Raw genomic sequence first — 71,604 nt, 5'->3', positions numbered from 1 at the left:
CAAAGAAACCGACCCTTCATTGCTATCATAGCAACTTGAAAATAAAACGTCCAATTCATTCTTACAAGCTATTTCCACTTCAAAATATTACTTCTGTTACGCTGTGATCTTACTTTCCATTGGACTTGTATTATATTTCATATTCGTTGCTAAACGAGTTGATTGCTTCATGTAGATTACGCTTATTTTTCTTTGAAGACGTAAAATTGACGTCCTGTAATGGTAAATAAGGGACCGCTTCCAAAGAGGTAGGCAGCCAAGAGTTGACCTTACTGGTAAAAGTCACAGAATCCTTAATTTTCCCCCAAGTTTCAACGGCAAAAAGATATGAACCCACCTCAGAGCACGCCTCTCTACATCCGGCCATACAGGTACAATGTTCCGTTAAAACTTCGCCATCGATCTTAGCGAGAACCCAGGCTCTAAGTGGTGCTTCTCTAAGTGATTGTGAATGATTAACCTGGGTTGTTAAAAGAGTATATTTAGTCAAAAATTAACCAATAACCTTACGCTTAATAAAATTGATTTCATACCTTTCCAAGAAGGAGGATTTCCATTGTTTAACTTCTTCGCGAAAATGTAATTTTGCACCACCTGCTAGTAAAACAATTGTAAGCCTCCAAAATTTTGTTGTCTTTCATTTGAGATGGACACAAAAAACTTGTTGCTAAGACTCGATAGTTGACTACAGGGTGTTAACTCAAAAACGATAGAGAGCCAATTAATAAGAATTTGTTTTAGGTAAGAATTTGATATTTTTAGGTTACATAGAAAGTGCAGGGGGACAAACGTCAATGACCTTGAACCAAGTCTTCAAGTTCATTCAAAATGTATCTCGAGAACCATTAGGATTAGAAAAACGGTTCCAATTAGAAATGTGTTTTACGTCTTATTTTAAGTCTAAACAACTTTGATCCGATCTGAATTGACCAATGAGAAGCCCATAAAACTTAGACCAAAAACCATAAGGTCGTGTGTGGTATTCTAATCAAGATACGACATTTAAGGGCTTATTAATTGAAAACTACCAGACCTAAGAGATCAAAATTATCGTGACATACAAAACTAGGTGGGTGAGTTTGAAATTACGATTATAAAAATGGTTCCAATTAGTAAAATGCGCGCCAAGTTTTTTGAAGTCAAATAACCTTTTAAGCGAGGTAAATAAACCATTTAGCTGGCCACCTCGTTTTCCAGACTTAATACCACTGGATTTTTTGTGGGGCTTTATTAAAAATAAACTTTATTTCACCTCACTAATAAACGTTGAAACTCTTCGTGAAAGAATTATTCAAGCATTGTTTGTTGATATCACAGTTCGATAGTTTTTCAGCATAACCATGGCCAAATTTTGGCCATGGTTATGCTGAAAAACTATCGTGTTTTAAAATAACTTTTTGGAGGCATACCCAATGTTTAGGAACTATTTAGGAACTATGAAGTATGGACCAAGAGGTCGTCTGCTTAAAGACGATCACGCGGGCTAAAATCACGCGATCAGGAATGTGGTCTAAATGAAATGGTGAATCCTTCACTCGTTACCACAGCAACAAAACTAGGACACACCCACGAGCAAGCTACCTATTGTTGAAGATAAGAGCGCGTGTTATTTTTTATTGTAGAGACGGCGTCCAAAATTCCGCGAGTCCATTTATGTAAAAGAATTGAACAATGCGTGCCACAAACTACCACTTTTATACATATTTTGACTATGTGATGTTAAAGAAAGAGCTATTCAGTATCAAGAATTGCGCCGTCCGAATAATTTTCGTTCTTGATATGTTTACGATGCCAGGAATTTATCGGCTCAAACAAATTATAATTTTTGTATAATTTTTCAAATTTTATCGGCAAATGCCCGTTTTGAACGAAAATATGTCATTTCCGTTGTTGTCGCGTGTCTCGTTGCATCGGAAAAATACATTATTTCAATTGAGTTTCCAATAAGTACGATGGGAAATCTTCAGTAACCTTGGGGACTATAGCGTCGTAGAAACGTGGTCACCGGAAACCTTGCTACTAAGATCCAATAGGTAATAGTCGTCTCAGAGACGTTAATTCTAAGCAGGATGCATGGCACAATATGAACGTATCATTTCCTGACGACTTTGGTGCTGGATTTTGATTTGGCTGTTGATCGCATGCAACATGCCATTATCGACTCCTACCACCATACAGGTCCCAAAGGCGGGGAATTCATTTCCTCGCCTTAAAATTTTCGTCGATTTTAAAAGTAGATTAAAAGCGAAATAATTGAGGGACAATAATGAAAGTAGTCTTAAATAAAACCTGGAAACTTACTAAAAATCATATGAAAAATTCAAAGTTGAGTACAAACACTAAAATTATTAAAAAGTCTCCGAATTGCAACACAGTTAGCAAAACAAATTCCCGTAGGAAAAGCATTAGGGAGAAAAAACTATTTTCCCGAAAATTCGTCCGCTTAGACTCAGTTCGTGTCTCCGCCGTTCGGCAGAGCCACTTGATTTTTGAACCCCTCCTCTTCTATGGAGATGTCCGCTCCTATTGACTTAACGCAGTATCAGTCACGTGCTTCCTCCATGCTATTAAGTTGAAAGATGGCAGTCATTCTTCGTCAGGTAAGTAGACTCTAACTCATATGTTAGATGTACACTTTCCTGACTCCAGAATTACGAACAGTACTGATTCTGACTCCCTTCCCATTAGGTTTGCACGTACCAAATGGGAAGATTGGGCGGTGGCGAATAAAATTGTCACGCACTCCAGACTTATTTGGGCAATAAAGTCTTTTAAGCCCTATAAGTCTCCGAGGCCGGATGGGATAATTCCCATTCTGTTTCAGGAGGGCATTGATATTATCTGCCCAATGTTGAGTATAATGTATAGCGCTTATATATTCCTAGCACCTGGAAACTTTCTATGGTGATCTTTTTTCTGAAGCCAGGGAAATGTAACTATCTCGAGGCTAAGGCCTTTAGGCCAATCAGTTTGACTTAATTTTTATTAGCGATTTAGTAAGAAGGGCTCATGCATCAGTGGAAAACTGGTGCAGGGAAGTTGATCTTACGGTTAATCCTCATAAAACGGTTCTTGTTCCTTTTACTCGTAAAAGGTTGCAAAACTCTTTTGATGATTTCTCCTTATTTGGGACTATTTTGAGCAAAAGCACGGAGGTGAAGTACTTTGGTGTTATTCTTGACAGCAAACTAACGTGGAAGCCTCACCTTGACTCTATAGTTAAGAAGGCTAACATGTTACTTTGGAGAACCAGAAGTGCAGTTAGCAGGTCATGGGGACTTAGCCCTAAAGTGATCTTCTGGCTGTACCCCATGATCATCAGACCATTGCTCTCTTATGCTGCAGCGGTCTGGTGGCCTAGAGTCCGAATTAAGACTGTGCAGAGCGATCTGCGCACCCTACAAAGGCTGGCTTGTGTCAGCATCACAGGAGCTATGAGAACAGCCCCAAATGCTTCTCTAGAAATTCTCCTGAACATTCTTCCTCTTCATCTTTTCATAAAGGAAGCTGCTGCTATGGGAGCCCATAGGCTCAACCAGAATGGTTGGTGGAAGGCGAATATTTGGGATAATAGCCACACCAATATCTACCGGGAAATTTCATGTCAGCTACCTTTCTGATATGATAGCTAAGAAGTAACATTTTAGTAAGCCTTTCAATACTTATTTTCCAAGCCGTACAGAGTGGGCCAATCATAGTACCCTCGGGGTCAGAGGAGATATCGTCTGGTTTACCGATTGGTCTAAGCCCCACTCTGGCTCTGATTCGGGGATGTATTGTCTTACTAGCAATCTCGTCTTCTTTGAAAGCCTTGGTGTAAATGCTAGTGTTTTTCAGGTGGAAATTGCCGCTATCTGCTTCTGTGTTGACTTTTGTCTTAAAAAGAAGCTTCATAGCAAGGTTATCCAAATTTATTCGGAGAGTCAAGCAGCCCTCAAGGCTCTCAACCAGTTTCAGGTCTCTTCAATACTGGTTTATAGCTGTTTGAATCTCCTCTCGGAGCTAGGCACCAACACTAAAATCAGCTCTATTGGGTTCATGGCCATCGGGGGTACTATGGTAATGAGAAAGCTGATGTCTTAGCCAAGAAGGGGACAGAGGCTTGGTTCTTTGGTCCTGTACCTGCCGTTCCTATCACCTCTAGCAGAGTTCGTGACCTTATCTCTAAATCCATGACTGGGCGTCAACTCAAGCTTGGGCTTGAGATGGATGGCTAAAGGCAGGCTAAAGAGTTTATCTCGGGCCCCTCTAGGCAGAGAGCTAAGGAGCTGCTCTCGCTTTCCAAATCTAATATCAGGTTGGTCGTTGGCCTACTAACAGGTCACTGTCTCCTTAACAGACATCTTTACCTGATTGGAATCAGTGATGATCCAATCTGTAGGGCATGTCAGGCTGAGGAGGAAACCCCCTCTCAAGTGCTTTGTAGGTGCGATTACTACCCGGCCCAAAGATTCGAGCATTTTTTTATGCATCAGCTGGAAACTTTTGATTTATATAATATGCCGGCCAAGAGGATTCTCCGTTTTGTGTCGGATATCGGGCTTTTTAGATCTTAAGGTTCGGGGTTGCACAAAGGACCTCTGGTCGAAGTGCGCGAACGGGCATGTCCTTAGCCCTTGACCCGTTTCACTAATAATAATAATAACTCCTGACGACTGCCAGGGGAAAACTGGGCAATGCCGTCAATGAAACGACCATAGAAATCCTCTAAGCAATTGCTCCTTGGCCCAGCCGACAAACAAATTTGCGTAACTAGGACCCAATTAAGTTCTCAAAGCAACATCGCTAACCATTCAATAGAACTTGCCATCAAAAGATAAAGCGTTGAGCGGCAACACTTGTTCAACAAGACGAACGAGGGTTTCGGTTGAAGGATACTTGTCGGTGCTTTTGTCGAAAAAATATTGAAGGCCGCCAAGGCCATCGCCGAGAGGAATCACCCTGTACAGAAAAAATGCCCATAGAAATTAAACACCTGCTAGCCCCTGTAAAAGAGAAAGAAGAGTGACCAGCACCGTAACCAGGATTTGATTTCAGGGGGGCACGCAATGGAAACAAATAAAAAACATACAACCATACGTTTCAGGTGGGGCACGGCCCGAGCGGCACCCCTCCTGGTTACGGCCCTGAGAGTGACGGTGGACAGCATCGCTTTTGTCTTATATACAACTAGGGTGAAAGGTAAAAAACGGTTGCATTTATCTATCCAAGATGCCCGAAATGTTCTCCGTAGGGCAGGAACAAGCGTATACAATAGGACGACCTGGGCTATTAGCTTTGTGAATTTCCGGTAAAAGATAGAAGCCAGATGTCCGGTGGTTTTCCACGATAAGACAAATAGCCATAGGAGGAAGATCAGCTGCCTCGATCATTTCCTTGTATACAGAAATAATCCGCTTCTGATACTCTGGAGTTGGATCAACTTAAACCTCTTCGTAGAAATCCTGGTCCGATAATTGGCGCTGGGCCTCTGTGACATAAAGATCCTTTTTTCAAACTACAATAGCACCACCCTTGTTAACAGGTATAATCACGATATCATCCCTACCTCGAAATCTTGGTTTTATAGACTACGGTTACATGGGGTACGGAACATCGACGTAAAGGAAGGTCGTTTTTCGAGAACGTCGACGTTCAAAAAAGGGGAGCGGTTACACGGTCGTCGTTCGAGAAAATGCTTTAGAAGTTTCTTCCCCAAACGGCTTTTTTTGGTAGGATAAGAAAGGGGTGTAGGGTTGTGGCCAAGGTTGTGGCTTGTGTTTGCTGGTGATTACATTGGCACACAGTTCATCTTCGAATAAGATTTGTTAGTCGATAAGAAATGGAGGATTTTGAAATTATTTTAATTTCAGTGTTATTAAATTTAGTCGGTAAAATAATTCAACAAGTTAAGGAAGAAGAAATTCTTCAAAGGCAGTATTTTAGATGGATATTGTGTCAAAGAAAACGGACAATAGATCATATTTTAAAACTTAGTGCTCCAACTTATCGTTATCAAGTCGATTGTTTTCCCGAATCCCTTCTTTCTGTTTTATTTCCGGAAAGGAAGAACATAAAAATATGGATGAAAGTTAGGAGTAACGATTGGCGGGAAAGAATCGTGAACCAAAATTTTACTGACGACGACTGGCTAGAAAATTTCAGAATGAGAAAATCTAGTTTCGGCAAATTATTTTATTTAGTTGAGAACGGGATGACCCCCAGTGCTGCTTGTGTAAGAGAGCCCGTACCGCTCAGGAAAAGAGTTGCAATTGCTGTGTATAAATTAGCTAGTTGTTGCGAAAACCGGGTCGTTGCCAACGCCTTTGGCGTCCATAAAAGTACAGTCTCCATATTATTTCGACGGTTTTGCAATTACGTTGCGCGAGATATGTTGGGACAATTTATAAAATTTCCAAATGAAGAAGAGGCGATAAAAATTGCAGAAAACTTTGAGAAAAAATTTCAGTTCTTCAGTTCCCTCAAGCTTACGGCGCAATTGACGGGACTCATGTTCCTATCTTGCCACCCACCGATGGTTACAGGTGCTCTCCTCTCCTAGGAGGGGTAATACAATCGCCGTGTGTGTCTGTCTGTCTGTCTATGTGTGTGTTTGTGAGGGTGGGTGTGTGTGGGTGTGTGTGTGTGTGTCTGTCCTGCGAACGCGTTCGCATTATCCGTGCAAAGGTTAATCATTGCGTACGCAGTTTCTCAAAATTTCTTCGTTCGCAGTTTCTTGAAAGGGTTGGGAAAACCACCGTGTGACGGTGACCGTTAACGGATTAATTCGCGGTTGGGTTTGGTCTGGATGGGGTTTTTTCGTTAACGTTCACCGTCGTGACGGTATTCATTCAGTTTGTTTGGATATTTCATTATTGTAGAGTTTATGTGTAGGGTGTGAATGTTGAATTCGTGTTATGACGGTTGTGGGTGTTGAGTTGAGGTGTTTGTGTTATGATGGTTGTGGATGTTGAGTCTGTTTTGTTTGTACGGGTGTTTTCTCTCCAACTTCTTCTTAACGACTTTGGGACGGACCGAGTGCTAAGTGTTATGAAACCTCTCAACGTCCAATGGCAGGGCTTCCACCAATTGTTCACGGTATTCGTCTTAGTATCAATTTGCGATTTATTGGCGCCGGCCGGGAATCGAACCCGGGTCTACCTCGTGCAAGAGATTTACTATAACCACTTAACCACCAACGCTTGATAAATTACGGTGTTTTTCTAAAAAACAGCTTTGGCGAATGTCCTTTACAAAGTTATAACGTTAGGTACTATAATTTATTCTACATCATTTTAAATATTTATAAATTATATTAATCTTATATTTAATGAAATATTTATAAATTATATTAATCTTATATTTAATGAAATATTTATAAATTATATTAATCTTATATTTAATGAAATATTTATAAATTATATTAATCTTATATTTAATGAAATATTTATAAATTATATTAATCTTATATTTAATTAAATATTTATAAATTATATTTATAAATTATATTAATCTTATATTTAATTAAATATTTATAAATTATATTTATAAATTATATTAATCTTATATTTAATTAAATATTTATAAATTATATTTATAAATTATATTAATCTTATATTTAATTAAATATTTATAAATTATATTTATAAATTATATTAATCTTATATTTAATTAAATATTTATAAATTATATTTATAAATTATATTTATAAATTATATTTATAAATTATATTTATAAATTATATTAATCTTATATTTAATTAAATATTTATAAATTATATTAATCTTATATATAATTAAATATTTATAAATTATATTTATAAATTATATTAATCTTATATTTAATTAAATTGTGGGCACCTTTAAAAAACTCCTAATCTCTAGTTTTTTACCAAAATTTTAATTTGCATTTTTTTCTCGCAAGCTGTCGGAACTGCAATTGAAGTACAGTGCCTACGACCGTGAACTTTTAGCAGCATATTCAGCAATCAAGCATTTCAAACACATGCTCGAAGGTCGACAATTCATACTTTATACCGACCACAAGCCATTAACCTTCGCTTTTAACCAGAAGCTCGACAGGGCGAGCCCAAGACAAGCCAGACACCTCGACTACATTGGACAATTTACAACGGATATCCGCCATATCAAAGGAGTCGAGAATACAGTCGCTGATGCCTTATCTCGTATCGAGATTAATTTCATGGAAATGGGATCTCTCGATTTCCAGGAATTGGCTAAAGCGCAAGAAATGGATGAAGAGCTACAGGCTTTTCAAAAATCAAAGACGGAGTTGAAATTGATGAAGGTGGAAATACCCGGCGCTAAAACCAGTTTGTTTTGCGATGTGTCAACGGGTAATAATCGGCCCTATATCCCACAACAATTCCGGAAACAAGCTTTCCGCAACATCCACAATTTGTCTCACCCTGGGGTCAGCGCAACTCGGAAGTTAATAACTCAACGTTTCGTTTGGCCGTCGATGAATTCCGATATAGCCAGATGGGTGAGGGAGTGCATTCCTTGCCAAAGAAATAAAGTTAACAGACACACTGTCAGTCATCATGGTAATTTTCCGCTCCCAGCACGAAGGTTCACCGACGTCCACATAGATCTGGTTGGGCCGTTACCACCGTCAGAAGGATTTTCGTATCTGCTCACTTGCGTTGACCGTTTCACTCGTTGGCCGGAAGCATTTCCAGTCAATGGTTGCACCGCCGAGATCGTCTGCCGAGATTTCTATGCTGGTTGGGTTTCACGTTTCGGTTGTCCCGACACCGTCTATTCCGACCGGGGTCGACAGTTTACTAGCTGTATTTTCAAGGATCTCGCTAGTTATTTGGGGGCGAGACATCAACTAGTAACAGCGTTCCACCCGCAAGCAAACGGCATGGTCGAGAGACTACACAGGCCACTCAAGGCTGCTCTCGCGGCACATGGGGACAACCAATGGACGAAAACGTTGCCTTCCGTCCTACTGGGTCTTCGAACGGCGATAAAAGAAGACATTAATTCTTCAGCTGCTGAAATGGTTTATGGCGAAACAATCAGGCTTCCTGGGGATTTCTTCCGTCCAAGTCCTTCGCGTCAACTTCCCGAAGAGTTCCTGGGCATCCTGCGAAAGGTCATGGATTCACTGCGCCCAAGTCCGGCATCGAACCACGCCAAGCAAAAAGTTTTTGTTCACGACGATCTGCTGAAATGTTCACACGTCTGGATTAGGAATGATACCGTGCGGAAGCCATTACAGCCGAAGTACGACGGCCCATACCGGGTCATCGATAGACACGTGAAATTCTTCAAGTTGCAAATCAAAAATCGAGAAGATCATGTCACCATTGATCGATTGAAACCCGCATTCCTTGAGCCTGAGCTTCTGTTGGAGGAACCTGGGGCGACTACGGCCTTTGTCGAACCAAAGATGTTTTCGAAGAAGGTATCGTTTGCCGACGTGGAACCAGGACCTACAAATTATCAGACACGGTCCGGTCGTGTTTCAATGCCAGTCATCCGGTATCATTGTCATTAGAGCGAGAGTAATGTGGGCACCTTTAAAAAACTCCTAATCTCTAGTTTTTTACCAAAATTTTAATTTGTATATTTTTTTAAAAACTGTATTTAAATGGTTGCAATAAATGTTTTTGGGTTGTTCTACTGCGACTTGAAAATCTGATAGTCATTCTTTTGCTTATGCACGCGGCTCTACAAAATATTTATAAATTATATTAATCTTATATTTAATTAAATATTTATAAGTTATATTAATCTTATATTTTATTAAATATTAATAAATTATATTAATCTTATATTTAATTAAATATTAATAAATTATATTAATCTTATATTTAATTAAATATTTATAAATTATATTAATCTTATATTTTATTAAATATTAATAAATTATATTAATCTTATATTTAATTAAATATTAATAAATTATATTAATCTTATATTTAATTAAATATTTATAAATTATATTAATCTTATATTTTATTAAATAATTAAGTATTTTAATGTAAAAGTTGATCGTGATCAAGAATTGTACTCGGGTCGCATTGTTACCACGCGGATAGTTCACCGCCGAGTAATTGACTTCCTTAGGGAAAATATTAAAGTAAAGGAACCATTATGATAAGGCGGGTTTTTTTACTAAACGGATTAATACAATATCTGTGGATATTTTTTATTGAACTTTATTTTTTATTTTTGTGAACTTGTTTTATTTCGTCGGGAATTGAACCGGGAGCGCGGTTTTAAGACTTTGATTCGTTGCCGCTGTGTTTTTGATTCTTTGCCGCTGTGTTATTGTTTCCTTTTACGTTGTGTTATAAATCTGTAATATGTTATTCAATGACGTTGTTAAACTCTTTAATTGTCAGTAGGTTTATTTTTTCGGATACGCTTTTTTGTTGTGTTTTTTAACTGATCCAGATTACTTTCTTTTTTATCTAATCTTTGGTATTGTTGGTTTTTTCTGTCTTATATTTGTATCTACTATTTTTTAAGTTTATTTCCTTTTTCCCGCAAAAACGTCCAGTCTTAGAGGAACCTTTAAGAGCGTAAGTCATGCCCAAAAGCTTATCCGGTTTCATTATAATAACGTGAAAAATCGTATTTGTGAATGGTAAGGTGTTGCGCTTCTTGATATCATATTTTCTATTGCTTGATTTCTAAGTATTTGAACTAATTTATTGCTTGACTGCGTTATAATATTTTATATGAATTATTTTGATTCTGAAGTCTGATTGCTTGACTACATGCGTTATAATTTTTTCTATGAGTTTTGTTTCTGAAGTCTGATTGATTGGGTTGTTATTGTGTATTTTTCTATTCGTTATTTTTATGTTTTGATACTCTAATATTTTAAACTGGATATAGTATAACGTTACTTCTGCGTATTTCGAATGTGCGTGACGTGGAGGGTATTTTCACGTTTTATTAGGATCAGTTTTTTTAATTTAAAATATCTTTCGTTTTATTTGTATTTTATTTCGTTTTTTCAGTCGTATATTTTTATCGAGTTGTATACATCGTGCGCTTACACTTATGTTGGTCTGGTTTTTAACTGGGTCGTCATTACTTCGTAATTTATTTTAAACGTTTTCTCGACTGATTAAGATGTTTCATTTGAAATAAAATGAGCGTTAAAGATGCGGCAAGTATTTCGTAAGCGAGAAAAATACAAATACCCTCTGTAGATATTTCTTTCATTAAAATTGGCTTCGTATTATATTTAACTGATAAACTTGTACCGTAAATAGGGTTAAATTCAATTGTGCATTGTTTTAGTACGTCCAACTCGCTGTTGTAACTACTTAATTTATAATATTCTGAATAAATTATACTCGGTTGTTTCATCTCAATTATTTTAATTATAATTAAAATTTTATACCGGGCGGGATTGAACCGGGATTACGTTTTTAGTGAATAACTCGGCATTGCGGAGATATATCTTTAAGAGTCATCTCGAAAAATTAATACCGCTAGGGACAATTCTTCCGAGGAGAGGTATATTTTGGCTTGCCAACTTGTTTTCATTTTTAATATTATTATGATCATTCAATTAAGCGGTTCACACTCACGACGTCAGTAATTAATGATTATTTTTATTAATGTTAATTTAGAGATTACATAAATCGCAAAGGTTACGCGTCATACGTTTTACAAGCTGTGGTGGACGATAAATTCTGGTACGTTTATTCTGGAAATAGTACGCAAATTATAATGAACTCTAATATATAAAATATATTTTAAAGTTTCCGAAATATCAGCTGCAAAGTGCCTTGGAGTGCGCACGACGCGCAATTTTGAAGGAGTCGTTAATATTCAATTCGTAGCATTTATTACCTAAGGTATAACTTAACGTTTTTAGCGTTCTTAAATTTTATCTTAAACCAAATGTCCAGCCTGAAAACAAATTTCACCTTTAAAGGTACCCGCCGGCTTTTCAATTATGTCAGTTTCCCGCGCGAATTTTTAAAGCAGGAAAAGGTATTAAAAGTCGTCTGCTACTTGTGTCACGCTGGATTTTTCAAAAGCCGGAGGGCACCTTTATATATTGATAGAAACAAATTGAAATATTTTTTCGAGGATAGGCCTTTCCTTTAATTAAATGATGCTGTACTTATCTTCCGAATTTTCTTAACATTTATAAAGGACGTTAGGAATTTCAATGGCGTTGATTTCTCGTTATTGATATTAGGTGATCCGGCATATTCGTTACTTCCATGGTTGATGAAGGGGTTTACTGGAGCGGCAATTACTGCATCACCAGAAAATGATTCGTACAATGTTTACCTAAGCAGCGTTAGGATGTCTGTAGAAATAGCCTTTGGGAGGCTAAAGGCAAGATAGAGAATGTTGGCTAAAAGAATGGACGTGAAACACCATCTTGCACCAAATGTGATCGCTACCTGTTGTTGTTTACACAACTTCGTAGAATTACAAAAATAAGCGATAAATCCTGCGTGGCAGAGAGTTCCAGTCGTCGCGGGCAACCCCGATGTTTCACTCGTGCGAAGAGACTATTTGGCGGAAAAATTTCCCCTTAAAAAAAGTGTAAAATTTTGAAGCTTAGAAATTTTATTGACAAAATAAAAGTTTACAAAAATGTATTTATCGAGGTATTTATCCATTGTACTTAACATACAGCATTTTGACCATCAAATGTTTATAATCAATCAATTATAGAAAACAATTTTTTTGTCTTATTTTTGACTAGGTGGTTTATTGAAAGGATACTGAAAAACTGAGTTAAGAGTAAAATGGTCTAATTTGGGGGTCGATTGTACCAACGGGTAAGGTATTATTGGGAATCTGCATTCTAGGACCGAAATTACGAGTTTGGGGGCTAAATACTTGATTAGGACGGCTTAAAATTAAATCCACTGGTAAGCGACCATTGGGAATTGGCATCCCATGACTGAAATTTCGAGTTAGGGGGCCAAATACTTGGTTAGAACTGTTTAAAGTTGAATCTAATGGTAAGGGATTATTGACAATTTCCATCCTGGGATTGGGGAATGCATTAGTATTTATAGGTGACGAACTTCCATAAGAAGACGAATTTCTTACGCCGTAATTAAATTGAGGAGTGAGTGGAGGTTGTTGAACTCGTTGGGAATCTATTCTTTTTTTGGGTTTGTTAATCCCGACATAATGTCGATAATAGAGCCATAGATTCCACGAGATAATTATTTAAGGCTTTCCTCGATTCTTGTGTATCTTTTTGATACTGGTTTAGTGGATCTTGCTCCCAACATCGCTGTTTTTCCAACTCTTTCGAGGCCCATTCCTGTTGTTCTCTCTGGAGTCTCTCCTGGTGCTGAGCATTTGCAGCGGCATATTTCGATAAAGCTATCTCCTGTTTAGTTATTTTCTCTTTGGAGCCACTACCTAAAATAATTGAAATATTAGTACATCATATGGTATAAGTTGGTTGAGTTATTATTCTGAAGTCATCTTTACGTCACGTGGATAATTATTTTACCAGTCACGTGATTTATCAATAATGTGTAGAGCGTCATACGTACAAACATACTTAGCTACCGTAATTAATTTGCATAATACGAATAATTAGTCGTCTAATATCTTACTCGATGATGGTGCCGTTTCTCGTTTTGGTGTTTCTGATGTACTGCAATGAGCGACGTTTTCAGTATCCTCCTCTATTTCGCAAACATCAATTTCTAATAATAAATTTATATAAAAATAAATAAAAGAAATAGTAAAAATTAATTAAATCTTAGAGTACCGTCGTTTCAATTACGGCAGTTTCGCGCAAATTGTTGGACTGGATTTTTTCCATGTTGGTGGGGGCCGTTTAATTTTCTTTAATATAACAAAAATCAATATTATACTAACCTTTACCGTAATTTTGAATCCCGTCATCGACGTCAGATTGTTCCGAATTGCTTTGACCCTCTTCTTATTTAGGTTATTTTATCCATGGTTCGAGGTAGTTTTCGTCAAGTCGACGTATCTGTCCGAACGTCGACGTTCGTGCGGTTACATGGGAAAAATGAACGTTGACGGTTCCTTACGACGACGCCCCGAGCTCCATGTAACCGTGGTCATTGACACGTCAAGAGTGTGCGCTTCCCCTGAGGGTTAAAAACTCTTAACAGTAAAAACGCCAACAAGTAATGAGACAAAGAAGAAAACTAAGCTTTAATGGGGGGAAATGTGCGGTACTTCGACCGATAGGAGTTAGGACTGTAAATCTGCTGAAAAATATTGAGTGGAACTTCAAAAAAATGAGACCATAGGCGCTTTTATTTATACATTTTAACTTTTGAAATTATTTTTGTCGTTAGTCTTAAGTTTTCTTATTATTTATATATTTTTATTTTTACACCTCGCGTTTTTGGTTATACTTTCAAAGATGTCCAGAGCAGGCGGATAAATAAGGATTTTTTTAAAACTGGACCTGTGGGCAGTAGAGCCAAGTTTAATTAAAAAACTGGCCACCGGCCACTTACCATTTTTAACCTTCAAAATCAGGCTTTCATAATTTATGGTCAAATTATGTATTATTAACAATATGTGCTACGGCATAAGCTTAGTAGGTTAGTTATTATGGGTACTTCAAAATTTTTGAGTGTTAAATAAAGAACTATAAATCTGCTTAAGCAATACTTACAAGTCACAAGTTGGCAAATTACAATGCAGCAGGCGCCCGAAGCCCCGAACCTCGACTGAGTCGGCGACTCGACTCCCGAGGCCGAGTTAAGTTAGAAGAAACCACCTATGGACTGTGAGAAGGATGATAAAATACGCGAAAAAGTAGATTAGTCCATAATTAAAAGGGATACTATTCTCCACCACACTCCCCCCCCCCTTTCGGCTTTCCGTTGCTATATGCAACGCGTTTTGAAATTTTTAATGTTTAGGCTTAGTTTCTCTTTTAGATTTAACAGTCGCCAGCCAGATTTCCCGCACGGTACTGATGAGTTCCAAATAGAACGAAACCGGTCTACCGTTGAAATTTCTGGCTATTTTATTTATTTTTAATTTTGTTTATTACTCGAAGATCTATTTGATCCGAGTTTCGCGTTTTTTGTTTGCTCGAAGACCTATTGGTACGAGTTATTAGTAAGTTTTTTTAATTTCTTCAAATTTGTTTAGGATTTAGCTATATTATCCCTTTTAAATATGGACTAATCTACTTTTTCCTGAGGCCGAGGCCGATTCGGGCTGCACGACCCATAGGGAGTTGGCACTCCATGTTATCTTCCCATAGACGCTAATACAGTCAAAGGCAGCAAGCTAGCCTTTCCCTATAGACCCGACCCGAACAAGCCTACTGAGAGAAAGACTGTTTATATTTCTTTTTGCTAACTGCTAAATTCGCTTCTTTTATACTGTGTGTAGAGTGTAGAGTAGACAAACTCACGACCCGCAGTCACCCACCCAATTGACACAAGGCCAACCACACAGCATAGAAGAAAAGACCAAACAATTTTAGGGATTAATATAAAATTTTTTTAATGAACTAAAATCGTGAAGGGAAAAACTTTGAATTAAATAAGTGGTCACCAGGGCCACTAACACCCCAAGCATTTCATTTTTAAACTGGCCCTGCTAATTTTAAAACTGGCGATTGGCCTGTGATAGTGCCTTTTTTCTTACACTAATTGTAAAATTTCTAATATCGGTAAAAGTTCTAGCTTTCACCGCCATTATGATCCAGCGGACGTAACATCGTAATAAATTGCCAGTTAGCACTTCAAAAGCAACTTTCCTATACCCCCAACCTACTTTCATAATCTAATTGAAAATTATTAAGAAAGTATAGTTGAAAACTGGAAACCGGGGTTAAAATCAAGTTAAAAGAATTGCATGTTTTATCTTCTATATCGTTTTACTTACTATTGATTTTGCAATTTAGATCATATTCAGGCCCTTCACCGGCACTTTACGTTAGTGACCCCGCATTGCTGAAGCTCATTCTTGTGAACGATTTCAATTACTTTCCGACGAGAAGGGTAATATGATCTTATTTTTATCCTGAAATATGTAGAATACGAACAAAAATTATGTTATCCCAACTTGTAATTTCAATTAAAGGAGCGTTCTACGACCTTCGTATGTTTGGCTCGGGACTTATTTAGTTCACCAACCAAGCGGCAGCGATCGGAAAAAAATCGATTGGGGGGCCGGGCATTTATTATCCAAAAATTAATTTACTTAAAACTTAAGCAATAAAATGTAAAGCTTTCAAACTTATATTTTTAAAAAAAAGTTTTCTTTCTAATATCTCTTCCGTCAATGAATTCATTGTATTTGTTAGCGACGTTAACGTAAATGTCAGGCCAATTATTTATTAGATTAAGACTGAATAAACATATCGAGATGAAAGTTAAAATAAAGCAAAAGTTTATTTCGAAAATTTATATGACCACTCTCAATGAGGAGCGGGAAGAGAACAAAAATCAAAACGAGAAGTCGCCCTCTCGGACACCCGTACAATCGTAAAAAAAGGGGGTAGGGGGATACACGGGGTCAGCCCAAACCAATTCGTGTGGACCGTATCGCCATCTATCAATCGGCGCTTACATATTTTAATGGGAGGTGCACAATGTTTGAGCTTGAAGTTAGTTGCGAGGGGCAACTCACTCCAATGATTATTAGGCCACCCACGTATAATTAAATCATTATTAGATTAGATTAAAATTAAATCTGTAGCTTTTATTGTACAAAGATTAAAAATGATTATACATTTTAATCATGATCATTAGAACACCCTGTAACAAAGAGATCTGCCCCTCGGTTAATAGAGAGCACACTGCAAATCGTTCCACATGTTCATTATTCTCAAATAGAAATAAACTAATTCTTAAACGTAGTCACAAAACAGCGCATACTTATTATTAAGCGATTTTTAGTGATGTAGTTTATACTTCAAACATAATGTAAAACAAATTTGGAAATTGAACGAAGTGTCACAAATTGGGAGCTAATACCGCAGGCTTCTTACTAATCTCGCACTTATTTTTAACCAGGAATTTCAAATTGGGAATAATTTGTTTGGGAACATGATTTCATCTGTAAAAGGAGACGACAAATGGAGGAACCTTCGCAGCACGATGACACCAGCCTTCTCAACGGGAAGGCTCAAAAAGGTAAAATGTTTGACGGACCATTCTAAATCTCTGAGTAAATATTTCCTTCCTGTCAAAGGTTTTTAATTAGCTCCATTCAGTACCAATGAAATTTGATCGTCTAAGTGTTTCGGTCTAAATGTTTGATTCCATGTTAGAAATTTGTAAGCCGGTTACTTAGGTACTTTTTTTGGAATGTGATTTGACATGACCTCTTATCAGCTTAATCATAAAAGAACAAGTCTTAAAATTGTAAAATTGCGTTATTTAAATGTTAATAGTTTATGAAAACTCTACATGTATAAAAATTAGTATTTTAATTATTAATAAAAAGATCTGCTACTTCATGGTTTAAAGTGTTTTTATTTTTAATGTTTTTCCGGAGCTTTCGAACCGTGGTCCTTTGTTAGCCGCGTTTTACTATTGTTAAACCATGAAGTAGCAAATCTTTATATTAATAATTACAATATTAAAGGGAATATAACCTCAAGTCTTTTTTAAGGTATTTTATGTTTTTAATGTTAACAATTTAGGCGAGAAATCACTAACCAGCGCCAAAAATATCTGAAGCCATAGGAGGGAGCGGGAAATGGTCGAATTGTTGGTGTTCCACACCTAAAAACCTAAGGTTTATTACGACCTTCGCCCCGCGCCTATATAGATTATTATTTACGATACGTAGCAGTGCGTTGATGGCAATAAGTAAAAGAAAGAAGATGATAGCGGACAGTGATTAGGATACTCAATGAAATTCTCGATTGAAATGCTTTTATTGACAAATAAAAAATAATAATAATACACAATATAAGCGAAAAAGTTAAATTAAAAAGGGGATTTCTGACACAAATCTGGTGTATCCTCGGGATACTTGGTTGCCATGATAATGGTTATATATTTAAGTTGGTTGCGATTAATAAAAAAGAAGGGAAAAACTTGCGTGAAGCGCTTAAATTTAAGATTAATACTTTTTATCTGGGAGAGCTCAAAATTATAATAACGTGGCGAGGTAAAAAATCTGTTAAGATACTTTTGGGGTTGGGGGTTTGGCTTTTATACGGGTTGGAATAAAGGGGTATTGTTCGGGGCTCTCGACACGGGGCTTTTCACGTTCTTGGGACAGGATATTGACAAAACACTCTAACTTGGTATTGAAGGAATTATTGGGGAGTATTGATTTAACAGGGTTTTAGGGGCTCTAGACTCAATCTTTTAACCTGTCGTGGATTAGCGTATATTCTTAAACGTAGTTTTTTCGTTTCAGGGGATAGTAAGGGGGGGTTTTCAAGGAAATTTTCAACGTTACGGTTTCGGTGTCATGGGATTTGGTCTTCTTTTCGCTGGCTCTTTTTCTTGGTGTCTCGAATATCTGGTTCTTCGTGGCTGCTCTTCGATTTACGGGATTCCGGGTGACGGGAGCTTCCGGGTTACGGGGTTCCGGATTACGCAAGACACACGCCCACGCTTATGATACTTCGACGACAGTGGATTTGGAGGGGTGCCTTTAGTTGACTCGATCTGCTGATAGTTTTTCCATCACGGGAAAAAACGTTCTTGGATTTTGGGATTCATTTGAAATTAAACGCGATGGGCATTTCGCCTCTTTTGGGTTGTGCATTATGCATCTTTTATTGGGACATCGGGGACTACGTTCTTGGTATATCGCGGCCTAAGCCCGGACTGGTTTGGGGATCTCTTCTACCCTTGTAGCACAAGCCATTTGGTTTTGTGTTGGCTAGTAGTCGCGCGGTCGGTATGGTGTCGTAGTTGGTTAAAAGTCGTAAGCCAACTCAGGCCCGACTAAAAGAAACCTAAAGCCAACTTCAAAACCAAATAACGCCCAACTTGATACACACGCATTTATTGGGGACAAATTTCAATCTTAGCGACCTAAAAACTATGAACCCTCATATTTATTCTGCATAAACTAAACATTAATGAACAATAATTTCCAATTTAAATAATCCTAACAATTTTAAGGAGTATTGGAAACCAACTCCTACCCGACTCCAAAACAGCACTTTACTTAAATATATCAATTTATTTTCGTAATTCCTGTTTATTACTTTAAAAAAACTCTGCACTTAAAGATATTTTGTCCGCCTTAAAAAAATATAAATGTTTTAAATAAATAAAACATTTTAAGAGTTATAAAAAGTTGATGTATACAGATGGGGTTTATTCCTAGCCAACAGGCGTACATTGTACCTAGAGTGGGAGGGGGCGGGTGCCAGTAACAAAGGTCGAGAAAATTCTTGGAATTTGGAAAAATTCCAAAGCCTCGTGGTAACGCGAGATTCGTGGCTGGGACCGTTCAAGCGGTCAGTTTCTTTTACCTCGTCTCCGAACAAAGGTGGACCTCGGGTTCATCGCCATTTTCCGTTCTATGATTAAGGTAAGCCTAAATATATTTTTCAATGTTAAATATTATAGTATTTAATTGAAAACTACTACTTTTTAACTTTAAATTTGTAGTAAGTTAAATATTTTGGGAGTTTGAGATATTGTGGAAAATTATGTAATTTTAAATACTCAAATATTTTAATAAAACGATAGATTTTAAAATAAACGTGTTTGAATATACCCAAAAATATCAAGAACTTCAAGTGTTTTCTATTTCAATGAAAATAAATTTAATTTTTAATTATGCTGTCGACGAGTTATCCACCATTTCCTATAGTTACGAGATACGATATCCACCCCCATTCAAAAACTAAAAAAAGAATACGGAGTTAAGTCCAGTTCTTTTTTTACGTTTTAGTCAATATTAAATTCCCTAACTTTAAATATTTTTTGTATATTCAAACACTTTTAATTTAGTTTATATTCTATTGAAGTGGACATTTCCCTTAAAGATATTTAAGTCTTATATATAATTAGTTTTCATTTTATATACTATCTTACTTTTAGGCTGAATTTTAAATGGAATTCTTATTGTTTCTCTATTTAGGTTACTTGATTGATTGGTGCTATAATTTAACACGGTAATGTAATTAACCTTTTTTACTGTTTGCTACTCTAATTTAATCATAATATTAGTTAATTATGGCTAATAGTAAAGTTAAGAGAGTTGGTATGAACTATGATAGAGACGTTTCTGATTTAAGTAATAGACAAAAGCGAAGAAAAAGAACCAATTATTTAAATACCGTTATGGAACGAGTGTCAGAAGAATGTGATTTATTAGACGCTAGAGGTGTAGTGGATTTTGACTTAAATAAAGATGGTGTATTAGGCCCTTGTAGTGATGAGGCAATTTGCGATTCAGGTCAGGTTGAAATTAATCAAAATGGGATGCATTTCTTAGATGCACAATGTCTAAATAACAGTGATTCTGATGAGAACATAACTGATAGTTCAAGTGATAATATCGAGAGGATTAATAGCAATTTATCGAGTTATAGCGATACTAGTTCGTCGGAACATGATGTACGTGATATTTCCGAAGATATTAGGAGCTGGGCATTGACCCATAACATAGACACTGTTAAGCTTAATAGTTTGTTATGTATTCTACGGGTTCATGGACATGACACCTTACCGAAAGATTCGCGAACACTTTTGCATACCCAAAGAGATGCTATAGGAATAACACTAATTGCAGGTGGGGAATATTGGCATATTGGTTTTACCCAAGGTATTAAAAACTTTTTAAATTCGCGACCTAATTACGATGACGATATTTCTTTTGCCATAAATATTGATGGGGTGCCTCTATTTAAAAGTTCAAACAAATGCCTTTGGCCTATTTTGGCCTCAGTTTATAGTTTTTCGGAAGGGATAATTGGGGAGGTTTTTCCGGTGGGAATATTTTGTGGAAACAGCAAGCCTGCATCCTTAACTGAATTCTTGGAGCCTTTTTTAAATGAACTAACAGCTTTGTGCAGTAATGGTTTTCAATACGGTGGGAAAATATTTAACTGCCGATCAGATGGTCCTTTTATATTAGACACACCAGCTAGGACCTTCGTAAAAAATGCTAAAGGGCACACTGGTTACCATTCTTGCGATAAATGTACCATTAAGGGTTTTCATTACAACCGTCGCACAGTTTTTTTAGAGCTAGATTCCGATGAGCCAGTAACTTTACGGACAAATGAATCTTTTCGAAATCAAATTAATGAAGAGCATCACCTTATTGGACCCCCTTCCCCTCTAGAAAATTTGGATATGGATATGGTTAAACAATTTCCCCTGGACTACATGCATCTGGTGTGCTTAGGGGTTATGAGAAGAATTTTAACAGCCTGGGTTAAAAAAGGGAAATTTGTAGTAAGGTTAAGCAGCCAGATGATAACCGAATTCTCCAACAAGCTGGAAAATATTAGAAAATACATTCCAAGTGAATTTGCTAGGAAACCTAGAGCGTTAAAATATATAGATAGGTGGAAGGCCACAGAGCTACGGCAGTTTTTGTTGTACACCGGTCCAATCCTAGGCGAGGATATTCTATCTAAAGATGTTCTTAACCATTTTAGATTGCTTTTTTGCGCAATCTACATTTTGGCATCACCAGTTTTTAGCAAAACTCTGTGTAACTTCGCTGGCCAACTTTTAGAAAAATTTGTTTTATCAAGTCCAGACTTTTATGGGAAAGAGTTTGTAGTCCTCAATGTTCATTCCTTAACGCATCTAGCACATGATGTGAAAACATTTGGTCCGTTAGACAATTTTAGTGCATTTCCTTTTGAAAATCATTTGCAAAAGCTTAAAAAGAAAATGCGATCTCCCAATAAGCCCCTTCAGCAACTGTTTAAAAGAGTATATGAAAACCAACTGCTTCCAAGTAAAGAAAAAATCAACCAATTAGTCCTAAAGAAACCGTTTAAAAATAACAGCCCTCTAGTACCAAAAAATGCTAAATCTTTTAAGAAAATTCAAACCACTTCATTTTGTATATCTCTTAAATCGGGTGATAATTGCTTTAAAATGACTTCTGGTGACGTAATAAAGGTTAGACATATTTATCAGTTTGGCATTAATGACATAATGGTTGTTGGAAATTTGTGTAAACCTTATGCTGATATTTTTGATTACCCTCTTCGGTCTTCTATTTTAGGCCTTTTTGTTGGTAAAATTTCAAAATTAGCTAAAACTTATCCTCTCTCTTCAATAGAAAGCAAGTGTTTCATTTTCGAAAACAATGAAAATTCTTTAGTTAAAATTGTTCCAATGCTTCATAGATTTTAAATAAATAAAATAAAAATAGTTTTTATTTAGTCAACTAATTATATTGACTATTTTACTTTGACTTAAAATTGATTAATAATAAAGTATGGAATGGGAATATTTGGAAAATTTTAATTTATTCGGTTAGAATTTGAAAAGTTGGTTATTTTTCTTCAGATTTTGGTGGGAGCCCTAGTGAACAAAACTATAATTTTCCTTTTAACCTTAGTTTTCAAGTTTAGATATTTTGTATTGTTTTTTTTTTCAGATGTTTGTAGTGTTTAGTTTCGAAAACGAAGGAACTGTTGAAGTAGTTCCATTAAAATGGTGTCCCGATGAAACTTCATGCTACTGGCCACCATCGTCTTTACATAATGAAGTAACAAGTTTAATTACAAAGTGTGCTTCATACGACGAACATTGGACCATTTACAGTGGGAAGATTTTATATAAATCAAGTAGGACTACATTTTTAGATTCTGTAACTACAACAATAATGCTGAACCATTTTTCTGTGATTGCAGTGATTTACACAAGAGCCAGGGAGCAATTAAAAAATGCGGAACTGACCTCCGACTTGGCCAGCGAAAAGGAATATGGAAGAGGACGAAGAAATAAACGGCAAAAACAAATGGATATCTCTTCAGGCCCTGATTCTACTTCTGGTAATTATCGTAATTTTATTAACCTGTAAAGTATTTTTCGTAAACTAATGGCTTACAAATTTTGGAGTAGAAGATGAAAATGGTAAAACAAAACGTGGAAAAAATCGTAAAATGGTTAAATTACCCTCACCACCGCCTTTACCGTTGATGCTCAATGAATCACAACCAGCAATAGATGCGAGTCAATTACATTCCAATGAACAGCGTAGTACAATTACATCAAAAAAATCGATGGACAAGACACCTGTTTTATCAGCGGTATATCAAAGTAACCAACATTTGGAAAACCAACTTAACACCAAGGAAGGATCTAGCGCTTTACTCTCAAAGAAAACGTTTGACAAAACCAGTAAAAGCCCTCAATTGGAAAAATCAGGAATCGCTAGTCAACAATCTCGATCAATTGTTAAACCAAACAAGAAAACAAAGTCACGATCTACGTCAAGTAGCATTTCACATGGTAGGAAGGAAACTTCAAGAAGTCAAAGCTCTCATTGCTCTCAATTTTCACCAAGTCCTATTCCACAACATAGAAAGGAGAATTCTGATTCAAGTTATCGCCGTTCATTTTCTACAAATCAACCCGTAGAGGAAGTTAACTCCAGTCCAAACTCCATCAACTCTGAATTTTCTACAATACGGCCACAAATAAGAGACGAAACATTTATGCAACATTCTTTTGGATCTGAATATTCTTCAATCGGAAACCACCAAAATCGCTATATGGAAGGTAACATTAGTTTTTACTGATTGTTTTTATTTTATAGGCCAACTACGTAGTTGTTCGGTTTACTGTCTTATATAGTTTATTTTCAAGAAACGGGAAGTGTGGATAAATATCAACAATCTCTATCTAGGCAGCACCATTCAAGCCTTTCCAATGGTATATTTAAAGGTATAGTGAAATGGTAAAATAACCTACTGAAAAATAAGTGCAGAAACGATGTTAAAAAATTTTAAGATTAAATTTTTTTAATTAACTACTTTTCGCATAAGTAGTCTAACAGTTTAAAGGAAAACTAAATTTTCATATACAATACTTAACTTTCTTAATTTTTAGATAAATACGAAAAATCTGTAATGTTAATGCTATCTGACATACACGTGAAATTGGATAAAATCATAAACTCGCAAGAGCAATTGGCTAATTATACCCTGGACGATACGGAAATTGATGGTTCACCAAGCCTACCTCTTGAAAGCATTCAAGATTTGAAAAAGTTGGAGATGTTTCTGGATGATGAGGATATCAGAAAAAGAGTGGTAAGTTAATAGTCCAGTTTAAACAGGGTATACAAAAACGCAGCCCCGTGATTTTCTATTTTTGCAATGGGGCTTGGATAAAAATCTGTTTTAAATTGACGATTTATTCATTGTTAGGTGAGAAAGTTATCAGCTATCGGTGGTCGCAAAATTGGTGATACATGCCGTGGAATATTGAAGAGAGTATTTTCGCATTCTTTGATTTTAAAGTTCAACTGGATTGGCTTGAATGGAAAACACGCATTTCAAGTTTTAAAAACGAAAAATGTCATAATAGGTAAATTATATTTTTCTTTAAAAAAAACTGTATTCTTGCTATGTAGTTTTCTCACGAGTTTGAAAACTTTATGTATTTACAGAAGCTGTTCAACGTAACGTTAAAGGGTCAAGAATTTATGATATTGAAACAGTTATGAAGAAGTGGATCAGATACTCAGGGGACAGAGAAGGAGGAAGAGAGCAAAGAAAGAAAAAGAGTAGCCAAGAAGCTAGAGACGCAAGCGTTGATAAACCAGAAGCTGAATTATCAGACGAGTAGAAAAACTGTTAATTACAAATTACCTATTTGACGAATCTCTTTTTTTTGGAGACGATTGTATATATTTGAAATTGCTGTGCCAAAAATTACTGTTTTTATATCGAATAAAAAATGAATTTTAATATTTTGTTATTCATTATACCGAATAATTAAATTAAAATTTGGGGAATTAGGTAAGGTATTGTGCTGGTTAAGTGACTACATTTAGTTGGCGAAAGGGTGGTTTTAAAGTTGGCGAGGGGGTGGTTTTAAAGTTGGCGAGGGGGTGGTTTTGTAGTTGGCGAGGGGGTGGTTTTGTAGTTGGCGAGGGGGTGGTTTTGTAGTTGGCGAGGGGGTGGTTTTGTAGTTGGCGAGAGGGTGGAATTGTTGGGACAGTGTTAACTTTGGTGTTGGTAACTATAAATCTTTAATATGGCAAAAAAACCTAAAGTTGGCCACATGCTGGTTTTTTTAAAAACGGAAAGGGCCCCGATTCGTAAACCAGCTGCTGGCCAAATAGGACATTTCGATTGTTCAGTTGCTGGTTCACCAACACCTTTGGCCAACACTATAATCACAACTGCTGGGCCAGCTGCATTAGGCTACAAGGGTAGTTCCGCTTATGTTTCGGAACTCTTCCTGTTAGAATCTTTACCTTTTTTCCTTGGCGTTCTCTGGTTTTGTTCTTCTTCCGTTTAGGGGGGGTAGAAAAATCGGGTGTCGGAAGTGTAGGCTTGGTAGTGTATTTTTCTGGTGGTCACGTCTTCTCGGGGTTTGGAAGGCGTGGTTATTATACTGGAGGGGTCTCTGTTTCTACCCCTTTTGGATGACTGTTTATTTTTCGTCCTGGGCAACTAAATTTCGGGGATTTTTCCAGAGCCGAATATGACCTTTCACACTGTTAGGCAGGGGTTAGGTCGGCCGCTATATAGTTTGCATGGAAAAGGGGGGGAAATTCGGACGCTCTTTCGTGTTCGGAACTGTCGCCTCATGGTGCAATATGGCCTTCGGGGTTTCTTATCTTCTTTTCTGGGCGCCGGATTGTCTATCTTGGGGAAAGTAACACGAAGGTGGGACAATGAGTAGAATAGATTCGCTAAATTATGGTTTTAAATAGACTTTTCCGTTTTATGGGTTTTTTAATTTAATTTTAATATTTAGAATTTTAAAATTATATCTATTTTCTGGGATTTTTCGGGGGTTTTCTAACCATACCACGCATGACATACCAAGTATAGTAGGGGTTAATTAAGTTTATTAAAGGATTTTTAATCAATTGGGGATTTTTGATTAAACTTGTGTTATATTATGGAGAATTATTCAAATATAGGATTATGGGGTACATACAAAATGAAAACAGCCTCATTTCTATTAATGTTGTCCAGGGGACACATAACGAAAAACATAGCCTTAACATTTAACAAACGAGATAATTTAATATTTATGATTATGATTTTATAGGTTTTATTTTAACTAGCGGTTTTAATTTGTTTATTTTATTTAAATTTGATAAACATTTAAATATGTTTATAGGGGCTTATTGGCAACTAACTTTATTTTTGATATTTCTTGTTGGCTTACTTATGGTTATTTACGTTTATTATTACTAGGAGAGATCGATTTGTTTCATTTTTCTCCCGTTATGCGGGGTTTCATTTTTATTAGAGAGAAAAAAAAATAATTGGTTAATACAAAAAAAAACCTTTCACACTAATAATTTTTCATCCTCGATTGAGGGCATTTTAATTAAGGAAATATATATAATAAAAGACACAAAAAAATCTTCTCGCTATATGGCGCCACAGGGGGTAACAGGTTATATTCCCTTTAATATTCGCCATGGCAATGAATGAAAATATTTATAATAAAAATTATAATGACAACTATTAAAAGAGCAAAATTTTTATTAGTGGTGTAAACATGATGTTTCATCTGTGTAAGAAGTAGAGCTCGGTAGAACAAATAAATGAACCACCAAATTTTCTATTATTCATAAAAATTTGGTTACTTGTTCATTTATGGAAACTATTCGACGTTATAAATCGATTTTATCGGCAAAAAATAAGTTTTTATTCCGATAATTTTCGGTTATGGATAAAAATAAGTAAAACGGATATTTATCATCTAAATCCCGAGCTCTGGTATGAACGTACTGTTTGGAAATTATAAATCAAACGAATAAGTAATCTAAGGTGATTGGCTCCAGAGATATGAAAACATGAGGCTGTTTTATTTTAAATAAAAATTCAAAGATATTAGGGGTAGGAAGTGGCAACTCCGGATATATTTTACACGTCCTTGGATAACTTAAAAGGAGATATCCCGAGGTGTTTATCCCCAATTTTTTTCAAACTCGGTGGTTAAGTAGACCTTCATGTTCCGTAAAAGCTCTTATAAAGGGAAAAGTTTCAATGGTCATTCGTGTTGCCATTTAAAAAATAAAAAAATTAAAAGATTGACAAACAATTGGGTAAAATCGATAAAATTTGAAAAGATCGATAAAATTGGATTAAATCAATGAAATACCAACCGTATTATACTACTGATACTATTTTACGTAGAGAAAGTTTAAATTTAAGTTGTGAAAAACATTTTTGTTTGGCATGGCAAAACGAATAGCCATTGGAACTTTTACAACACATCGGGATGTCTCCTTGTTTGTTATTTGTAAGCAATGAGAAAAATTAAAAGGGTGGTATTAAGAAGTATTCTTAGAACACATTCTCACAAATTTTAAAATTTTCTTAGTTAGCTATTTTAAATAAACTCAATTTTGGAAAGATGGTTTTGCTGGCAAACTCCGAACAAATGAAGGTAACTCCAAAACCCCACTCTTTAACTCCAACACATAAGAATGATTATGCCACTTAGCATAAGTGGATCATTCTCTCTAAGTATACAAATTCCGGGTCTCGGTTGGGTATCTTAGTCTGGGTTTCGTGACGTCAGAGCTTGTATAGAGAGCAAACTCCGTAGAGAAAATTTTTGAAAATATTTAGGTGGAGGCGCCACCGATTGATCAAGACGGCAACTAAAGGGGCGTTTATTGAACAAAACTCTACCCTTGGATCTGAAACTGACCTTGAACAAATATGGTACAGGTTTTTTTGGGGGAGAAATTCGGTGAGCCAACCACCAAAATTTATCTCTCTCGGGCCCACGAGACACGGTTCAGACGTGAAACGTACCATAAGAGATGTAAGAAACGTTACATTCGGCAGTATAAATTCAGAGTGAAGTTGAGGTGACACATAGTAAAGGGCGGTTATAAAGGGCTGCCAGACCGACCCCGACAAAGACTCTAGTCATAGGTAACATAGCGTTTGGTCTACTTAGAGAGAATGATCCACTTATGCACTTAGGCATATGTCTAGGTAGGTAGGTAGGTAGGTAGGTAGGTAGGCACAGATAGATATTTTTCCCTATAACATACGCATGTTCAATATTTTTCTTATGTTAAAAGTTTTTATGGCCTATTTTGAAGGTTAACATTTTGAAAAATCTAAGCTGTCCGTGTCGATCGTCGCTGTAATCAATAGGCGACGTGAAAGCTCTCCGCTAAGCCTATAAGGTATTTTTTGCGTGCATGCTCTCCCTCGTCGCGTTTATATACATCGAAGTGGGACTATTGCTATGGACGGATTGCCGTTAAGTGTTTGTTTGGCGTGGAAAGGCGACGACACGGTAGATGAAGCTGCGAAAAATAATTTATATAATTTATATAATTGGCGACACCGGGATTTGACCCCGGATAGCTGCTGGCCGCGTAATCTCCGAAACCGACGCCTTTACCAACCTAGCTACACCGTCCTCTTGAAATTTAACGCTTGAACTTTTAGCCTTGAACACTTTTTATTTCGTGCCCGCCATATAGGGGGGCGCATTTCTTCCAATGGGGGCGGAAGTAATAAATAAGTTGGCACTTTCTTATCGAAACCGTGTATGGTCAGAAGTAATAAATAAGTGTGGCACTTTCTTATCGAAACAGCGTGTGGTCAGAAGTAATAAATAAGTGTGGCACTTTCTTATCGAAACCGTGTGTGGTCAGAAGTAATAAATAAGTGTGGCACTTTCTTATCGAAACCGTGTGTGGTCAGAAGTAATAAATAAGTGTGGCACTTTCTTATCGAAACCGTTTGTGGTCAGAATTAATAGATAAGTGTGGCACTTTCTTATCGAAACCGTGTGTGGTCAGAAGTAATAAATAAGTGTGGCACTTTCTTATCGAAACCGTTTGTGGTCAGAAGTAATAAATAAGTGTGGCACTTTCTTATCGAAACCGTGTGTGGTCAGAAGTAATAAATAAGTGTTGTACTTTCTTATCGAAACCGTGTGTGGTCAGAAGTAATAAATAAGTGTTGCACTTTTATCGAAACCGTGTGTGGTCAGAAGTAACAAATAAGTGTGGCCCTTTCTTATCGAAACCGTTTGTGGTCAGAAGTAATAAATAAGTGTGGCACTTTCTTATCGAAACCGTGTGTGGTCAGAAGTAATAAATAAGTGTTGTACTTTCTTATCGAAACCGTGTGTGGTCAGAAGTAATAAATAAGTGTTGCACTTTTATCGAAACCGTGTGTGGTCAGAAGTAATTAATAAGTGTGGCACTTTCTTATCGAAACCGTTTGTGGTCAGAAGTAATAGATAAGTGTGGCACTTTCTTATCGAAACCGTGTGTGGTCAGAAGTAATAAATAAGTGTGGCACTTTCTTATCGAAACCGTTTGTGGTCAGAAGTAATAAATAAATGTGGCACTTTCTTATCGAAACCGTGTGTGGTCAGAAGTAATAAATAAGTGTTGTACTTTCTTATCGAAACCGTGTGTGGTCAGAAGTAATAAATAAGTGTTGCACTTTTATCGAAACCGTGTGTGGTCAGAAGTAATAAATAAGTGTTGCACTTACTTATCGAAACCGTGTGTGGTCAGAAGTAATAAATAAGTGTTGCACTTTCTTATCGAAACCGTGTGTGGTCAGAAGTAATAAATAAGTGTGGCACTTTCTTATTAAAGGGAGAGTGACCGAAAAAAGTTGATCTCATTCGATTGAACAATAATAGTAAAAGATTGGAATCGTCGACGCTCGCGTCTACCTGAAAGAGTGAGACCAAAAAATCCAAAGCAGTCAAACTTAAGGCCTGTTGCAAAAGTCTGCTTTGCTAAAATCGCACATGTTAAATTCAATGGGCTAGCACTTTGGCTAAAGCTTTTGCAACAGGCCCTTAAGCTGCAAAGTATGCCACCATGGGGACAGAATCTCCGTCTTGCCATATTCTTAGTACATAAATCATTCTTGCAATAATATGATTCATGCAGTTGTTAATAATCCATGTTAAATACCAATTTAGTCACCGAGATAATATAAAGTTCGAGAATGACATATTCTATTAATTTCTGTTCTGCAAAATTACATTAATGGGTATTTTTTTTTATGAATTTCCGAATTTACATGACTTTTGGTGCCTAAACTACCCAAATGTTTGATATAAATTTCCTAAAATAAACACATTTGAATCCCAGTTTAAGAATTTCTTTAAATCATATTTTCATTAATTTCAATAATTTAAAAGAATTATGTTTGTCGTGTTTTGCTTACCTATTTCACCTTTGATACTTTCCATCTATCGAACGATAGGAAATAAAATGGCCTCAACAGCTTTTGTATTGGTTTGCCCACCAGCGTATCCTGAGGGTAGGCGATGATATACGATATGATGGTTAATTATATATCAAACAATAGGAAATCACATGGGCTCAACAGCGTTTATATTAGTTTGCCCACCCGGGTCTCCTGATGGTGGGCGGCATCCACTCTTTAACTTAGGGTGGCAATTTATATATCAAACGATAAGAAATCACGTAGCCTCAACAGCTTTTGTAATAGTTTGCCTACCTGTGTCTTCTAAGGGTGTATATGTTTGTCCACTCTAATACGCTGATGTGGAACTATTATTACGGCCTGGGCCGACTTGTTCTTTAATGGCATATAATTAAGCAAATAATTTGGCCAGGTTTACAAGAACGTACGACAAGGAGTAATTTCTAAACGTGTTTTCGAAAAAATTTAGATGATTTTGTGTTAAATATTTTTACTTTTGGTTCGGAGTTACGAAATATTATTAATTTTAAAAGATAAGTTTTTTGGAATACAATTTTTAAACAATTTGAGGTCTAAAGAGTTGATATTGTAGAAAGTAAATTGATCTGACTCTTTGTTACAAAATTGTTTAGGTACGGGTTCTCGTTCATTTGGAAAACCTTATTTAGCAGTCCCTATATGAAGTGATCCTGCATCACAAATTTTAATATCTTAAGTCGCTATTTAATCCAATAATTTTTAGTTAGTTATCTACGACTTTAGGGCCATTTGTGCCAAATTCTTCGATACCTAAGCTACTAAATGAGATCTTTCTTGACGAATTCGATCAATCCAATATTTAAATGTTTTTAAAGCGAAAAGTGTTCGAAGTTACCCATTCTATCCATTTTATTAATCCTGCCCAAAAGGGCCGAGTTATATAAGGCCTCAAGAAAGTTGATAGTCAGACCGCTAAAAATGACTTGTTTCTTTTCACTAAGCATTTTTCATGATTTAGTACTAATAACCTTTAATTAACGTAATAGAGTTACATTACTTAACGGAAGTTAGTTGACCGTAGATAAAAAGCTTTGAATATATTTGGTCACAGTGTAACATTTTGGCATGGAAGGCTTTAATATCGCGCCTGCGCAATTCGTTACCAACTCCGCCCCAAAATGCAAAAAATAAAATTTTGTCCGGCTCCACATTTACGATTGCACCTCGTTTTTCGCACTTTACAGAAGGGAAAAAAATAAGGGTGATTTTTGGGGTAATTTCTTTTTTTATATCTAATTAAATATTTTTAGATCAATATTGTCATCACCGTTATTAATTTAATTCGAATCCACCTTAAACCTTTAAACTTCTGCTTTCCCAGGAAAAAAATATCCAATAAAATTCTATTAGTTCATACATTCTAGGTTCACTGTCTCTACACATTTAAAATTTATACTAATTATTTCTACTATGATAACACAGCTTAGTGGAGGATAATTAATTTAAATTTATCTAAGAGTGATTATAAGGTTAATTTTGTAAGTTTGAGGTTGCCGCTTCATTTAACAGTATTTAAAACCCACTGATTTTTGCATAGAGATAAAATGTCAGCTATTGAATTAGACTTGTATTTTGACGAAAAGTTAAAGTTAGTAAAAAGTGAATAAAAACCAGCTTCATGCTTCATTTTGACAACTATTTCGATGTATCTAGGACTAATTTTTCTTTAATTCAGTGGCTGTGTTGTGGCTATTAAATTAGTTAAAAGTTATATTTTTGAAAAGTAATCAATGAAAAGCTTCTGAAGAATCACCGTGTAAGATATTTTAAAAATTCTAAAGCTTTAGGGTTAGTTTCAAGTAATACGTTTACCAAAATTGACAAAAAATATATATTCTAGACTACAGAAGGTTTCTTGGAAGTTGTTGCATAACCTTGTCATCGCAATTTCAGAATTTTGTTTCAAGTTAAATACTTTTTACACAAAACTACTGGAAATCCAAATATAAGCTTTCCATAAAGTATGTTTATACGACCACAAAAAGAGGGCATAATGATGGTTTTTCGTATACAAGTGAGTTAGTTGACTGAGTTTGAAAAGTTTCTTCAAAATATAAACCAGGAACGTACTCCTTTAAAATTTACTATTATGGTTTCAAGGCTCAAATTTAAGCAAAGCGTTTTAAAATAAATACATTTCCATCTGATAAATATGTACATCAATTTACGAAAAGGCGACGAAAATTAGCTACAATTATTTTCAAATATGAAATAAACTAAAATATACTTTATTTTCTTTAATTATTTGCCCAAAAATCTCCTAATCTAAATTATATGATCCTTTATAGGTCACAACTTATCCCTCTCCTTAAATTTTGCCTTTAAACTGCTATGGTAATAGCTTTTTGTTTGAATATACTTATTGGCTGAGACTCTTCTGATGTTTGCATTTCTTCAAAATTAATTGAAGGTTCATTCGTCCCAGATTTGTTTTGTAAATGTATAATATCCTTGTTTCAGATGACTCCCCTAATCTCAGAAATTGCTCAAATAACAGCTGATAATTTCAGGAAGCTTTCTGAAGACGGAAGCCCAATGAATTGTAAAAGGTAATTACCAAAATTCAAAACTTAAATGCAAAATAAATAAACACTGGTAAAGTTAACTTTTCAGAATTTGTGTATCGAGGAAACTTGTAACTAAAAGATTACACTAATTGACATCTATAAAAATAGTTCTCAAAATAAGTAACCGATAATAAACAAAAAACAAGCTAGAGAGGTTGAACAAAAATAGATTCGAATTTAGAAATGCTTGATAGAACTACACATTTTTTGAAAGGTATATGATACTGCAAATGCCTGTGCGTTGCAAAAAGCACATTTTTCATTATTCTGTTAATTCTATTAGCAAGAGAGTGAGAACGCGAACAAGTAAAGAGACCAAGAAGTGGGGGAGAAAACTAAGCTTTTTTCCCCATTAAAGCTTAGTTTTCTCCCCCACTTCTTGGTCTCTTTACTTGTTCGCGTTTTTACTTCTCACTCTCTAGACCATTGGTGGTTCTCGTGTTTTTGCTCTAATTCTATTAGCAGATCATCGATATCATAGCAACTTTAGCTCTCGTAAAATGCCTCACAAAACTTAATAAACTTAACATTCCTATATTTAGTGGTATACTCAGAATTGAACTGAACGCTTAAGAACCCAGGCCCGCCAACACCTTTAATTTTTATCCGAATTTTTAAGCAGTTCCCAAGACCCCACTCAATTTCCTGGGTGTGTCCTTGTTAGTGTTACACAAAATATTTTAAATGATGAGTTTCGAACAATATGAGTACTTGATAATATTGGTATCAGTTGACTTAATACCGACTAACTTAATTATGATCTAATTCTAATAACGAAAACCATATCGAATACCAAATATTTGATTATTATAGCCTTTATGAAAATTATACTATGGATGTGATTGCGAATGTCGCTTTTGGAACGAAGCTGGATTCTCATAATGATCCGAACAACCTATTCATACATCACGCCAAGCAAATTTTTTCGTCGGAGCTCAACTGGAAATCCGTAATGGGATGTAAGTGGATAAATTTTCTTCTTTTGCGATTTGATAACTCCGCAATTATAATGTTTAAAGACCCTTTTTCATACTTGCTACAAAAATCTCGTGAAATGATATAATGAGGATTTCACGTAAGTCGAAAAGTAAACATATACACCTTGGACCAATAAATACGGGACGGCTCACGGGTATAAGATAACGCCAACGACGTTGACGCTTAGTGTTAGTTATTTCTTCTATCACTCGGTGGCGCTAGCGAAAAACGGGGCAATGTTGTGATAGGCTATTTGCTGTCACATGTTCAGCGCCTCGTTAAGTGGTCACTAAGATTTCTGCTCAAAGATCGAAGCACAATTCACCATGCCATCAAGGAAAAAAGCAATGTTAAATAACTAAATATAATATTTTAAGATATATTTTTCTAACGAATTTAATGTTATTATGCCATTAGAAGGTTAAAGAAAGCAATGTTGAGGAACCACTCGATCTGAGTATTGGAAAAAATATAGAGTTACCTACCAAAGAAACAAAGAAGTAAGCCTTTGAAACACCTAATTTGTAATTTTTTATATAGTGACTTCTAATTTCCTAAATAATTTCACAGACAAAGTACGAAAAAAGCAGAAATTCCAAATACATTAAGTGGTAAAGTATAGACCTTGAGAATTTATGATTACTTTTGTACTAAGTTCTAATATGAAATTTTATTCAGATACAGATTTTAAGTTGGTGTTTGAAGACACATTAATGCGGTCAATATCAAAAGTCATTTTCGCAGGAAGAGAATACCATACCCCTAAAGTAAAAATGCTACGAAACATTTTGAAAAAAGTTGAATTCTGTCACGTAAAGAATTGGTTTGATTATCTAGTGGGATTTTCGAATCTACCCTGTAATAAATTTTGGGAAGAAAGTCAAAAAAAATGCCAATGACAATGAGAAGATTGATTTAATGGCTAAGTACTTGGATGATGTAGAAGTAAGACTTTTTGTATTTCTATTGAATACTCATTTTTCATCTGATAGTACCGATGCAGATATTACCATAAGTAACGTAATAATCATAATTATGACAATTGCTATTCACCCAGTGGCGTAAGCAGAAATTAATCAAGGGGGGTTTAATTGTTTAAAAGTTAAGGGGGTGGAAATTTAGTACAGTCAAACGTATGCCCAAGGGGGCTTTTTACAGGGAACCCCCTATTGGAATTTGTGATTGCCAGCCTTTTTTTTTACAAATTAGCCAAGGCCAAATGAAAATTGAAACGTTTTTAAAAGTGTAAATAATGATTACTTTGGGAAACCATTATTTGTTACCATCAAACTAACCTGTCAGTTATGTTGCTAATGAAAAACTAAGGAGTTGGATATTTCTCCACTAAAAACTCTTGATTTTGCAATTGATCTATTAACTTATAATCATTCAGTTTCATATTGATTTTACATTACTTTTGGTATTACCATGAAAAAGGAGAGACACTCATTACGAATTTTACAGGGTTCTCAGAGTTTATCGTATCACCTAAAGCGGATGGGGGTAAACCTAATACTGGATGATTTTTTTCTTTATTTACTGGAATTCAAAAAGGAAGGTTCGAAAGTGGTTACCAATAATATTCAAATTAATACAGAAAACCATGATGTTTTGTACTACGTGTCTGGAGCAGTATTAGCTAGGCTTCAAAAACATTCAAAAGAAGGAAAGGATTTAGTATTAACCCTTAAATGCAGCAATGAAGAAGAAAATTTGCCAAATGAATGGACGAAGTTACAAAACAGGGAAGGGCTAATATGCCCCTCTAAAGAAACTTTCTACTTTTTTTGTGCAATCTGTGATAAAGTTTGTATTTTCTTCAATGGCAAATGTGCTTCGAGTAAAAAAAAAGCTATCGCAAAAATAATGGACTCTCAAAACATCATTAACAAATGGCAGCAATTTATAGCGAGGGCCAATATTTGTGAACCAAAATCAAAAATACTCTTTAATTTGGCAATAACTACCCTTCTTAACACCCTTGCTAATGGGGAAATTAAAAAACTTAAAAATTTGTATAAACAAAAACATTTTGAAAAACAAAAGAAATCTTGTGATAATAAATTAAGGTTATAGAAAAGAGTATAAATAAATGAATTTACGAATTTAAAATGGCTTTGAAAAACTAAGATTTTAATGAAAGGGTACAAATAAATGATTTTATGGCATTGAAAAACAAAACTTGTGATAAACAAATGAAAATTTTTATGTACTTAAAATGGTATTAAAAACAACTTGTGATAAACAAATTAAGATTTTTTTGAAAAGTAAAAATAAATAAATTTAACATGACCTTGTTAATTATTTCGAAATCTAAAATAACGACAACTTTCTTGCTTATGCAACATAACTTTAATATCTTAAATTTCTTAGTTAGAGATATTTAATGAATAGTTACATATAAGCCATGTCTTCACATGAGAAAAAATTCTCTGTATTGCCATTAGTAACTGAAAATTAAACATTTAAAACTATTTAATGTGCCCATAGTATCTCCAACTTGCTGTACGGTTGGATTATCAGCTGTTCCATTAGACCGCCGGAGACGTCCAAATTCTTGTTCAAGAGGATCTTGATTGAAATAACGGGTTAAAACAAAACCAGCTCCCTTCTGTAGAAGAAATGGAATAATTTCCAGCATCGCTAAAGCTAATGAAAAACTATCTTTAAATAAAAAAAATTGTTTGAATTTATTTTGAGCGCTTACTAGTTTGCTTCAGGCCTGCCATAGTCTCTCTACTCAAAAGCATTTTCTTTCTTTCATCATTTTTAAAATTTCCTTCTCTGTTTTACACGTACAGCTCCCATTCTTCAAGGTATTTCAAAAACGTATTTTCTAGCCACTGTAATATAAAGAGGTTAAATTAGTAAGGCCTTATTATAATGATATCTAGTATAGGAGCGTAGTCAGAGATTTGTTGAGGGGGTCAGACAATATAAAAGTTGTAAAGGGGGTTAAAATTTGGTATTACCTTCAAACGTTGATCATCTGACGTTCGGAATGGTTCTAAGTTTGAATTTCGTGTTCTTTGCCCCTCGTTTAAATTCCTAACATTTAAAATGTCAAACCACTTATTGAATATTTCAATAAACTTGATGGTTTCTGATACCCCACTATTAACTCCAAATTCACACTTGAGAGCATTTGCCATCGATTTGCTGAGTGTTTGTGCTGCGTATTTTACTTTCATTTTACTGTACGCTCCCTGATAAACATGGTCATGAGTTATTTTGTGAAGCATTCGAAGAGAGCCACTTCGTTCTTATTGTTCCCTTTTATATACTTCAATTATGGTACTCCAAAGAATGTCTTGACCATTATTATTAAGTTTCCTTACTTTACAACTATCAGTGCTATTTGCAAAGCAATTTCTGGTTGTTTTCAAAAGATGTGGAACATCGAACATGAAATATATTGGACGAGTTTCATCGTAGGCAAATCTATTTCTAGATTTAAAGCCACAGGAGTTTAATGTGTTTTTACTAAAAGCTTTTCTATTATGAGCCGCTCCATCTCCTATTACACATAAAACTTTGAAAACATATTCTTCTAATCTTTTAACAACCTCGGAAATTATAGAGTCTAACACTTCAGCTGTCAGTGAATGTGCAGCAAAATATGCAAACGGATACTTAAGGTGAGTTGTTAGTCCTTTTAGCATAAGCATTAGTACGTGGCTAGCTAGCTCTGGCTCGCTTTTGACATTTTCAGTTCTGAAATCACGCATCTTTTCTCCAAATTCATTTAAATGGTTATACCCTACGATATCACCTGTTGACTTCTTGTATACAAGGTCTTCCTTGATCTTTACTTCATCAATAAGCAACCCGTAATACTGCTGAAATTCTGGCAAGGTCCTTGGATTTATCTCTTTTGACATTTTTTCAAAAATTTCATCATGAAATCCAGGTGAATTTCCAATTATTGATTTCTTTCTAAGAAGAGTACTTTTAGAAGGTAATTGCAGTGTTTCTGATTCCCTTAATATATTGTACATTGAAGGCGATTTGTGGTAGAAAAACAAACACCACTTTACAACTGAAGGATGCCAACGCCTTTGAGAAGGGTGAATATTTTTCTTTTTCAGCATTGCCAGTTGAACTTGTAAAAACATATCTTGAAATGAAGTTTTAATTTTCTTTTCATTTAATTCGGTTTCAAGAACCTTTAAAAGAATGTCGTTATCAGAATCCGACACAGTAGCTCCATGCTTGGAAATATTTCTTGTGCATTTTTGTTTAATCCTTTTAATTTTAATTTTGAGGTTATTTTCTTTTTTTTCTGTATTTTCAACTGCGAAACAAGTTCAGTCTTACTGAGTTTCAATTTATGGCAATATTTATCAGATGTTGATTTCCTCTTCCTGCTCAACTGCAGACTAAAACTTGATATTAGTTTACGACACATAATGCATCGTCTGTTCTTGCTTGTTGTTAGTAGCTTGCAGTTTATATGATGATAGGCATTGGTCAACCAAATGAAATTTGATGTTTGTAAATTTCTATCTTTGGCAATATTACTAAAAATGGTTTATACATTGCCGGTACATACACTTACAGTGTCTAAAGATATCAACACTGCGGATAGTTCTGAAGTGTTAAACACCTTTTCTGGCAAATTGGGTAGAGCATCGTGTAATTTCCATTCTTTATTTAGTACTGTAATTTTGAGATTATAGTCGCAATCTAAAGTTAAGTTGACAATAATGCCTTTAGTTAGTCGGTTCATCTTCCATAACTCTAAGCTCTTGTTACTTAAAGCTAGAGCCCAATTACTAGGTGGTGGCTGATTACGAAAGAAGCAGTTCAGTTTTTCAACTTCCAAAATAAGCTTCTTATAATAATTATGGTCATTTGTGTCACAGATATTCTCCTCCTCAAGTTTCATCAACGGAACTACGAATTGCTTATCTGTTTCATGCTGTTCCTCGTGCAAAATCTCCACTTCTCCAGCGATATAATCATACATGCCTAAATATTTATTCTCACCACAATTACTAGAATCTAATTTAGCGTCGGAGTCTTCCAAGTATAAATTTTGAGTTTTAGAATAAGTCCTCATGTTTGTAGAAAATGCATCTCTAGACTTTAGTAAAATATATTTTAGAATCACAAATTTCCCAGTAATATTTAGAAATACGTTTACTTACAATTACATCTATATTGGCTAAGCTTGCATCAGTGACGTTCTCTTTTGAATAGGATACTGTATGATAGACTGGGTTTCGATTCTCAAGCGTGGGTCCTCTGTTTTCGACAAAATGTTTGGAACAGATGTATGTATCACTTGTAACGCGATTCACGTCAAAATCTTTTCGATTAAGCCACAACAGCCTAGCTTTACATTTTCCAATGACCTTTTAGGCTTGGGCCAAGGGATAAAATTAACTCCTATCATATGATCTCGATGAGAGTATCGAGAATCACTTCTACAATTTTTAACTATACAATACTTATTCCTCATACTGAACCAAACAAGCAAAACAATAAACCTTATTTAAAGTATAAACTAATTATCAAAATTTTACTCCAAGAAAATTTTGCATTGGTCCGAGAAGTAGCAGACACTCTTTACGGTGCTCCTGGAATGTCACGTGCTGCTATATAATAGTTCAAATTTTAACACGTAGGTGGCGCTGTCTATTACGCTCCAGTATATCCCCCGTTTTTCAACCCCCTTCTAAGCGGCTAGTCGCAACAGCGTTGCTATACGGGAAAAAGCATTGGTAGAAGCTACGGGTGAGCCGTCCCTTATTTATTGGTCCAAGTATACACCGCGCAAGAGTGATGTTTTTAGTACTAGTGTCATAAGTTAAATAATAACAATAAGTATAGCACTATCTATAGCTTTAATCGTAATTTTCTTATCGTTCTTTTTTCGTCAATGATTATTTCCTACCTCCGTCGGCGTAAGGACCTTCGGCGTAGACATTCGTCGGCGTATTGAACGTCGGCCTCGGTGCAGAGCCCTTGATGTAAATGTTGTCGGCGCTGCAGCGACGGCGTTATTGTCCATCGGTGGGTTGGTCGGCGTTAAGACGTCGAACCGAGGTTCTGACGTGTACCGCTCCTTATTCGCCACTGGTTGGAAAAATGTTAACCAAATCGAACCCGGCAAAACAGCGGAAAGCAGTGGGAGCTCTAGCTTCATCTAACATCTAGTTTCAGTCGCTAGAAATTAAGATTATCAGAGTTTTACCTTAAGTTTATTTATTCCATGAAAATTATAAAAAACCTAACATTTTTAATAATTACCCTCGTATCCGTTTTCATTGCAGTTGTGTTTCCAAAACTGGCCAGATTCTTTGGAATACCTATTTTCCCAGAGGATACTCTCTGCTTTTTTATAGACACTATTGAATCTATTGTCAAACGAAGAGCAGAAACAAAAGAGGTGAATAAAGTAATTTATAATAACCAAAACCTTTACGTAAAAATGAAGGTACAAATTTTCGACTTTACACAATAAAATTTTATTTACAAACGCTACATCAGGTGTTTAACTGAATTTCTTCCTTAGATCGGGTTACTCCAAAAAACCCTTTCGTCCCTATTTTCAAGCCTGTAAACAAAATCATAAAATGTTTACCCTCTCGTAAAGACACCTTAGACCCATATAAAAAAGTGGCATATACGAAATAAATTGTAACTCATGTTCAATGTCGTACATAGGACACACAAGGAGGAGTATAAAATTTAGGGTAAATGAACATTGAACAGACGTACGCTTAAAAAGAAACCATATGGCTATTTATTCACATTTAAAAATATGCGGGGGCAATTAGAACGATAATATAAATTTAATTGCGGAAATAACATTCCCAAACTGAATATAAGATAAAATACATTTCTGAATTAAAATATAAAATTTAAAGTTATAGTTTTGTATCTATCGAGATCGTAGCCATTCACAGTGAAGTAAAACAACACGGCAACCCGGTTTTCAAAAAAAAAAATATATATATATATATATATATATATAATAAAGTAATAAATAAAGAAGAGGGACCGAATGCTGCCATTGTAAAAACTATTTAGAATGCGTATTACTGCACAAACCTATCACGTGATAAGGGTTTTTTGGAGTAACCCGATCTAAGGAAGAAATTCAGTTAAACACCTGACGACGACGTGAGCACACGTCGAAACAATTTATTGTGTAAAGTCGAAAATTTTTACCTTAATTTTTACGGCCAGTTATGGCATTGAGATTGATGACATCCGGTATTGTAACTTACGGTGTCACTTTCTCTGAAACATACTTACTAGATCATATACATGAAGCAACAGCTGTAAAATTCAATAGAAAATTTAGTTTATAAATTATAATGAAAAGATTGTCTCCCGCCTTCTAAGGATATACCCTGTATGGTCCACACTCCCCTAAGGACGCTACTGATCGAAGAAAAGCGCACTCAAGGACGCTACCGATCGACGGAAAGCGCACTTAAGGACGCTACCGATCGAAGGAAAGCGCACTTAAGGACGCTACTGATCGAAGGAAAGAGCACTTAACGACGCTACCGATCGAAGGAAAGCGCACTTAAGTACGCGACTGATTGAAGGAAAGCGCACTTAAGGACGCGACTGATCAAAGGAGAGCGCACTTAAGGACGCGACTTATCGAAGGAAAGCGCTCTTAAGGACGCGACTGATCGAAGGAGAGCGCACTTAAGGACGCGAATTATCGAAGGAAAGCGCTCTTAAGGACGCGACTGATAGAAGGAAAGCGCTCTTAAGGACGCTACTGATCGAAGGAAAGCGCACTTAAGGACGCGACTGATCGAAGGAAAGCGCGCTTAATATCCAATATACGGCTTATCCGTAATGTTACACCACCTCCTATCTAGTTGCTTAATTACAAATGTCTTCAGTTCAGAAATTTAAAACTTGAATCATCAAATGAAAAACCTTGGAAAATGTGTTTTACAATATTTGAATATTTTCCATGGCAGTTTAGTTCGGTATTAGCTTAATTAGTACAAGAACAATGCTGCTCAATTTGAATAATATAGGATTAGAATTAGAATAAACACGACTTCCTACGTTGATGTCACGCTTTGTCAACTGGAAATCTCGGTAGTACGTTTTAGGGAAGCATTGAGACGAGCATGATTTGACAGGGAGACCGGCAGACCGCAGTTGGATAAACACTAAGAATCGTCTCAACATGTTAATTATCCTTAAATATAAATAAATACATTCTTGTAGAGATATTAACCTACGAAATGTTAACCACCCCGCGTATTTATACTAGCAATCAAAATTACCTGTTAACACTAATAAAAGTAGAGATTTTAGGCTTTGGCATGAATTATAAGCCGTTACGTGGATTGGTCGCTTTGAAGTAAAATTATATTAGATGTATGGTAAATATATTGTTGGAATTTAATATAAATTACAACCGTAGGAGACCAGTAAAACTGAATATAAGATAAAATACATTTCTGAATTTAAATATAAAATTTAAAGTTATAGTTTTGTATCTATCTAGATCGTAGCCATTCACAGTGAAGTAAAACAACACGGTATACCGCGGTAACCCGGTTTTCAAATAATTTTTAATCAAAAGAATTTTATACAAAGAACGCTTAATTTTTCTACGTTAATCAACTTCATAATTTTTCTTCGTGAGCTTGAGCGCAAAATCAGAAAATTGTGAAATCGTTGTTCAGAGTGCTCCGATTTAAAAATGCCCACTAAAGCCCGCTGAAGATACGCAACCAAATCTGCTATACATTGAAAGAAGCTTTGTTGATGTTTATTCATTGTAAAGGCTGACGGCTTTAGTAGTTTCAGGGAGCATTGAGTTCGAGTATAGTACTTCCCATTCGATTCGTTTTAGGCGAAATTCATGACATATTCATTTATTAAGTAAACGTTATTAACGTTCGTTTTTGGTTTGAAATTCACTTCGCTATCACGCGCTTCTAAAGGAGTTGGAAGTTCACGGTGTTGCGGTGTTAGTTTCAACTGCAACAAACACAAGGAGAACGCAAGTTGGCCTTTAAACACGTTAATGCAGGGTTGTGTACAAATTTCATTGGACGAACCTTTACGCTAAACGTTTTACGTTCGAAGGGGAAGACAATTTCCGAATTTTCCCCTTCCGACCAATGAAAACGGTGCGCAAGAAAATGCACGACTTTTGACGGCTTGCGTTCTCTTCGTGTGGGGTGTTGTGTTTGTTGCTCCTAGGTTTCAGTATCATCCCCACAGATATCGCTTATTACGAGCTGCGATTTTATTGGAATAAAACGCTTATGGTCTTTTTGTAGGAGAGACACGACTTTCTGCAAATAATGATTGACAGTATGAAAGCGATTGAAACCGAGCACGACACTCTGGTAAGGGAAGCCAATCATCTGACGAAGAAGCGAGGCGTCAATTTAGAAAGTATGAAACGAAAACGTAAGCCAACATTCTTATTAACAAAGAAAAGTAAATCGACTTTACAGATTTTAAGAACTCTTCAACTGAAAACCGACATATTTCTAAAAATATATTTTTTCAATATTTCTTAACTGGAAAATATATACCTATAAATGTTTTCAAGGTTTTTTAAAACGTCCAGAAACGTTTTGTTGTTATTGTAATTTAGGCTAAACACTTAAGCAGAATAGCATTTCACTTGAAATTGAAAGCCTTTATCGTCAAGTTAACTTATTCGTTATTCAAGGTGTTTTCTTACCTAATATATTCAATTGGAACCTGTTTGACAGCTCTAACGAAAGACGAGGCCATGGCTCAAACCCTTTTGTTCTTTCTGGCGGCGTACGACACTACAGCGACCACGATCACGGCAGCTTCTTATTTCTTGGCTATGAATCCGGATTGCCAGAAGAAAGCCGCCGAAGAAACGGATCGCATTTGGAAAAACAGGGTAGGATATATTTTGCAACACTGAAGTTGCAAATTTTATTTAAGTACTAGAAACAAGGAATTTGATAAATGCCAAACACTTTTTAATCGTGCCATACGGGTAAATTAAAAATTACGGTGAGTCCCGGTATAGTGATAAACAGGTGTCCGAAATTGCTCGATCCTAGCCATTGTCGCATAACCTATATCTCAAATAATTCTGAAATTAATAGCGTTAACGTATCCCATCTATAAAAATCGAAGCATTTTCACATTTTTTCAAAATTAATTTTTTCACTGGTCGGTGTTAGATAGAAGGTATCATCAAAGAAGGTTTTAGAATAAAAAGTCTAAAATGTAAAAACGACCTTGGTCCGGTCCAATGGCACACTTTGTACAAACGGAGGTAATTTGTAACAAGTTTGCAAGCCAAAATATACCTCTCCTCGGAAGAATTGTCCCTAGTGGTATTAATTTCTCGAGATAACCCTTAAAGATATATCTCCGCAATTTAGAGTTATTTGTTAAAAATGTTATCCCAGTTCTATCCCGCCCGGTATAAAATTTTAATTATAACTAAAATAATTGAGACGAAAGGACCAATTTTAATTTATTCAGAATATCATAAGTTAAGTGATTATAACAGTGAGTTAGACGTACTATAACAATGTACAATTGAATTAAACCCTTTTTGCAGTACAAGTTTATCAGTTGAATATAATACGAAGCAAATTTTAATGAAAGAAATATCTACAGAGGGTATTATAACGACCGTTCGCTTTTTGGTTTATTATTTTAACAGAATCGGGCAGATTTTTTTTAAACGATAGTTTATCGAAATTTTGTTAAAAGAATATTCTCTGAGGCCGCTCGATAAATTTACGAGAATAATTTCCCGTCGCCGTTATATCGAAAATTTATTTGATTCGGGATTGCCAGAGCTGTAATGTTGTGGGCGAGTGATTAGAAAATAAAATGGCAACCAGAGGTATATTCCCATTCGATCGAAATCCCATTCGACCGAATTCAATATGTTTCCGAAATATAGCCCAAAAGGCGGATTCGGTTCATTGGGACCTTTTGTTTTGTTTTTTACTTCTGCCCCGAGATATAGCAGGGTACACAAAAAACGTTATACCTACACAAAATTGCTACAGATGTACTAACGGTTAGGTTAGGTTAGGTTAGGTTAGGTTAGTCTCTCACATCCCTAGGGTGGCGCGCTTTAATAAATATATTTATGCTTTGAACTTTTTATTTATATCAAGAATACAATAATTCGAACAATTTCATTTCTTAATGTGAATGGTTAAGTTTGTAGCAATTGCGTCGAGTAAGGCTAACGCGACGAAATTTGATGTACTATAAAAAATAATATAAACGTGCAAAATTGGGCTGTAAACCGCACAATTGGTGTATTTTCGATCGATTGGGACTCAATGTTAAATCGTTTTCGAACGAATGGGATTTCGGTCGAATGGGACCAAAGGCAACCAGAATTATGCAAAATTATAGATGTGTATTTTTATTCAGAACAGTCTATGGAACGTTCTAGATTTAACTTTCATCAATAACCCAACAATATATATCCCTTCTACGTAATTGTACAGAACTGGTACTCAAGTGTCTGAGACTAGATTTGTCTCAGTTCATCGTGATTGAAAAATAAACCAGAACACACTTACATTTAAGTAAATATCATAAATTATACTGAGTAATTTTAACTAAATTCAAACTACCTAACTATAAACTCTGTCTTAATTAACAGCTGAGAGCTGTTCGCTACTAATTACTTCCAATCTACTTAATTAGCCTCACATGTTGAGTTGATAATTTCAAGGGGATAATTAGGTTATTCCAATTCAAAAAAAATAATAATCAATTTTATCTTACAGCTGACTTGAGTTAGTTCACAATTACTTTAACACTTTCAGTCTTAAACACGCACTGTTCATACACTTAAGTCCATTCACTCACGTTCCAAACGTGAAACACAATTTAACTCTTTTCTTGACCGAAGACCGAACATACTAATTAAAACCGCAAAGTTACCTCATAACTTTTGACCGACACCAGGACCCCGTCCTGTAGTAGTTCGTCTGACAGCCAAAAACTAAGAAAGACTATATCTTCTTTATTGACGGCAACGGCCTTATATACTTTTATTTTGTTTTCGAAAAATTGAAGAGATTATATTTTTTACCCGATTTGATTGATAGTTCTCCATACGGTGGCGCTATATTATTACTTTGATATAGTTTCCGCTGAAGTTTTGAATAATTATCCTTTTTCTAAGCGTTATTAAAAGGTAACAATGAACTACTTTTTGTGTTTTAACGAAATTTTGTTATTAATTTAACAAAAATTTAAAACAAAACAAAAAACCGTACCAAAGAATAAACAAACAAAGTTCAATAAACAATATATACAGATATTGTATTAATCCGTTTAGTAAAAAACCCGCCTTATCATAATGGTTCCTTTACTTTAATATTTTCCCTAAGGAAGTCAATGGCTCGGCGGTGAACTATCCGCATTGTTACAATGCGACTCGAGTTCAATTCCTGATCACGATCAAATTTTACATTAAAATACTAAAATATTTAATTAAATATAAGATTAATATAATCTATAAATATTTAATTAAATATAAGATTAATATAATTTATAAATATTAAAATAAATATAAGATAACTTTGTAAAGGACATGCGCCAAAGCTGTTTTTTAGAAAAACACCGTAACTTAACTAGCTTTGGCGGATGAGTGGTTAGAGTAAATCTCTTGCACGAGGCAGACCCGGGTTCGATTCCCGGCCGGCGCCAATAAATCGCAAATTGATACTAAGACGAATACCGTGTACAATTGGTGGAAACCCTGCCATTGGACGTTGAGAGGTTGCATAACACTCATTAAGAAAAAGTTGGAGAGAAAACGCCCGTGCAAACACAACAGACTCAACATCCACAACCATCATCACACAAACACAACAAACTCAACACCCGCAACCATCACATAAACATTACAATAACGAAATATCCAATCCAACTGAGTTAAAACTGTCGCGACGGAGAGCGTTGACGAAAAAAAGACCAACGTAACCAAACCCAACCGCTAATCAAACCGTTAACGCTCACCGTCACACGGTGGTTTTGCCAACCCTTCGAGAAACTGCGTACGCAGTGATTACTCTATACCCCGAAATGCGAACGCGTTCGCAGGCCTGACAGACAGACAGACTCACCCACCCACAGACAGAGAGACAGACAGACATGGTGGTTGTATAACCCCTCCTAGGGGACTTAGTCCCCTCGGAGAGGTAAAAATCAAGTTGATATTTCTAAAAAATACCTTTTAGTTACCAGCAAAGATATTTGCAAAAGCGTAAACATTTTATAATTCTTCGAGATATAGATTCTGATAAAAATACCTGGATATTTCAATTTTGGACCTCTAGTATTAAATTGAATTGACTAGACTCAGAAAGGGGCCTAAACTAAGGTGACCTTCTTTTTTAAAAAATAATATGCTATTTCGTGAAAAGAAACATTAATTTCAATGGTAAAATACACTATAGGATTCTATTTTATCCGAAAGTGTTTTAAGTATAATCCGAAAGTGTATTTTAAGATTGGGTGGAACTAGGCCAAAACACACTTTACCGTGCATTATGCATTGGGGTTCGCGTAATTAATATGGGCCGACAAGCTCCAACGTACGCCACGAATAGTTAACCATTTTCCCATTTCGCATTGCATTAAATTTTTTAGCTAGGTCACTTATAACACCCACGAATATACAACACACGCATAACGCCTTACAACCAGGTGGCTGTCTAAGAAGCTGGAGCCTGGAGCCACTTTATTGATTTTTTCTATAAATGCCGTTTCTCCAAATATCACCAGCAAAGCCAATAACCACTGGGCGTCCAATAATTAGAAAATGGCGTTCATCGGTCACTAGGTGGGACTATCTAACACTTCCTATGATATAGTAGGTCTAATAAATAACTTTGTTTCTATAAAAACAATTACCTACACGTGTAGCCCTGAACCTAAGAAATCATTCTTTTTCGAGATTGCTATACTCACGGTAACAGATCATCGAAGCTTCTCAAATATTATAATATTTGGAAACTTTCATTGTCGGTGCTCGATCACATTGTCAATATTTAATGACTAGTGACGCATTGAAGAGGGGTGGGCCGAGTCCTAGTCCCGTCAAGACGACTAGCCGTTGCTTTCCCGTTCTCTATGTATGCGTGTAAGCTACTGATACCTACGAATGTCTCTGATAATCTTCTCGAATATTCAAGCCCATCCAAATAAATCAAACTTATGTGTACAGGTGAAAGACTGGTTTTAAAAATAACAGCATATATAATGCTTGCCCATCTACGTCAAGAAAATAGCTTTGGTCCCATTCGACCGAAATCTGATTCGTTCGAAAACGATTTAACATTGAATCCCAATCGATCGAAAATACCCCAATTGTGCGGTTTACAGCCCAATTTTGCACGTTTATATTATTTTTTTATAGTACATCAAATTTCGTCGCGTTAGCCTTACTCGACGCAATTGCTACAATCTTAACCATTCACATTAAAAATGAAATTGTTCGAATTATTGTATTCTTGATATAAATAAAAAGTTAAAAGCATAAATATATTTATAAAAGCGCGCCACCCTAGGGAAGTGAGAGACTAACCTAACCTAACCTAACCTTACCGTTAGTACACCTGTAGCAATTTTGCTTAGGTATAACGTTTTTTGCGTACCCTGCTATATCTCGGGGCAGAAGTAAAAAACAAAACAAAAGGTCCCAATGAACCGAATCCGCCTTTTGGGCTTTAATTCGGAAACATATTGAATTCGGTCGAATGGGATTTCGATCGAATGGGAATATACCAGAAAATGTTTTGGGAAATTTTTGGTATTTAAGCTACCAGTGCTTTTTTCTTTGAACTATGAGAGTTTTTAAAGTTGGCCAGATATTTAACGGAGATAAACTTATATATCTGGCAAACCTGTGGCCGGTTTCGAAAAAATTGGCTAAAAATGCGTCCATCGCCAAGAATGAGAATAAGCTAAAGACTTGAAAACAAAGAATAGATAATTTCGCAAGTCCCACAAACTTGGTCGATGGTTTTTGTGAAATGTTTGGCCGGTTTTGCAGCTTTTTTTGCTTGGATTTTATAGAACGGTCTATAAACAAAATGAGTGGTTTCAAACTGAAAAATAACGCGCGTATCGACGGAATAAAAAATCTATTACTTTGAAACAATACTTTCAGCCTTGATACCAATATCTTGTAAGATTTATTTCTATGAAAACACTTTTTTTAAATGATTTACTATTACCCAAAAGGATTCCGTTGATGCTGAAGCACTGCATGAAGCCAAGTACCTATCCGCAGTAATCGACGAGACTTTAAGGATGTGTCCGCCAGCACCCCGGTGAGAGAAACAAAATAATCACAAATCTTTTCAAGTGCATTTCAAACCAACCACTACTTTCCAGGGTGGTAGTTTTTTGTTGAAATTAAAAAGATTTTATGGCTTTTTTTATTTCATTTTTTAATTTCATTGATTCATCTTACCTTTTATGCCTCTTGTTCCTTGACAAATCGATTAATAATTTGAGTAAACTGAATATAAATGAATTTCAATTAAATGTAATTACTTTTCAATAATAAATTTTATTTTTGTTTACTCTGAATTGACAATGCTAGACAGCTTAATTTTCATAAATTGAAGTATCTAGAAAATAATTGAATTTAAATTACTAAATTAAATCAAATTTATTTAAATCAGTCAACCCTGCTTATTTATTTAATTTATTCACATCAGCTGCAAATTCATTCACTGCCACTTCGAAAAGTTTCATAGAATACAGAAATGAACTTAAACACGTATAGAAGAAATAGTTTTTTATCAATAAAAGTTCTAGTGTAGATATAATTTTCAAACCGTATGCAAAAACCTTATGAATGGCTTTCAAATACCTAAAACCCTAACCTATCGATCCTATTTTTTATATAATCCTGCGCTTAAAGAAAAATTAAACATAATATTTTGTTCCTATGTTAGGACTCAAAATTATATTTCAGACAGTTCATTGAATATCAGATGTGTTTATCGTTAAGTTTAAAGTTATTAGAAGTTTAGAGAAAGAACCTGGATGAAATCAATGGGACGGCTGCACAACGATCTTGGAACGAATTTCTAACTTTGATTCGATTTTTCAGAGTGGACAGGACCTCCGAGAAAGACTACGAATTGGCGGACACTGGCTTCGTTATACCCAAAGGAATGTTGATACAAATTCCCGTTTACGCCATTCACTATGACCCTGAATTTTTTCCAGAACCCGAAAAATTTAAGCCCGAAAGGTAGGCTCTTTATCAAGTACTGATTAAAAACTAACTAACTCTTCGAGAGTTAGCGATCTTACGTGGGGCCCGAGTTAAGTCTGGGATACCCCCATCCCCAACGGATCGAAGTAAAGATTTTTTCAAACATTGAGATTACGTTATGGCAAAAGTTTTAGTTTATCTTGAGTTTACCTTAAGAGTATATCTACATTTTCCAATTGGTTTTATCCAGAAATAGGCAATTAAAATTGTTAAGCTTGAAAATTTGGCACTGTTTTGTTGATTTTTTTTTAATAACTTTTGGGTTTTCTACACGCACTGTAGAGATAAATAAACAAATCCTAACTCCTAGAAACAGGTTGATATTTCACCTTTTGTCTTCACACAGTATCTTTATTAGTCCCTAGGCCATGATCCCACACGGTGTTACTAGGATTATAGTTACTGTCCGCGCGACAGTAGCAGCAACAGGGGCCATCAGGGTTGGCTGGTTGAAACAATGCTTTTTTAATCATTCGATTTTATTTATTAACCGAAATCGCTGTCTCCGGGTTCAGAATTTTAAGTTATCAAAAATCATACATTTTCCAGATTTTTGGATGAAGAGAAACAGAGAATGAATCCTTACACGTACTTGCCTTTCGGAGCTGGGCCAAGGAACTGCATCGCGATGAGACTCGCACTGCTCGAAGCGCAACTATGCCTTCTCTATATCTTAAAGGATTTCACCCTTACACCATCCACCCAAACCAAGGTAGGCAATCTTTAGTTATAATTTCAGTGGTTCAACCAGAAATTAACTAAACGGGGAGGGTCTTTGTGTTGAAGTCGGATTAAAATAATAAGTTACAAATTCAATTTAATACAAAACGTTCTAGATTGGGGCTGGTACTCCTGGGTGCGCTTTTTTTATTGTTTAAGCTATATTTCTTTCTGCAAAAATATGCATTTCAATTCAACCAGTACCAACACCACCACAGTATCGTAGAGAGTTATTCTTAAAAAAGCGAACGGGAGCTAATTGGACCTACTACAATAGCAACATCTGAAGGAAAGATTCCACGTTTTGTTTAACTCTTGGTCTTAAAAATTGTTGTAATCTTAACTACAAATATAAAAATGATAACTGGCACGTGAAATAATGCGACACTTAATTCTAAGATTCTTAATTTATTAAAATATTTTTAATTATTTTATATTCTTAACGTCCCCATTGATTTCTTAAAACATCTGGTGGAATTTTAATTCAGCTTTCCGTATATTTTCCTACCATTTTGACTTTTACGTTTTCCCACATGCAGAAAGCATTATCATTATCCAATAGCAGGAATCCATACCTCTACTTGGAATGCTTATACTGCCGTATCGCGTATAGTAAGATCACTCTGACGGCTTTGGCCCTGCCGACGAGATAACAAATCCCCTCTGAGCGCGCTCCCCTCTAACGTTGTTATTTGTTAAGTTATCATTTATATAGTGACTACAAAAAAAGCCGTCAGCCACATCTAGACGGAATTCTACCGCGATAAGCGTTCCAAGGAGAGGTAGGATTTCCTAGCAATTTTACTTTAAAGACCTTTTATATTTCCTATCCCCGTACGGGTGTCCAAGCCCAAATGTATATCATTAGTGTCTTATTCTTACAAAAGTATTTCCTTGTTCGTTAAAGTTTTAGTACCCCCAACATGTGTTCAAATGGTTCTCCTCCACATACGGTGTTTGTGCGCGATACACCTCATCTGACTTTTCAAACCAAAATAAGGTACCACTTGCGGACACGTGTCACCGGGCGTCACTAATTTCTACAACCGACTATCAACTACTAGCTTCCATCCATACAACTATTCTTCGACGAAAAACCTATCAACGAAACGCGTCTCACAAGCTTATTTTAAAATTTCACCTCCCCCAATCATCAAATGAAAAATTAAGTTCTTCCAAACTAAATTTAAATTTTTTCACGTGACATCCCCAAAGAATAAAACCGAGGAATTGACCAATTTTTAGAGAGAGTCCCTCGGGGTTGCTGAGTGGAAATTGTAGGAATAGTCCCGAGACGAGTAGTCCCGGTATAAGGCCAAAAGGTCGAGATTGTGAACAAAGAGTTAGTAGAATTTTAAATTAGACCTTTAAGAAACCAAGTAGATTAAGAAGGCTTGTGTACATCCACTAACAGTTGCGGTACCTCGGCTCTAGCCAGTCCACATGCGAAGTCGCCAGGCAACAAATTCAATAGGTGAAAACTATTCGCCAGTCCTGGACTGCTCAAAGAACTGTTCAGGACTAAGCTCTGACGTCAGCAAAATTTCCCGGACAGTTCGTGACTAGATCACGAATAGTCTAACCTAAAATAAGAATTAAAAAATGGCGGCCGTAATGGGCATGTTACTTAATTTATTAAATTCAGATATATCAAGCTCAGAATCCTCATCTGATGATGAAATGGAAGTAATAGGAAATGTTTTAAGTACGGCACGAAATTTCCGAATGAGTATAATGAATTATGATAGTTTAATTGTTAATCGTTATCATGATATTGAATTTAAGAGTATATGTTTAGAGTTAGGCCTATCATTTACGAAGAGCTAGTCAGGAAATTTGGTAGCTCAGACCATCTGAACATTTTCCAGGGATGTTTCATTACTTAATATTGTAATGGTTTAAATAAAATTGTAACATAATTATAGAGAGTGGAAGACAGGTATTGTCACCAGATAAACGTCTATTAGTATTCCTCTGGTTTGTTAGACATGATTGGAGTGTATCATTCCATGAAACTTCAGACAGATTCAACATAACATAAAACAAGTGTTAGAAACATCTTAAAAAGACTCAATAAATTTTTTTATAATGTGTCTTCAAGTATAATTCGATAGCCAGAAGATAAATAAGGCTTTAAGGGACGGTTGGAACAGATATCAGATTTACCTAATTTCTAGGGATTTTAGTGAACTCTTCAATCTAATTCAGGGCATATTTTAAAACAAACCTTGAGCGAAGGAAAAACAATAAAACTAGTATAACCGTAAATTGTCAATTTTTACAGAAAATAAAGGATATTTACTAATAATGTGTTAATTTGTTTTATGGTTGGCCTGTACTTGTAGAATCTTAAATATAGTGATAAAGTAAAATGAAAATCCATTTGGAGGCAAACCAGTTTTATTTGTTTTTATTATTAACTTTTTTACATTTTAATCCCCTCATAGTTGCTTACTTCTTTGCCTTATTTACAAGACACAGGTTTATCCAGTTGTTGAAAACAGATGTAGGGGATGTTCTAATTGTTCCCAAACCTTCCTTGGGATTTCTGAAGGCAATAACTAAAAATGCAAAACCTTGTGGAGGATATACATGTTTAGTTTTGAAAATTATACTGAATTTTTGGCATTTATTAATATCACAATGCTTGTTGCAGTAGATATACATAGACTAGTTTAGAAAGCTGTAGAAAACTTGTAGGAGTGTAAACTATACGCGATAAAACTATCTTCACTCCTACAAGTTCAGTACACATTTTGTACCACAGGCTTAACCCATCTAATTTCTATAATATTACTTGTTAATTTCACAATGCTTAATACGCAGTCAGTCAAGAATGAATTATTTTTATCTGAGATTTAACTGAGAATACGCCTGAGACTGCAAGGTGAGCACTGTCTCTCCCCCTTAGCCGTAAAAAAACAAAATGAAATATAATCGATTTCGTTTAAGGATAATGAATAAAAAACTATTAAATAATATTTACCGCGGCCTAAGTAAATACAATGGGCACACCGTGTATGTTAATAACATCGGATAACTTCCATAGCGGCCAGTGTTAGTTGAGACTAGATTCTACGCAGAGCAATATGCAGACGAATTTTCAGTTATTTGGAATTGGGTTCTCGCCAGTACCTGCTCTTGTGTAAGTACTGCTTGGACAGTCCCGAACGATCCGAAAACTGGTTCTCGAGACCGAATAGTTTGCGTCCGAACTGTCCGAGAATTCTATATCCGGCGAATAGTCTGCGTCGGGACAGTCCGAACGGTTCTGGACTGGCGAATAGTTTTCACCTAATGTCACTTAACACTGACCCATCATTGGTTGCCAAACATTAGCGTCACAAACTGTGGGTCCGTCCAGGATTATTAAGTAAAGGGTTTCCTCAAATTAAATTGATAGAAACTTCTTGTGATAATTTGTTTTAATTATTTATATTTGTTTTTAGTATACATTGTCGATAGTCGCAGTTATTATTGTCCCTAGCTCGCATTTTGTTTCACTTAATGAGTGATTCTGACGGTGAGTCCTCTAGCTCGTGGTTCTCTAGGGATTGCATCCCTAGTTTAGGAAAATTTAATAGTTATGCTAGTTGCTTAAAATCTTATCAGGCTATCGATGGTAAAAATAGGTATCTAAAATCCATACATTTAAAAGAAAATAGTAGTGTATCTCAAACAGACACCATGCCTAACGAAACTGATAATCCTACTGGCGCTTGTACTAACGGGACAAACCATCTAAATGGCGATAACGCCGAAGTTAACCTTATCATGGCGTTAGTGAACCAACCTCAAAGTCTGAACACTTACTTGCCCAATAATCGTAGACCTGACAATAATGTCATTCCTTAAGAAGACTAGGCGATTTGTCCATAGCCGTAATATCTCCGATGATATTTTTATTCGATATTGGATTGGTGGGATTTTCGGTCCGTAGATGGGTTTATTGATGCCCTTGAACTTGAATTCGAAAATGAAGACGAGGACGATAAAATTATTGGAGAAATTCATTAGCGAATACGAAGATCCGGATTATCATCCTTCGATTTTATAACCTGCATGCTAAATAAAATGCGCCGATTAAGCAAACCAATTTCACGACGTGAAAAAGCGCTGTCAGTTTTCCAATATCTACGGCTCTCCATGCAAAAGTTATCTTGTATAAAAGAAGAACACATCCCTCCGAGAGATTATTGCATACACCGCTAGGGTACAAAGTATTGTGCCTTCCGAAGCGGTAGAACAACCCGCGGCTTCTCCCGATAATCGAGACAAGTTTCTCTTACCTGTCCGAAGTAGACAAGAAGGTCCCCAATTTCATCCCGTCCCGGCTCAAATCAATGCTGGCCTGAATCAGCACTATAACAATTACCCTCTTCACGCTTTCGGTAACGTGTACAGAAATCCAGCTCCCCCTCGGTAGAGTTGCTTCGAATATGGAAGTCCCGAGACATTTTAAAAGTGAGTGCCCTCAGCTTAATAAAAGTTGGCGCAATAGGCCCGGTAACTCGTTTAAACCTAACTATACTAGTAACGCCACAGAAAGGGCTAGGTGCGGCCAGTTGTACTAGTAAATAATAACAATCACCCCCCCCCCCCCCCGGTCAGGACCCCAGCCCATAGCAGAAATTAATTATGTTAAGCAATTGATTGGAGAAACACTTTAACTAGTTTGTGTAAAAATTGGTGGTGTTTCTTGTAAAGCATTAGTAGATTGTGGCGCAACTCATTATTTAAATTATCTTTCTTTGGATAATAATTAATCACTTTATCTTTTTTTATCCACAACCGACGATTATCCGAAAAATAAAATTATTTTTTGCATGTTAAGTACCTTTCTATCCGTGAATAATAAATACACAGTTAACCACAATTTTTATGGTTAATCGATATTTTGGCAATTAATTTATCTTTTTTGCCCACCTCTATAAATAAAACCTCAACTAGAAAATTTAGGATATTTAACGGAGCCGGAAGATATTATTCTTAAGCTCCCAACTGAAAAATTTGTATCCGCTAGGAGACGGGTCAAGGTCCCTTTAATAGTACCAGATATAAAGCTGGATATGAATGTGGTGTACATAGAATTTACTACGACACGGGGAAATGCCTGTAGATTTTCACGCGTGAACTTATTTTTGGAAAGCGTACCCCAATTAATTTAATTCCTTTGACAATAGTGATAACTCAATTAGTGTTAATAGTGTAAATAATTTGGTTATTGATAAATATTTGTTTAGTGCCTCGGTTTATAGTGTTAACGTTGAAGAGTTTATTAAAACCTTTAGAAGTGCCCCCCTAGATGAAACTAAAAAGAGGCGTTTGTACAGGATAGTTGATAAACATACGAATGTTTGCACTAAGGAAGTGGGCCGAACCCCCACCACAGGGCACTTTATCGATACGGTGATAGTCCCTCCATTGCTTTCCAACCTTATCGCTATGCCCCTTCGATTCAAAATAAACTGAACGCCATATATAGGACTAATCAGAACCGGGGTTTAAGAAAGAGCATGGTTCAGCTGATTAAAGGACAGCTCCAAGTCAGATTCCCAAGCCCACCTGCTAATCCTAACCTTATGTAAAAGTTGTGTGATTGGCACTACGATTTTTGCGAAATTAGGTATAAATTTTCTATAATAGGACGCCACTACCAAAACTCTCCTAACTTGCTTTATATTTTTGGGGCGGGGGTATTCTCTAATGGATTTTACTTTACCGGGGTCGACTTCTATTCCCTCTTTTGATATTATATGTCCTAAAATTTTTGTTTTGATATGACAGAAACGGGCCTTAGAGCTTTAGCGGTTAAATCATGTTTGCCAAGAATACCTAGTATGTAAGAGCCTTAGATGGTCTTCAAACGATTCGGTGGTAATTATAAGATCGTCTAAATAGGCGAATGCACCTTGTTTTCTTAATTTAACAAACAATTTATTAATTAGCCTTGTAAAAATTTGGGGGGCATTGGTAAATCCAAGCATAAGGACTTTGGAGCGGAATAAGCTGATTTGTGACGACTTTGCTCATTCAAGGGAATATGCCAATACCCAGAGCGGACGTCGATCAAGGTGATATAATTTGATTTTGAATGGAATCTAAAATATCGTCCATTCTAGCCATGGGAAATTTGTCCTTTTTGCTAACTCCGTTGAGCTTTTGATAATAATCACTATCGATCGTCTCTATCCTCCTTTCTAACTAAAAATTCAGGGGCACACCAAATCGCTCCCAGAGGGTCCAATAATACCTTTTTCCACCATTTCCTCAATTTAAGGAAAATTGATGTAATTGAAGAGGTGATAAAATTTTTTAGTCCAGCTCTAAGCACTCGAGAGCGAAAATAAACTACCACTTAGAGGGAATCTTTAACAATTATGGAAACCATATGACATTTCCAACCTTACATTTAGGGATTTAATTTTAAAGTGTACTGTGACCATAAGAGTCTAGAATAGCTGCACCGAGCCAGAAACCCCTTGCATAAACTGTTGAAGTTTCACCCCTCTAAAGAACCACTGCCACTACCATATCGAATGAACCCGTAGAAGAAGTATTTAGCAGAGTTCTTCCCTATGTGGGCGTCAAGCATAGTTCGCCCCACATAAATCAGACTGAGCGAGAAAACCAAAACTTCGGTATTATGATAGCCTCTTATGTCACGGATACACATCAAAATTGGGATTTGGGTCTGCAGCAGTACGCGTTCCCATTGAGAACTGAGTTCACGAGTTACACTCCCGCCTATTTAAATTTTTAGAATTTTCCTGTCTTTGTAGATTCCAATGGAATTTCACAACAGTCCTCTTCTCCAGCCTAAGGATGTTATTCTTCATTTTATGAAAAGAAATTGAAATGCCAATAATTAAAAATTACGAAACTTGTCATCTATATATATACATTTTATATACTTCCTTCTGTTTTAAAGCGCTGTATGACGACGGAAACACATTGTTAGCATTGATTAAAATTTATAATTATATAATGTTTGTATATTATAGTTTAAATTAAAATATATTATATAACCGTGATTCATTTATTAACCCTAAATACGTTGTATACCTACGTCCAAACAATTTTATACTGTATTGTTTTTTATAGCCGCATTGAACTTTATTTTTATTGCAATAAACTAATGCTTACGATTGCTTTGATTATTAATTCTTATTACACGAAATATATACGTGAGTTGCGTGTATACGTTTGGGCATTTTCACTTCGTGGTAGGTCATTTTTGTTTTAGTCGGACATAAACTTCTGATTTATTGGAAAATATCTGAAAATTGAAACAACTATACCTTCTTAAGTTAGTTAGTTAGCTAGTTTTTCTGGATTTTATAGTTAAATTGCCTGCTTATATAGTTAATTTGTGGTTGCCTATAGGGCACATGTAGAAGTTTCAGTTTTTGGCTCAACTATGATATCTGAGGTAAATATAACTGAAAATAAAAATAACAGGGAAAGTTCGCAAAAACCTTGCGCAAAATAGTATATTTTTGCAAATTCTGATATCTGAGGTATATATAATTGAAAACACCAATAATAGGGAAAAGTTTGCAAAAACCTTGCACAAAATAGTATATTTTTGCAAACTATGATATCTGAGGTATATAAAATTAAAATACCAATAATAGCGAAAAGTTTGCAAAAACCTTGCGCAAAAAGTATATTTTTGCCAAATATGATATCTGAGGTATCATAAGTTAATTAATTACTAGCTCCCTATAAGTTAGACAGACACATAGACCTAATACATTTGGCGATTTCTTCCACTAAAAAAAAATAACGTATATGCGCAACCTAGTGGATGGCGCCAAAACTACGGTTTGAAATTTTAAAAAGATTTACTTTCGCTCGCAAACCGCAATGCATGATATTCCGGGAGCAGATCCAACCCTATAAGCCAATCAGCGGCTTAGAGTGAGCCAAAGGAATTTTTTACGGCCAACTTATGTTTTATCGATATTTCTACAACATAATGGAGGTGGTCAGTGCTTAAAACAGCTGTATCCGGGATTCTAACAACACAGAAGCGTGATTTTTGGCTTGGTGTTAAATAGTCAGTTTTGTGATATTTAGTTAGTAAATTATTTATTATTTTATTTCAAGACAGTGGTTCACTATGAATTTTCGTGACTTTTTAAAGGAATCTTTAAAAACTGAGTGCCATTTAAATAATACTGAAGGAAATATACATTCTGACAGAAGTTTGCTGTTTGAAAGAATATTGCAAAATAATATGTATGATGAGATAGTATGTAAGTTAAATAACATTTTTAAATTGGAGACAGATCTTTTGAAAAGAAAAATGAAAACCAGGGAAAATCCTTTTATGAATGACAATGACCCTCCTGAAAGGTGTACATCAAAGTCTTTGACTAAACCAAATGAGACCATTGAATCTGAGCCACCAAAGAGGAAGAAAAAACCCAAACCACTAATTCCATTGGGAACTATTGTTATGTTTCGTATAAATTATTTAAGGCAAGCAAATCTATTAAAGCAGAGCTTTTATAAAGATATGAAAAAACTGACATTAGATGAAAATTTAAATATGGATGATTTGGAAAAGATTTTTAATTTCTTATCACGCTCCACCTATGATTACGGGTTTGAGAAACTTAGATGTCATGATTTGCCCAACATTGATTTTGGTATGGAAGCTGAAGCTGAAGCAAGTAACGAAGATGACTTGATGTTGGATGACGATTTTGAATTTGATCATAACGTATTAGACCAACTAGAATTTCAAGCTATGGAATTGCATTCTAAGGATAAATTAGATAAACAATTAGTTCAAATTGACCAAAATTTATCATTATCCAGAGAAATTATGTGCCTTGAAGAAGACCAAGCATTATACAGGTTAGCAGGAAGCTCGATAGGCCAAATTAAAAATGTGTCAAAGCGCCTAAAAGAAAAATATAGTTACACTTTAAAGCAAAAAATCAAACAACGAAACATTTACAATATGGTGAAAAAAGTATGCCAAAATAAAAATGAAAAATCTACACTGCCAAAATGCTTGCAAATTAGGGATTATGGGAAAAAAGGGGGCCTAATGTTTCAAAAAAAAGAATTCCTGCCATTCATTCAACTTGTTATCAACATAACGAGAAAATTCGCATCCCTAGAAGGCTTAGAAAAGTACAAAACCAACATGATAAAGGTAATTTTAATTTTAAAACAATTTTTTTTAATATGTATCTTATATTTTTTTATATTAAACAGATATGTAAAGAAACTATATCTCAGTATTTGGGAACTATTTGGATTTTGTATTGTCGTGGACTTCCTACAGATTGTTTACCAACGGATGAAGGAGTTAAAGATTTTTTTGATATTTGGGTTAGAAAAATGGTAAATTCTAGAGTTCAAGAGTTTATGGACGGATATTTAGATGATCTTTCAAATCAAAAACTACAACTTGGAAAGGGTGGTCAAACCTTACGAGATAAACTATACGCTGCAGTGGCTCTTAACAAAACGTTGGTATTAGTTGTGCTACAGATATGGAAACTACCCCAAGTAAAAAACCTGAGGGCTCTGCTGTCTCCAGAAGGGGCTCAAATTCTACCAGAAGGGGCTCGAATGCTACCAGAAGGGGCTCGAATGCTACCAGAAGGGGCTCGAATGCTACCAGAAGGGGCTCGAATGCTACTAGAAGGGGCTCGAATGCTACCAGAAGGGGCACGGTAGTCTCTGGAAGATTTTCTTCTCAGTACAGGAGAAGAGGTGCTACTCAGGCTACCACAAGTGATTCTAGTCATTCTACCAAAAGTGATTCTACTAACTATGCTACCAGAAGTAATTCTACTAACTATGCTACCAGAAGTAATTCTACTAGCTATGCTACCAGAAGTTATTCTACTCAGTCTATTGGAAGTGGTCCTAACCATGGTATGAGAACTTCAAGTCCTACCAGAAACTGTAGTCTTAAGATAAATTTAACTCCTATGAGAAAATCTAGTAGAAATAGCTCAATTTCCTGTCTAGATAATTCAACTAGTCAAATTCATTCTTCTTCTAGCCACTTTAGCTCAAATTTTAGTCAATTTAGTGGTAGAGTTAGAAAATTAAAACTATTTGAAAACTAGTCAATTTAATAGTAAAATTAGAAAAATAAACCTAGAAAAACTATTTGATATCTAGAATGTATACTAGTCAATTTAGTTCAAACAATTTTAAGAATAAAAAGTTAGCAATATGGAAATTAAAGTTTAAACAATTTTTAAAATAAAAAGCTATCAATTTGGAAATTTTAATTAAAATTTAAACAATTTTGAATTAAAGTTTAAACCATTTTTAAAGTAAAAAGTTAGTTACTAAATTATTTAAAAGTAGATTTATATAATTTGAAATTTCATTTTAATAAAATTTTTAAATGGAGACGTTAAAAAAGTCAAGCAAGTTTTCTTTTTATCGGGTAATTTTAAAGCAGTTTATCATAGTACAAATAGTCGAGAATTGGCAAATGGTGGCTAATTACAGAGAATTGTATTAAAAGCTAAAACCACTAAATGAAATTTTATTCATTCATTTTAAAAACCTACATGTTTAGCGTTAATCTTAAACCACAAATTCTCAATGGCATTTTTAATTTCCAGGATAGTACTGGAATTTTTGAATTCTGATTCTCGTATATATAAATGGGTGTCCCTAATGTTTTTATTACTTGAATTATGACCGTGCACATTGCCTTTAATAGTAACTGCTTTAAGTCCTGTTTCATAGTTAATTCCATCAACTTTACTGCCAGTAGCATATTTTACTTGAGAAAATAAACTTTCAACTGAGCTTCCATTTATCCGTATTGGCGATATAAAATAGTCAGGGTATAAAACGAGGAAATCTTCACACAAATCTATCATACCGTAAACACAGACTCGAAGTAGATCCCAAGTTTGCCAGCTTAAAAACTTATTTTGAAGGGGTGAATTTAAATTTATATTTTGATTTTCATTTAATACTTCTTTGATCCATGTGCAGAAAAAACCTACACCTAATTTGATAGAATCAATGCAACTTGAATCACTTATACTAATCATTGCGCTTTTTGATAACATTCCCATTTCAAATATTTGATTACATGCTCTTAAATAATTGTAGGTACACTGCGCACTCTTCTTTGCTTCGGCATTTCCTCCTTTACTATCAATGAAATGTGTTAACTCTGACAAAATTGGTTCTTGTTGCATGATTTTACTGGGAGTGACGTTAAGCCTTGTCCAAGAGTCTCTTATCAAGTAACTTACCAAGAGCCCAGGTACAAACCTAGTTTGTTTATGTTTTGCCCTGAAATCCTCCCTACGCTTAACACCTTGCAGGTCAAACCAACCATGTTCAACACTATTTCTGCAAAAGTTCTTGGTTCCATTTGGTCTGGAAGAAAACAAAGCTTGAACTATGTTTTTTAGCTGGTGTGTTGGGCAAATAACCCAGTGTATTTTTCTTCCTTCTACAAATGGATTTTCAAAGCTAGGGTGAATATTGAAATCTTCGGTATTTGTTAGAAACGCTCCTTGATGGCCTAGAGTACACTTTATAAGAGCCAGATTTTCACTAGCACCATCACATACGAGGCACATGGTTCCAAAGGAATAAGCGTTGAGAGCTTCTATAGTTTTAAACAAGGCATCTGCAACAAAGTGTTGTTGGAAAGTGGATGAGGCTGTGAAGTACGGTCCAATGAAATGATAATCGGAAGTTAAGTCTCTCCATACAAATTGCAATACGTATTGGGTTGGAGATGGTGAATTTTTCTTTCTTGGCTCAAATATATCATTTAAATCATTATATGATTCCCGTGACATAGCAAAACCTTTAAATTCATTAGATTTAGAGTTCCATATTACCTTCTCAATAACTCTTGTTTCGTCAAAAATGAGAACTCCTTGACCCATGGGTTTTTTTTCCCCCTTTTTTTGTTTTTCGCTTTGAAAAGCTTCATATTTAGTTTCTTCTCTGGCCATATGAACTTGATGGATTCCTGGTTTCATATTAAATTTTTGGGATCTTCTTTTTAGGGTTTTCTCACACGGAAGTTGTAAAATTTCGAATCCCCTTAATGCATTATAAGCAGCTGGACTGCGACAATAAACAGCTAGAGCTATTCTCAAACTTACAGCACTCCATCTATTTGTTCTTGAACTGATCTTGGTTTTCTCTTGGTCTTTCAAAAAATCTGCTTTGTCTTTGAGTTGTTTTTGCAAAGAATCTTTCTCCCACGCCCTTCTCAGCAACTCCTTTTTCTTTCGGCTTAATTTGGAGTCAGTAAGAACTTCATTCAGTTCACCGCTACAATTTCCATTAATCAAGCTTATTATATTTTCCATTTCATCGGATTGTCCACAATTAAGGTTGACCTCTTTTAATTTAAGTTTAGCTTCAAGTTTCTCCACTTTTTTATTCAGAAGATTTTTCGCTTGTTTTAGTCGCCTGAGCCGCAAATTTTTACTTGAAGGGGACAATTTTGCCAAACTGAAATTGCTAGTAATTCTTTGCCGTTTGTATTTGCGTGTTGGTGTTTCTTCTTGTTTTCTCTTTTTGGCTTTGGTTAAACAATTTGTAGCGTACTTGCAATTTCTACACTGTTTAACTTTTAGTTGTGACTGTTTATCACTTTTAAAATAAATCTCGCATTTTTTTGATTGATATCTATGAATTGGAAAGTCAAACTGCACCATAGATTCATGCATTTTACAATCATTTAAAATTGTTAAACTTATTCCTGAGCAAAATTTGTAACTACCTAAGGGTGAAATTAAGTCAAATAAGCTATACAGTTTTTCAATATCCAACACGCCTTCAATATTTGTGACTTTGATTTCTTCAACTTTCTTAAAAAGCACTGACAAATAACAATCTCCACTATCGTTAATCGATAAAGAAATCGGATCCAACCTCAATCCGAGAAGTCCTTTTGAATTCGGCCTTTTAATCAGAATAAAAATTTCCCCCTTGTAATCATTATGAACCTTAGTTTAAAAAAAAGAGTATATTAAAAACCTCGCTACACAATAAACCTTACACGCTAGTGATCGTATTTAAAAAATTAACTAACCTCATATTCTAAGTTGTATTTTGTATCTTCTAAAATTAGTTTTTCAATTGTTGATAAAATGTGGCTTGACACTGGTATTTGAAGGTCATGGGGCAAATCTGCTTCTACGCTTACATTTTTGGTCTTGAGTAATTCATTAATTGGAGCAACAAAAATAGTATTGGTAACTCCAAGAGAGCACTGAGTCGCTACAGATACATTTGATATTCTTGTAATTGGTTCTGGAACTTCGATTACTTTTGGTTGATCTTTGGTAAGTGGAAAAAGGCAACACTGAGAAGATACTGATTTAACACTGGGATGAAAACTTGTTTGTGAAGATGTTGAGGTATAATTGTTTTTGATGATTATTAATCGACCATCCGAAGCTGGAACTGTTTGTTTTTTTTTTAAACGGACAACTTTAACTGGTGGGTCATCAAGGCTTAGTTTTCCAAGCCCACTAATATCACAAGAAGTGCTTTTATGTTTACTTTTAATAGTAGGTTGTAGTAAAAACATATTACATTGAGTTTGCGCGTGCTTTCTGCATAAAACTGACACAAAACCTGCCATATTAACTACAATGTTTGAATATAAGGCAAAATAGTTATCCCGCCAAACTTTCAGATACCCGTTGAACTTTGAGCCGCGGCGTACGAAATTGACTCCCTACATAGGCCACTCAGCTTCGGCGTAAAATAGAAGTAAAAAAAGGAAACCGTAAAAATTTTCGGCACCAGATGGCGCCACAAAGGGTTAAGAGACAGCCGTGGAAGAAATCGCCAAATGTATTAGGTCTATGTGTCTGTCTAACTTATAGGGAGCTAGTAATTAATTAACTTATGGAGGTATATATAATTGAAAAAACCAATAATAGGGAAAAGTGTGCAAAAACATTGCGCAGAATAGTATATTTTTGTAAACTATGATATCTTAGGTAAATATAATTGAAATTATCAATATCTAATTTAACTTTGCAAAACTCTTGCGCAAATTAGTATTTGATTTGCAAACTATTGGCCATTTCTGAAAATATCTAAACTTCCGCAAAACCAGTTTTGACCTTTTATTTGTGACGGCTAATACAGGTTGGCTAGTTTAAGTAGTAAGATTTTCTATAATTGGAGGTGTATTAGCGATTTAAAGTTTATGGTTGCTTATTTTTCTGTAGAGCATATATTGATGTTTTTAAGCGGGATTTTTAGCCTAAGAATTTATGGCTATTATGGAGGGGTTATTATGATGCTTTCCCATGGTTTTACATCCTCAGATCTGTTCAGTTTGATTAATATAGTCTATGAGCGAGCTCAATCACGTAGTCTTATACTGTATTAGTTCATGGTATGTGGATAGTAAATCAATAGGAATGTTTTGATTTCTTTTGAGTGCTAGAAATATGGCCGCTCCTCCTTTTTCAAGTTTGACGGGGAAACTAGCTCTATCTTTTGGGGTCTTGGGTTTGATGGGTTATTCGGGGTGTTTCAGAATCTGGCACAAATTTATAGTCATGTTCTTTGGGTAACAATGAGTGAAAATGGTCCTAAGAAACGTTTTCCTAAATTGAACCGTGTCCGAGAAATTGGTGGTCAAAAATCGGCGTCCAAAACGTCGAAAAAAGAGCAAATGTGCTGTTTCTATTATTCCTTGGACTGTAGCGCGGGTGTCGGATGTTGGAGATCAGATCTCAACCTAAGGATAATCGACTTAAGCGAACCCGTAAGGTACCCGTCTACAATTAAACAAAAATAAAGAAAAGGATATAATATTGAATGAATTCGCCCGGGACTACTCGCGTAACGTGATATGGTGGGGTTAGCGAGGGTCCTCAGTATTAAATTGGTGTCTAGGAGAAATTTGTAATTAAACGTATCAAGCCAGTTGTGGGATTGCCAAACACTAAATAATTTAATTTAACCTTAATATCCTAAACAAACATTTAAGCTAACTTAAAACTACCTAAATACTAATTAAACCTAATGAAATATTAACAAACTAAGCAACTGGCCAGTGCAACCATTACTTAACAAAGTGCATCCCGAAATGTTCAGTTGAACTGCGGAAACTTTATCGAAAGTGGCAGAGTCCGGTTGGAGCCCTGGAAGAATCTGAGCGACGTTGTTGACGTTTCGGAACAGCGGAACACAGAATTTACGTTGGTGGCGATGGTGTAGTGTTTGGCTATTTTGTGGACTGATAACTAACGCCACCTAGTGGCAAGATGATGTACTACAGAGCCGGGTATGTGATAATAAAAGTGTTACATTGTTCTAATACTGCCGTGATCATTTTTTAATCTAAAGGTCTATTCACACGAGCCAACTTTTTGATCCAACTAGATGAGTCAACTTGAGTTGAGTAAACTAGTTGGTTCGTGTGAATACAAGTTCGATGAGTTGATCCACAAAAAAAGTACGCGAGAAAAAAATGGATCACTGATCCATTTTTGCTGACTCAGCATTTTGATTTGAAAAGTTGGCTCGTGTGAAAAGGTCTTTAGAAAGTGACAATTCACCAAATCACGTCACAACATTATGGCGACGGAGATTTCCCATTACTCAATTAATCTGTGAGTTCATTTTAGTTTTCTATTTAATCTTTCTTCGGCTATCTGCGTAATTTTATCGCACCTCGTGTCACCGAGGCTTACCGTATCACCACCGTTTCTTTCGTATCGTTATACCGCATCATGCAAGGGCGTATTTAAGGGGGGGTTTTGGGGGTTCAACCCCCCCGAAATGCTGATGACGGGAGGGGGGATGCCTGATAAAAATCAGTGAAACTTCCGTCAGCCCCCTTGAAATTTCCCCTCAAAACCCCCCCTGAAATAAAATCCTGGATACGCCCTGGGCATCATGGCTCTCTCTCTACCGCACTTTGAACCTTTCGTCATCCCCGGCGCAACCACCGATACATCGTCCCGTTGGAAAAACTGGCTACGTCGTTTCGAAAACCTTATGGTTGCCATGGGTTTAACAATGATAATCGGAAAAAGCATTGTTTTTGCACTACGCTGGTCCCGACGTGGAGGAAATTTTTGAAAATCTGAACACTGTAACCGCCCAACAGACCTACGATGCCACTAAGACTTTGCTTACCAATCATTTTTCGCCGCCGTGTAACGTTGATTACGAGACGGTGCTATTTCGTAATGCCAAACAAAATGAAGGAGAGACCATCGACCAATTTTATACTCGCCTTCGCCGTTTATCTACCACCTGTAATTTCGCTGACGTTGATCGTGAGATCAAGATTCAAATCGTTCAGGGCTGTCTCTCTTCTACCTTACGCGTGCGAATCTTACGTGAACCTACTTTTGAAGTAGATGACGTTTTAGTTTTGGCTCGTACCATGGAATTGTCCGATTTTCAGGCGAAAGGCATTGAAGACACTTCTCGTCAACCACATGCATCTACCAAGCCGGTATTTCACGTAGATCACATCAAGTCACTCGTAAGAAATATCCGGTTGATCAATCTCGCCAAACGTGTGGTTTGTGCGGAAACCCCTACCCACATAAAAATGGGAGGCAAAGCTGCCCGGCTTTCGGCAAAACGTGTTTTACCTGTGGGAAGCTTAATCATTTTTCGAAACTCTGCAGATCTAATTATCAACTTCAGGCACCATCTATTCGTAATCAGGGTAATTCCCAACAAAAATTTAATCGTAACCAAAGCAATACTCGCACCGATTTCAACCGTCAAAATATAATACCGAAGCCAACCCATTCTTACAATCGTCCGATTAATAATGTATCCTCACGCGTTGTTCCTATAAACCAATCCCAGAGTCACATCGACGAATACCAACCTATCGAATCTGATGATTCTATTTTTTCTATCACTACATTTTTACCAATGTTGGAAGCCAACGAATAGGTTGCTCCAGATGACACTATTTGTACCATTTCTAATACTGACAACACCCCACCTCGTGCAGTTTTATCTATTGGAAATACCAAAATTACCTGGATTTTGGATACGGGTGCCACCATTAATATAATTGATCGAGCAGTTTTCGATACTATAGTACCTGTACCTGCCTTACGTTCATCGGGTGTTAAAGTATTTTCTTATGGATCAGATCGCTCTTTACCGGTTATTGGCTCTTTCACTACGGTTTTAAAACATGGCGACGCCACTGCCACAACAAACGTCGTAGTTGTACAACATCAAGGTGGAACTACTCAACCTATTTTAGGCTACCGTACGTGTTTGGATCTAGGTCTTGTCAAAATGGTCAATTCACTTACGGAATCTACCCACTCGATCCTTAATCGTTTCCCTGACTTGTTTCGTGGTGTCGGACGACTGAAAGATCGACAAGTACGACTCCACATCAACCCTAAGATCAAACCAATAGCGCAACCTGTCAGGAGAGTTCCTTTCCATCTTCGGGAAAAACTTGATCGTGAACTGGAAAATTTGTTATGTATGGGTATTATCGAAAAAGCCACAGGACCAATTCCTTGGATATCACCCTTGGTATTGGTGCTGAAACCTCGTAATCCCAACGCTATTCGCGTCTGCGTCGACATGTGAGCTGCTAATACCGCTGTTCTACGAGAACGTCACCCAACGAATACCATTGATGATATTGTATCGACTCTCAATGGTTGTACTGTATTCTCTAAACTCGATTTAAAGAGTGGCTACCATCAATTGGAATTAGAGCCTTCATCACGATATATTACCACATTTTCTTCTCATCGTGGCTTATATAGGTATAGATGTCTTAGTTGTGGAATCTCCTCCGCGGCGGAAGTGTTTCAAGAAGTGATTCGCTCAGTTATCCAAGGAATTCCGCAAACTCTTAATCTCACCGATGACATTATTATTGGAGAAGTTGATCAAGCCAACCACGATGCTATCCTTACCGAAGTGCTGACTTCTCTATCCAAAAATGGCTTAACTTTACACGAAGAAAAGTGCGAGTTCAATAAGGACTCCCTAAAATTCTATGGTATGATTATCGGCGCCAAAGGTCTCCAACTGGACATGGATAAGGTACAAGCTTTGCGAAATGCTTCCCCGCCTCGTTCCGCAAAGGACGTTCGGAGCTTTCTCGGTATAGTTACCTTTTGTTCCCGGTTTTTACCACATTTTTCGACCATTGCGGAGCCGCTTCGACGACTCACCAAAGCCAATTCAATTTTTATCTGGGGTACCGAACAAACACAAGCGTTCAACAAAATCAAAGACGAACTTGCTTCGGTAAGAAGCCTCGCTTTCTTTGACCCAAATCTCGAATCGGAAATATACACCGACGCTAGTCCGGTTGGACTCGCTGCGATTCTAATCCAAGTTGATCGCTGTCACAACCGTAAAGTGATTGCTTATGCCAGTCGCGCGCTGACGCCAAAAGAATCCAAGTATTCTCAAATCGAGAAAGAGACCCTAGGCGTGGTTTGAGGTTGTGAGAAATTTCACTTTTACATATTTGGCAAGCGTTTCACGATTATAACAGATCACAAGCCTCTTGAGTTTGTATTCAACACCACAAATCCTCACTCTCCTGCTCGCATCGAACATTGGCGATTGCGTCTGCAAAACTATGATTACGTCACGCGGTATGGCAAAGGCATACACAATCCAGTGGATTTTCTTTCTCGATCTCCACAAGCATGTCCGGAAACCTATCAAGAGTCTCTGCACGCCGATACATTCGCTCTGCACGTACTTCACCACTCCATTCCCAAAGCGATGTCTCTCACTGACGTACAACAAGCGACGTCAACCGTTCCACGAGCTCCACACCAGTTTATTTCACTCACAGAAATACAAGCCATGGAGAAAATTAAGGATGAACTTTCAGTAGTCGATGGTATATTGATGAGAGGTTCTCGTATAGTTTTACCTTCTACCTTGCGAGAAATGGCCGTCGCTCTGGCTCACGAAGGACACCAGGGGTGTAGCAAAACCAAACAGTTGCTGCGAACTAAAATTTGGTTTCCAGGCATGGACCATATGGTTGATACGAAGGTTACTAATTGCCTCGCTTGCCAAGCTACTGGTAAGCCTAGAGAGCACGCTCCTTTTATACCGACTCCATTACCCAATTCACCTTGGGATTGCGTGTCAGTTGATTTTGCCGGACCACTTCTGAGCTCCGACTACCTCCTCTTGGTGATCGATGATTATTCCCGGATACCGGTTGTCGAAGTAGTTAAAACCACCGCTGGTGGCATTGTCATACCTGTACTAATTCGTATATTTTGTACCTTCGGCGTACCACGTACGGTGAAAACAGATAACGGTCCTCCTTTCAACGGACTTGATTTTGGAACTTTCGCATCTAAGCTCGGATTTCATCATCGACGAGTCACTCCACTTTGGCCTCAGGCAAATGGCCTCGTCGAACGTTTGAATCGCACAATTAAAAAACTTTTACGGACGTCTACAGTCGAACAGTCCAACTGGCATGACACCATCCATCAGTTTCTTTTGAACTATCGCACCACACCTCACTCCTCAACCCTCGTTGCTCCGGCAACGGCCCTGTTCGGTAGAGACATTCATACCAAATTACCTCAAATACCCACTGTTCTCGATTCTCCCATCGCGGAAAAAATTCGTATTTCAAACGCAGCTGCAAAAACCCGCATGAAAGCTTACGCCGATAAAAGTATATCGCTTCGTCCGAAACCCTTTTTGGTGGTGGAAAGAGTTTTGGCGAAAACCAGAAAACAGGGAAAATGTTTCCAATCTTTGCGTCTGACGTCTTAACCGTGACTAAGGTTAAGGGATCCATGGTTACCGCGAAAAATTCGAACTGAACCATAACTAGAAACCAATGTTTCTTCAAACATTTTTACGGTAACCCGATTCAATATCCTCAAGAAGTTGACCTCAATTACGACAACCGACGGCATCCTAGACCGAACAACATCCAGCAACCCGAACCTAACCCACAAATAAATCCGGAGGTAGGACAACACGTCGATCAACCTGATCACATTCCTCGGGTTCATAGATATAACTTTCGTCAAGACAGAAGACCCCCGCGATATTTAATTGACGAGATATAAAATAACTGAAGCTGTATTTAAATGTATAATGTTAACCTGAAACTCATATTAAAAAAAAACATCTAAATTTGATAATCAAAGATTGATTAGAACTTTTACCTTTTTTTAAAGTTTAAAGTTAAACTGAATTTTGTTATATCTACTTTTTAAAATAAGGGGAGGAATGTAGTGTTTGGCTATTTTGTGGGCTGATAACTAACGCCACCTAGTGGCAAGATGATGTACTACAGAGCCGGGTATGTGATAATAAAAGTGTTACATGGTTCTAATGCTGCCGTGTTCATTTATTAATCTAAGAAAGTGACAATTCACCAAATCACGTCACAACAGATGGTATCTCGTACAATGTGATGAAAGTAGCCACTGGATGGTTGGGCTTCAATTCATGGAACCGATGATATTTTCGACATAACGAATTTGCCAATAAATATTGTTGCTGCCCTTAGTTTCAAGTCAACACGTATACAGCTCGAAGGTTAAAATAAAACACGACTTTAACGTCCAAAATTAGTTGAAATATAAATTATTTTGCTCCGGTCATAAAATGGAGTCCTTTTCAAATCAAATCCCGAACCGTTACAATTTATTTTTTTAGCTCGCGTCCGAGCGCACGTTATTAAAAACTCGCGTTATTTATTTCGCGTATTATTTTCCAACTCTTCAATTTTGA

General features: G+C 36.0%; 2 protein-coding genes across 5 annotated transcripts; both read left to right on the top strand.

Annotated features, from left to right (window-relative positions):
* The first annotated feature begins 15,937 nt into the window (after window positions 1–15,937).
* On the top strand, window positions 15,938–57,911 carry LOC149940482 (cytochrome P450 3A21-like). Its single transcript, XM_090178327.1, has 11 exons — window positions 15,938–15,964; window positions 16,982–17,101; window positions 32,785–32,873; window positions 33,705–33,850; window positions 40,148–40,263; window positions 43,148–43,280; window positions 43,592–43,752; window positions 49,095–49,183; window positions 49,975–50,118; window positions 50,692–50,854; window positions 57,645–57,911. The coding sequence occupies exons 2-11, from the start codon at window positions 17,015–17,017 to the stop codon at window positions 57,717–57,719; spliced, it is 1,203 nt and encodes a 400-aa protein (XP_090034453.1). The 5' UTR covers window positions 15,938–15,964; window positions 16,982–17,014; the 3' UTR covers window positions 57,720–57,911.
* LOC149940483 (uncharacterized) lies at window positions 19,226–24,813 on the top strand. Of its 4 annotated transcripts, none has more exons than XM_090178325.1 (9): window positions 19,226–19,472; window positions 20,028–20,061; window positions 22,515–22,680; window positions 22,771–22,911; window positions 22,982–23,641; window positions 23,717–23,806; window positions 23,972–24,174; window positions 24,292–24,451; window positions 24,534–24,813. In XM_090178325.1, exons 3-9 carry the CDS (start codon window positions 22,515–22,517, stop codon window positions 24,710–24,712), a joined length of 1,599 nt encoding a protein of 532 aa, XP_090034451.1. In that variant the 5' UTR covers window positions 19,226–19,472; window positions 20,028–20,061; the 3' UTR covers window positions 24,713–24,813. The 4 variants fall into 4 exon arrangements, with proteins under 4 accessions (XP_090034451.1, XP_090034448.1, XP_090034449.1 ...); XM_090178322.1 differs by having other exon boundaries at window positions 19,229–19,472; window positions 22,515–22,704; XM_090178323.1 differs by having other exon boundaries at window positions 19,233–19,472; window positions 22,515–22,704; window positions 23,729–23,806.
* Window positions 57,912–71,604: the final 13,693 nt, after the last annotated feature.

The sequence above is a fragment of the Leiobunum rupestre genome, chromosome 6 (genome assembly GCF_980474605.1).
Source record: "Leiobunum rupestre chromosome 6, qqLeiRupe1.1.hap1, whole genome shotgun sequence".
NCBI classification, from domain to species: domain Eukaryota; kingdom Metazoa; phylum Arthropoda; class Arachnida; order Opiliones; family Sclerosomatidae; genus Leiobunum; species Leiobunum rupestre.
This window is presented reverse-complemented; position numbering and strand designations above follow the sequence as displayed.

Excerpts from the sequence above, each read along its gene's own strand:
- LOC149940482 (XM_090178327.1), top strand. The coding sequence starts at position 17,015 with ATGATTTCATCTGTAAAAGGAGACGACAAATGGAGGAACCTTCGCAGC. Across the intron at positions 40,264-43,147 it reads GAAGAGCAGAAACAAAAGAG|GAGAGACACGACTTTCTGCA; the intron begins GTGAATAAAGTA and ends GTCTTTTTGTAG. Across the intron at positions 43,753-49,094 it reads ATCGCATTTGGAAAAACAGG|GATTCCGTTGATGCTGAAGC; the intron begins GTAGGATATATT and ends ATTACCCAAAAG.
- LOC149940483 (XM_090178322.1), top strand. The coding sequence starts at position 22,515 with ATGTTTGTAGTGTTTAGTTTCGAAAACGAAGGAACTGTTGAAGTAGTT. Across the intron at positions 24,175-24,291 it reads AGGATATCAGAAAAAGAGTG|GTGAGAAAGTTATCAGCTAT; the intron begins GTAAGTTAATAG and ends ATTCATTGTTAG. Across the intron at positions 24,452-24,533 it reads AACGAAAAATGTCATAATAG|AAGCTGTTCAACGTAACGTT; the intron begins GTAAATTATATT and ends ATGTATTTACAG.